General features: G+C 46.7%; 6 protein-coding genes across 7 annotated transcripts; 2 read left to right on the top strand and 4 right to left on the bottom strand.

Moving 5' to 3' along the window:
• Nucleotides 1–7,043: 7,043 nt before the first annotated feature.
• Nucleotides 7,044–8,507, bottom strand: LOC101783186 (UDP-glycosyltransferase 90A1). Its single transcript, XM_004959368.1, has one exon. The coding sequence runs from the start codon at nt 8,505–8,507 to the stop codon at nt 7,044–7,046; it is 1,464 nt and encodes a 487-aa protein (XP_004959425.1).
• Nucleotides 8,508–14,188: 5,681 nt separating this feature from the next.
• LOC101782778 lies at nt 14,189–17,774 on the bottom strand. The gene is made up of 13 exons (XM_022824315.1): nt 17,687–17,774; nt 17,485–17,586; nt 17,260–17,390; nt 16,915–17,181; nt 16,642–16,757; nt 16,080–16,126; nt 15,646–15,726; nt 15,430–15,561; nt 15,229–15,353; nt 14,981–15,155; nt 14,854–14,945; nt 14,357–14,489; nt 14,189–14,268 (listed from the first exon to the last, which is right to left on the bottom strand). Exons 1-13 carry the CDS (start codon nt 17,772–17,774, stop codon nt 14,189–14,191), a joined length of 1,569 nt encoding a protein of 522 aa, XP_022680050.1.
• Nucleotides 17,775–25,885: 8,111 nt separating this feature from the next.
• Nucleotides 25,886–30,460, top strand: LOC101771676 (potassium transporter 23). The gene is made up of 9 exons (XM_004956655.3): nt 25,886–26,194; nt 26,550–26,778; nt 26,896–27,144; nt 27,239–27,289; nt 27,434–27,694; nt 28,066–28,118; nt 28,230–28,344; nt 28,451–28,705; nt 28,984–30,460. Exons 1-9 carry the CDS (start codon nt 25,886–25,888, stop codon nt 30,030–30,032), a joined length of 2,571 nt encoding a protein of 856 aa, XP_004956712.1. The 3' UTR covers nt 30,033–30,460.
• A 3,438-nt stretch (nt 30,461–33,898) lies between these two features.
• Nucleotides 33,899–40,043, top strand: LOC101771019 (probable alpha,alpha-trehalose-phosphate synthase [UDP-forming] 9). 2 transcript variants are annotated; one of them, XM_004956654.3, is made up of 4 exons: nt 33,899–34,101; nt 36,723–38,715; nt 38,807–39,080; nt 39,184–40,043. In XM_004956654.3, the coding sequence occupies exons 2-4, from the start codon at nt 36,728–36,730 to the stop codon at nt 39,514–39,516; spliced, it is 2,595 nt and encodes an 864-aa protein (XP_004956711.1). In that variant the 5' UTR covers nt 33,899–34,101; nt 36,723–36,727; the 3' UTR covers nt 39,517–40,043. The 2 variants fall into 2 exon arrangements, with proteins under 2 accessions (XP_004956711.1, XP_022680153.1); XM_022824418.1 differs by lacking the exon at nt 33,899–34,101 and adding an exon at nt 34,375–34,545.
• Nucleotides 40,044–43,659: 3,616 nt separating this feature from the next.
• Nucleotides 43,660–45,740, bottom strand: LOC101770618 (RING-H2 finger protein ATL46). The gene has a single exon (XM_004956652.4). It carries the CDS (start codon nt 45,133–45,135, stop codon nt 43,933–43,935), a length of 1,203 nt encoding a protein of 400 aa, XP_004956709.1. The 5' UTR covers nt 45,136–45,740; the 3' UTR covers nt 43,660–43,932.
• Nucleotides 45,741–50,621: 4,881 nt separating this feature from the next.
• LOC101770222 (probable inactive receptor kinase At2g26730) lies at nt 50,622–54,160 on the bottom strand. The gene is made up of 2 exons (XM_004956651.3): nt 52,317–54,160; nt 50,622–51,504 (listed from the first exon to the last, which is right to left on the bottom strand). The coding sequence occupies exons 1-2, from the start codon at nt 53,761–53,763 to the stop codon at nt 50,879–50,881; spliced, it is 2,073 nt and encodes a 690-aa protein (XP_004956708.1). The 5' UTR covers nt 53,764–54,160; the 3' UTR covers nt 50,622–50,878.
• Nucleotides 54,161–70,378: the final 16,218 nt, after the last annotated feature.

The raw sequence follows: 70,378 nt of genomic DNA, 5'->3' as shown, positions 1-70,378 counted from the left end.
CAACATCTCTCTGGTGAAGATGTCAACAACTCATGGAACATCAAGTATCTTTGTTGATTCTACCCTTAGTTTACATATTCATGTAAATTGGTCATCGGCCTCAGTTGTATAATTATAATTTAATAAAGCAGAGTTATCTTTCACCGTAAAACGACTACTTCTTCATGATTGCAACTTGCAAAAGCAAAGTTTGTAGAGCTATTCAGCTCCGTAGGTACTACTACCCAAACTCGCAGCTTGTAGTCACAAGCTTGCAAAAGATATTTTTTGAGTTATTCAACTCATTGGACGAAATAGTCCAAAAGTGACTTGCAAAGACAAGCCCGCACACAAATTCGTAAGCTAGTCAGCTCCTTGGATAGATCTGTCCATCGATGGTCTTCAGATAAGAAGTCATCAGTAATTTGGGAGTTATTTATACTACCTGAGCTCTTATCTAGACAAGTCTGTCTAGTCGCAACTCGTAATAAACAAGTCTGCAGTTCTAGGCTTTCAGGAGCGCACCATCGGAACAACCTAAAGAGGTTGCAAAGATAGGCTCCAGCTGATGAAATCTTGAAGAGTCCACTCGTCTAAAGAGTTTGACTACCCAGATACCCGAGTACTTGCACTCCGCAGAGAGAAGTCGCATCCAAAGTGTACTCTACGCCGTGTATCTGAAGAGGCTCACAAGAGTAGCCCTGTGCACAGACACTCACAACTATCGCACGAGCAGTTATCAGGGTAGTTCGCGAGAGGCACTAAACACACAAGTCGATAGCAATGAAATTTGCAACAAGGCTTCAATTAATTTACATTTTGATTCATATTATGTTTATATTACAATGATCTTATATCTAATTCTTTACATACAACTACTGAAGGTCTATCTGACTAGGTACTTCCTTAGCGATAGGAGCCACCTCTTGCAGGTACTGCTGAAACTGCTCATCAGAAAAGTCTTGTGCTATCCCCTCCGCAACTGGAGCCAGGTCCGCCTGCGGGTAGAAGGACTTCACAATAGCTACTAGCTATTTTGAGATAGACTCTGCCATCTTCTGGATGTAGCCGGTGATCTTGACATGTGCTTCCTTGAGTATCTCTGCTAGAGGGTGGGGCTCCACACCTTCCGCTAGGGGCTCCACAATATCAGCAATGGGCTGAGCGGCTTCAGTCAACTCCTTCAGAGCAAGCTTTGTGGCCGCTAGCTCAACCTCGCGCTCTTGGATGCTCCTCATGGCGTTCACCAGGTCGATCTCACCGTCAGTGCTCTAGGTTCTTGTATAGAGCAGATAACTTATCATGTTGCTCCGTCACTCTATGGTACAAGTTCTGCCAGTCAGTGGCTCGGCCTTGGAGATCTTCTTTTATCTTCTCGAGCTCTACAAGACCAACACAAGAAACAAATCAGTATCGTCAAGCGCAATCAGTACTCGAAGACTAAATAGGGAAGACAAGTTACCTTTCAACTGATGCTTCAACATCTCGTTGCGCTTCTGAAGGTGGTCTTTCTCCTCCGTGGCTTGATGGACAATGTTGCGGTACTCAGCGGCTTGACCGTCGTACTTCATTAACAGCCAAGAGGAGTATTCCCGTTCCTTGGCAAGTTCTTGCTCAAGAAATTGAGCTCGCATTGCAGTGTCTCCATAGCCTTGGAGCGTCTCCGACTTTCGGCGGGAGCGTTTGATTACATCTTGCAAAACAGAGCATGTACTCATGTCAAGATACAAATACTGATTTTCAGTTGTGGATGAAGCAGAAGGAAGCTTACCGCTGCATATTTGCCTACGTGGCGGTACATCTCCATTGTCGTGGCCTCCATCTCTGTATCGAGGAGCGGGTCATCGAGTAGCCAAATATCTTCAATCAGCCCCTTCAGCTATCCATGATTCCTCATTCTCTTTGGTGATTGGTACACCAAGTCTAACCAAGGCAGGGCTGGACGACAGACCCGCCTTAGAAGGCGGGACGGAGGCCAACACTTGAAGGACTCTGGCAGGTTCAGCCTCCACTTCTAGCTTGGGGGCTACGAGCGTAGCCACGACGCTAGAAGTAGTCGCCTCCACTGCTTCGGTCTCTATCTCTGGCTCGGGGGCTACAAAAGTAACCACGACACCAGAGATAGTCGCCACTATTGGTTCGGCTACTGGTAGCTCGGGGGCTGGCACTAAAGCATCATTAAGTGATGAAATTACATCGTGCAAAAGTGCGGCAACAAGGGATACAACACCTGGAGTTGTTTCTGGCACAGGTTGTTCCTCCAGCGGCAGACTTGTAAGTGTCAGGACGAGGTCTTGGGCTGAATGGCTACTGCCATCGGTTCTAGACTTTGGGCTCGGGCCTCCAATTTCCACGCTGGCAGATTTCCTAAAAAAGATAAGTGTCAGAGACATATTACAAGGCAATATCAAATCACAATCAGTACTCAAATGACATTCTAGTACTTACTTTGAGGATCTCTTTATTTTTAAAGAGGGCTCCCCACCAAGCGCATAGGCCTGATTGTGGGTGACAACTTCTTCGGCGCGGCTTGTTGGATCACAGTTTGATCCTCGCCAGCCTTGGTCATTGTTTCCACCTCTTGACTTGTTTGCGCGCCGACAGGGTTGGTTTTAGTGACAAGAGGTTCTTCGTCATCCTCGATCTCGACCACCTCCTCGATCGCTGGTAGCTGCTGCTGCACGACTTCTATAGTCATTCTCTCCACCTCTGTCACCTCCCCGACTACCTACAATCCACCAATGTCGTATTGAGTAGACATGGCAGTAAGAAATTTAATTATGAGTAGTTGATCTTCAGGATCTTGTCCTTCTTCGAATGTGATTACCAGAGGAGGGACGTCCTTAGCGGTGAGAGGCTTCTTCACCACACGCTTCGTGGCGACGGTGCGCCTTTTTTTCAGCAGCGGCACTAGTCCAGCTTCCAGATTCTCCTCTGTCGCTCGTTTGGAGGACTCGGAGGAAGATCCGGCTTTGTCTAACGCTGGGCCTTGATCACAAAATCTTCAGTAGCCTCTGAGTCAGAGCTGCTGAAGGAAGAGAATCCTTCTGACTCCTCTTCCTCGACTACTCTCTGTACACTGTTAGTCGTGTGTATGCGTGGAGCGGCGTCAGAGCCATCCGATCCGGGTGGAGGAGCGGAGCAAAACAAGTGAACTTCTTCCTGCATAAGAAGACAAGTCAGAACATCAATAATTACAAAAATTAGTACTCGGGGGTTAAGGCCATGGGTACTTACACTACTTCCCGGGTTGGTGGCGTAATACTCTAGCACGATTGTCAGGATTTCGCTTGCATGCTTGAATAAGCACCTCAATCGCGCCATGACTTTGTCCATGGAGAGGCCATCTGGTGACATCCGGGATGGATCGTTGGGGCCGGAGTAGTTGTATCCCCAAGTGCAACGCAGTTGCAGTGGTTGAATCCGCCTCTTCATGAAACTAAACGCCACCCCGACTCTTGTCAGCCTTTGCTGCTTGAGTATGGCTATCTTCTCCAGGAGGTCGGGTAGCTGAGACTGTCTCCGTGGGTAGGCTTGTCCAACCACCGGTTGTTCCAAATCGAGCGGTGGCCTGTCACCTTGGGTAGTCTGGGCTCGTGGTTGCCTATATAGCACCACCTCTCCTTCTAGCCAGAATAGGAGTTAATTAGCTCATAATCCAAATACAAGCTCTTGACTTTCTCCCATATTTGGATCCCTGCCCCACTGACTACCTAGGTATGTTCCATCTTGGGCTAGGGTTTGACTCTGAAAATCTTGCGGAAAAGCTAGAAATGCGGCTGGATTTCGAGGAAGGCTTCGCAAAGATGCACAAAAATTGCAATGTGCAGAATGGAGTTGGTGTTGAGGTGAACCAATTCCAACTTGTAATACTCCAAAAGCCCACGGAAGAAATTAGAAGTGGGCAAAGCCAGGACGCGCTCAATGAAGTGCGTGAAGATTACCGTTTCACCTTTGTAGGTCTCCATTGTCCAGGGGTTGCTGTAGGCTGCCCTCCAGTTGATGAAGTCTTGGCCTTGGAGAAGATTGGCTGCCATCAGTATCTTGATGTTCGCCTCCTTCAGCACGGACTTCTTCCAGGCACAGGCAGGCAATGGCGGGGCTGTCTGGTTCATCTTGCCGTATTTGGAGCTGGCAGCTGGATCTCCTTTTTCTCTGCCTTCCTTTTCCTATCTTCCGCCGCCTTGCTGGACGTTGCTTTCTTCCCCATTCATGCTGCCACGAGGGTCTTCTTGCACATGCGCTCGGGGGCTAAGCGGTGGGGGACGGCAGCGCTCGGGGGCTAAGCGGTAGGGGACGGCGGCGCTCGGGCTCAAGGATCGAGCTGCGGCAGTGCTAGGGCTACAGTGTGGAAGATGAAAGAGCACATGGCTCGGGTGAAACAGAAGGGATGATTTCCTCCATTATTTATAATCGCAGCACAATTAAAATAATGGTGAGATTAATGGGAATATTCTATTTTTAAATGCCCGAAGATTTCGTTCCAGTTGACAGTTTCCATTTTTTTGGAAAGAGAAAAGGTTACTTTTGGCGAACGATCATGTGACCAGTTGTTAGTTGTGTAACTGTTTGGGGGCTGTGTGCCACGTGCCTATCAGCTAAAAAGTTTTTTCCTTTAGGTTTAAGGAAAAAAGATGTAAAATTACGGATTGACCCTCAGCCTGATTTTTCGATTCAACCTAAGGCTCGGGGGCTACTCCATATGGGGTGCGACTTTCATCGCACTTCCATATAAAATTCAAGATTAAAGATTCAAGACCAAATTAAATGAGGTTTGAGCACATTCTAGCCGCATGGCAGTATTCGAGTACGTTTGAAGACTCAACTCGATGGAGTACTCGAAGAGCACCACAAACTAGTCGGAGGCGCTTACAAAAGTACTCGGGGCTGCTACATTTGACTAAAAGGTACTCGGGGGCTTATCGTCCATACATCTATGGGCCCCCTAGAAGGTTTGGACAGTCCTAGATATAGGGTTGTTCACCAAGACATGTCAGTCATTGAGACTACGGTGCAGGATGGCGTGGTCTACATGGAGGACAAGTAGTCAAGGATTACGGAACTACTCGTAGCAATTAGAGTAGGACTCACTGGTCGAATCCGACTAGTATTCTTGTAAACAACCAACCTATAACCCTGCCCTCGGCAATATAAGGCGAGGCAGAGACCCTCTCCAAAACAAGTTCAATCCAATCCAATACAACCAACACACATGACTAGGGTATTACACAATCTAGCGGTCCGAACCTGTCTAAATCGTGTGTTCGAGTTCACCTTCGAGTTCCTGATCTCGGCAAGCCCCACGCACTAAACACCACCTTGGGTCTAAACACCGACACCTGCTCCGGACTGCCGCTGCGTGCCTCGTGGTGCCTGCTCCTATCCGCACGGCACCCTGGGTGCCCTACTCGACCCGCCGCAGCACATCCGGCGGCGCTGCTCCGACCCCATCGTGCTATATCTCTGGCACACCATCCCTGCCTCTATCAACGAGCACCGTCCAGTAAGCATTTCGCATCTATGGATGAGCATATCATGCAGTGTGGGGGTATTTTTGCTAAGGACGAACGGTGGTGGAAATGGAGCCGCGGGGAGCCTGTATTTTGGGCTCCGGTTCCATCTATCGGTGCCTCACAGCGGGTTCTGCGGAGCTTCCGTGTTGAAGCCGTTTCGGAGATGCCTCTTGGGCAGGCTTCTCCATTTTTTATATCTATTCTAATATTTGATTTCCTCACTTAATTGTTATTTGAGATATTGGTACGGGTGCGCGCCAACCCACCTAGTTAAGCACTAAGCAAGGAGGTTTGCCTAGCTGGCCGACCGCATCTATCACATCATGGGCCAGCATGATCTAGGCCCTACTGTTCGACACCACCACACCCGTCCGCTTTCATTATGGGCTAGTGCTTCATGAATTAGCCCAGCGAGCGCAAGATTGCTGGAACCTCATGTTTGGGCTGGGCAATTGAGGTTTTTGTGCAGGAGGGGTAAGAAAAGTGAGTGCTAGAGCACAAGTGAAATGGGAAAAGCCCACAGCAGGGACCCAGAAGCTAAATTGTGGTGGGCCTATTCGTATGAAACAGGTGTAGCCGTGTAGGTGGTTGGGGCCGGGATTTATCATTCATGATGAAGATGGAGATGTGGTATTGCGGTAAGCGCTGGCAGTGATCAGGACCATCTGTTTGATGCCTTTCAAGCAGAGCTCACTGCATGCATCCATGGTGTACGATCGGCGAACGGCGAGTGATCAGTTATCAGCCAGATGATCCTGGAGACGGACGCGCTGACAGTGAAACAAGCGGCAACATCCTCCATATATGACCTATCTGCTTGTGGCGGTTTAGTTAACGAGTTCAAAACTCTCCTGGTGTCTAATTTTACTTCTGCTAGCATTCAGTATATATAAGCTTAGAGGTTGTAACAGGGTAGCTCATGCTTTGGCCAATCTTGGTCGTTCTTGCTCAGTAGAGGAGAATACCTTAGTAGATGATCTTCCGGTTTGTATTATGAACTTGGTTACCGAGGATGGTTAATGGAAACTTTTGTTTCTGCTCAGAAGAAAAAAAAATTCATGTGTCTCTAGTTCATGCAACACCTAGGTTATGTTGAGTTGTAGTGACTTTCTTGGTGTATTTTTCAAGTATATTTGCTACTTGGTGTAATTCAAGTGCTAGAGTTTTCAATAACACTTGAGTTTTTTGTTAGTACAAGGTAAGATTAAATCTGAACTGCAAATATCGGATACCGAATTAGAAGGCTAAGAAAACTAAGTGTTGGAAGCCCCTAAAGCACTAAGGTGTTATATAGACGCCAGAAAATGAAATAGGATAAGCGGAAAATGGATGAATAGGACTAACAACACACAATGAGTCATTTTCTTAATCAAAGTCAACAACTAATGCAGCGACAACACGAGCTCTTGCTTGCACCGTACGAGGATCACTAAACAAACAGAGAGATAGCAAACAATTGGATTATTGGCATGGCATTTCTTACGTAAATTGCAAACGAAATGCAAGTTTGATTGCTGTATTATTATTATACTACACTCTCGTTGTGGATTGCTATGCCGGCTGACGGAGCCCAGCGATCATCTCCTCCACCGCTCTCCACGACGACCCCCCCTCGTCCATCGCCTCCCGTGCCTTCGACCCCAGCGCGGCCATGTTCCTCGCCGCCTCTGCACCCTTCTCTCCGATCATCAGCTCCTTGGCCACCCTGGCAATCTCCTCGCTCTCGACCAATGTGCTGGTCATGCCGTGTTTCGCCGGCACCCTTATCCCGATCCTCAGCTCGTCGGCGACCAGCTTTGCGTTTACCGGCTGCTCAGCACCCATCGGCCACACCGCCAGCGGCACGCCGGCGCTGATGCTCTCTGTCACCGAGTTCCACCCGCAATGACTTAGAAATCCCTTCACGCCGCCGTGCCGGAGAATGGCAAACTGGTCCACCCATTCGCGCACCACCATGCCCCTCCCTCGGACACGATCTTCGAAGCCCGTGCCGAGGTCGGCGTCCACGGGGCGCACCGCCCATAGGAAGTCGAGCCCTGACTGTTCCAGCCCGCCGGCGACCTCCCTCAGCTGAGCGTCCGGCACGGCTGCCGTCGTACCTAGCGCGACGTAGAGCACGGCGCGGCCTGCCGCCGCCTTCTCGTCCAGCCACCGCATCCACGCCGGTGCGCCTCCGCCGTGCCCCGAAACGGGTGTCGCCGGTCGGGCCAGGCAGAGCGGGCCAACAGGCCAGGCCCTAGGCCCGAGGTGCCGGTTCCAGTGCTCGATGTAGCGGCGCTCCATGGCGTCGAAGGTGTTCACGATCAGGGCGTGGCTGCCGGCGATGGCTCTCCCGATCTTGCGGTCCATCTTGCGGATCGAGGCCATGACCGTCAGGTCCGGCTCGTTGAACGGGAGCGGGATGTCGGCCAGCGAGAACTGGACGTCCGGGAACTCCGGCATGGTGAACACGGTGGCGCCGCCGCGGAGCGCCGCGGCCGGGTTGTTGCGCAGGCACAGCTCCCGGATGACGTGCGCGAACACGTTGGCGCCGAAGAACGCCAGCGTCCGGACGCCGAGCGCGGCCGCGGCGGGTTGCGCCCAGTGCAGGAACGCGTCCGCCACGACGGCGCTGGCGGGGGGCCGCGCGGCGGCGAGCGCCTCCTCGAACCGCGGCCGCAGCAGCGACGCGGCCTCGACGAAAGCCGGGAAGGAGGACAGCGAGTCCAGGGCCTGGACGCACTCGGCGCCCCGCGGGAAGCCAGGGACGGTGATATCGTTGTCGGGGAAGGGGAGCTCCACGACTGCCACGCCGTCGTCGGCGCTGGGCAGTGCGGCGCGGACGAACGCGGCGTTGCCCGGGGTGGTGAGGAAGGTGACGGTGGCGAGGTGGCGGCGCCGGAGCAGGTGGGCGAGGTGGGTGAGCGGGATGGTGTGGCTCTTGGCCATGAACGGGAATATAACGATGTGCGGGAGCTGAGCCTGCGCATCACGGGTTCCGCGGGAGAACGACGGCGCTGAAGCAGCAGACGCCATGACCGGAATCGGAGCTGGTTGCTGGAATGGCTTCGTGGTCTTGGGAACTATTACAGGCGAGTTGTTCTCTTCCTTGACGGACGAAGTACGTGCACTGCCTAGTATGAAAAACTAGCCAGTTTCTGTCGCAGACTCGCAGGGTACAATGACACCTCTCTGCACCAACTGACATCGTGCTTATCGGACATCGACATCGATACAGCGAAGTGCGAATATTAAAATAATCACACGGGGGAGGATGTAGCCTAATTTAAGCTCCAAGGGTGTACATGGATGTATCCTAATTCAAGAGGTGTTTGGTTTGGGTACCAAAGAGTTGACTAAAAGTTGCTAAAGTTTAGTCCACAAAGTTTAGCCCTTTAATCCCTAAGGTGTTACTAAAAGGGATCTTGGATAGGATGTACCCCTCATTAATGCCCGTCCCTCCCTCCCCCCACCCCATCCGATCCAATTCGCAATTGGTGCGGTACTCCACGGGATACTTCAAAGGAAAACATATCTAACTCCATCACATGTGCGGTGTAGGTGAGATGGTAAGAAAGATTCGCGCGAGACTTGAGGTCGTGAGTTCGAATCCCAAGGACTGTGCACGCGCATATTACGCGTGAAATTCATGTAACTTGTGACTAAATGACTTGATGTGAGTATGCGTGTACCGGATATTTTGGCCGGTACTCATGCCATTTAGTGCCGAAGAACCGATATTGGTCGGACGTCCGGTACTAAAGGGGGTTCCGACTAGTACTAGAAGTCGATCGTCCAGTAGTGAGGTAACGGGCTAGATCGGACAATACCGGTCGGACGCCCGGTACTAAATGGTACTAGAAGTCGATCGTCCCTTAGGCAAGTGTGGACTTCCTTTGGGCCGTGAGGCCTAGCGATGTTGACTTGGGCATGGGATTCGAGGATCGTGTCAAAGGGCGGGGCAAGGTGGTGAGAGAATGGGTTGATAAGTGGGAAATCCTCCAACATACAAGTATCAAAGGATTCTTAATGAGTCACTGCGGGTGAAACTCGGTGATGGAGAGCATTACTGCAGGCGTGCTAATGGCGGTTTGGCCGATACAGTTTGAGCAACCTATCAATGCGAGGTATGTCGTCGATGAGCTTAAGGTTGGTATTCGGGTCCATACTTGTGATTGGCAGGTTTGGTAATTCAGTCAAGAGTGAGGTCACAAAGGTTGTGAGGGAACTGATGTTTGGCGAGGCAGGAGTGGCAGTGTCAAAGAATGTGAAAGCGATAGGAGTACAGGCTCGGCTGGCTCTGTCAGAAGGAGGGTCGTCATGGCAAGCAGTGGAGGAGATGATCAGTGAACTTTGCATGGCAATATAGCTGGGAAGCAATAATGGAAATTGGGAACCTACCGTCCTACCGATTACTACTTGATATATACATGGTGCATGGTCGCATGGATAGTAGTGTTTCATGACAACCAATTGAGAAATAAAAAAAGATCGATGTGCTTGGGATCTTTGAATTGTTCTGTTTGCTTTGTTTTTCAAAATGGGCATTGTATTGTTTCGACACGAAACCAGAAAGTTGTGCTGGTGAACTCAAAGGCTCAGCCGAATGTTGTCATCTGGAGCCCAAGCCCTAGAGGAGACCATGACTGCCAGCCCACCAATAACATTGGTTCAGTTGTGTGTGTGACTAGGTCTCTGGTAGCCCATTTGCCATTTAGGTCCAGAAAACATATAGGCCTAGTATTCGAGAATGTCCTTAAGCATGCAAGTAGCAAGTCCCTTGCGACTCTTGCAGCGAATTATTGTGCGTCTGGCGAACCGTGAAACCCGTTGTACTTGCCGGTCTATAAAACTCTACTCCTTCCGTCCCGTATGAGTGCATTTTTGAAGAGCAAATTAGTATTGTATTACTGGCAGGAAAAGACATTAAAGGGTGTTTGGATTCAGACATTCATGTCACATCGAATATTCGGAGGTTAATTAGAGGATTAAATATGAGCTAATTATAAAACTAATTACATAAATAAAGGCTAATTCGCAAGACGAATCTATTAAGCCTAATTAATTCATCATTAATATATATTATTGTAGCATCACATTGTCAAATCATGGACTAATTAGGTTTAATAGATTCGTCTCGTAAATTAGTCTCCGTCTATGCAATTGATTTTGTAATTAGTCTATATTTAATACTTCTAATTAGTATTTAAATATTTGATGTGACCTAAATAACCCAACACCACCTTACCTAGATTTGGAGGGATTCCAGGGCCTAGGTTCCTGTAGCTTTTTTAATAATTCTTTTCATGCAGTCACTAGCAGATGGATTCATCCGTACGTATGCAACAAAGCTCAAGGACCAGCCTGCTCTCTATCTACGTGGCATTGTTGTGCCGCATGTACTATAGTAACATTGTAGCACTTTCTACTTGTGCCGCGAAGGTTCCAGTCATGCGTGCTGTGCTGGTCTACTGGATGACTATTGCAACTACCAAGCCATGTGCGTACTGTCGTGTATAAAAAATAGAGAAACACTGTAACTGTCATTCACCATGCTATGCACGACATTATTCGTTATCCTTTTTTCAAAACAGTATAGCTTATGGTCCTCGACTTTTTTTACTGGTTGTCGTGGCATCGAGTGGGCTGCAGTACTATAGCATTGTGCTTGATATTTTTCTATTGCTCGAGAATATCCAGTTAATCGGTGGAGTCGGATGATCAAAAATGTTTCCCAACGAATGCCAATGTGGTTCCGTCGTCCACATATCCATCAAGAAAGAAGATGTAGCCATGTTCTTTCTAAATAGAAATATATATGCCAGCTTATTAGTTTAATAATACTTATTCTGAACTTCCAAATATTGTAACAACTATATAATCTACTACTACTACATACACACTTTGCATGCTGCTTTTAATTGTGATACTGTAACAGTGTAACTACTTTTTCAACTTTGCTTCTGCAAATAACAATAAGTTTGCAATATCTACTTAAATCATGTATTATTAATTCCATCTTTTTTTATCGAAACCATGGAGTGGTGTAGCATATACTAGATGCCTAAAGACGGTGAATTCTCAGATAAGAAAGTTATTGTGCAGCACTTAGAGGACCAGTACGATGCAAGGATCCGGAGTAGTTGATTTTGAGTGAATTTGGATTTGGATGCAATCAATTCAATTTTAGATTTTATTTTGATTGTTTTTATAATTTGATTTGATGTATGATTCGCCTTTTATAACGATGTGACCCTATTTCAGCATGAAAAGAAGTATGTATTTTTTATTATACTTCGAGTCTCTAACATCTTTGTTAGAGGCAAGTATTTTTAATATTACTTCGAGGTAACATCTTTGTTAGACTAATCCCAGTGCAGGTTTCATAGAGGTTTCATGCACATTAATTAGGGTGCTATGTTAGCATTTTTATGATGTGGCAGTGAGTTAGTGAGTTAATGAGGAGAGAGGTAACAGGGTTTCATCTAGATGAAACCATGTATGCACAGTTACCAACACAGTTTGTGTCTTGCATGCAGTGCATATGAAACTACACCATAAAATTTTGTATTGTAGAGGTAGTTTCAAACACAATTTTATTTTCATGTTGCTTATATGACTATCTTGGAAACATCAAAATGAAACTCTCCATTGGAATTAACCTTAGGCTAGTCCCAGTGCAATGTTTCATTGCACTATTTCCAAGGATGCCACATCATCCCATGAGGTGTATTCTCATGAATGAAATAGGGAGTCACAGTGCACAGTTTCATTTCACGATTTTATAGGATGCCCATGACATTTAATTGTGAGGCATGTGATTGGATATGGTTAGATGAAATGAAACTCTATAGCCCCCAATGCAAGTTTTAATAGGTTTCATAGTCTTGGAAACAGTGTATACACAGTTTCATCCTGATGAAACCCCTTCCCTCTCTCACTTCATAACTACTATACCATGTCATCACATATGCTGATGTGTCACCGTATTTAATGTGCATGAAACATCTATGAAACTCCCACTGGGATTAGCCTTACAGGCACGCATGGCGTGCTAACCTGTCTAGTTACCCTTATTCTAGGTAACAGATATCCTGGGAAACAACAGCAATTATTGCTGTAGTATGCTCTACGTAGGTGCGGAAGAAACCGGAACTTTTTTAGACTTTCAAGCGGAGGATGGCTAGCTGCTCAGATTTTTTTTTAACAAATGGGACCCACGTATACTGGTGCATGCTAGCCTAGCTGGAACATTGGGATATTTTTGCTGTACGCTGATGCTCACGCAGCAGCTATTGTTGCTTTTAATTTGGAATATTCTTATTACAAGTGCAATTAAATTGGGACGGAAGGAGTAACTTCCATATCATACCTTCTCAACCCAAAACTTGACTGAACTGGCACGCCTCTTTACAGCCTTGGCTTGCCGCGTAACTAAACACCATACCGACTGACCTGACAAACCTAAACACACAGCCGTGGGTGGCGGCCAAGTCGGGATCTTGAGTAGGGGCAATTGAGGGCGCGCCTATGCATTGCTGAAGGGCACAGTGCTGCCTTCAGCGAGCACTCGGCCTACAACCACCGCCAGCCCATCCCTGCGCTGCCGCTGCCACCTCCGTTTCTGGTAGGATTATTCGCCGCCGCCGTTGTTCCTTTGCTTCCTCTCCCCTACTTGCCCCCGTGCCACCCTCCAACACCTTCTCCGGTGGCAGCTAACGTGGTGGCCGCTCACCGAAGAAAGCCCACACCCCACCCCCGCCCAGTCCCTGGGTCAGCAGCGTCCCCACCGCCGCACCGCGCCGCCCTGCAACCCACCTCCGCTGCCAGGCTTCCGGGCACCCCCCTCCCCCCACCCAACCCACCCACCTCCACACCACCCCTCCTCTAAAGTCGGAAGCCATTGGAGCTTCCCGACAACCTCACATCCGAAGATCCTAACCTAGCGGCAGAGGTAGAGGAAGAAGGGAGAGGAGAAAAAAAAACGGAGATCCACACGTGGGCGACAGATTGTTATACGTTGCATATAGTCGCACGTAGCAAATGAGCTGAACCGTCATCAGCAACCTACGTTCCAAGGCGGCGCGGGCTCCTACTCCGCGAGGCGCCAGCGGAGCACCTTGAGGACGTGTATCTCACAGCCTAGCGCGGCAGGGTTGAAGTCAAGGTGGCAGCATCTGATGGAGGTGGCCGGCGGGGCCGACCACGGAGGGGAGGGAGAGCGTGGCAGAGAGGAGACTTTGTCTGGGCCCATACGAAGAAATTATGCATTATGGAGATTACAGCTTCTAAAAGAACTAAAGAAGTGTACAGGTATCTTGCCGATATGGCAGTATAAACACAAACATTAGACTGCCAAGTACGGCAGTGTAACTTAACTACCAGGGCATGCTATTACACAACATACAAACAAATCTAAACACATCACATATCAAAAGACTTCGGCAAGCCACAGGTCAATTCTGCCATCTCAAACCAGCAATGATGGGGATAGGGCGACCAATTGTGACTTCACCAAAAAAAAGCTCGACTTTTTCTCCGTTAACATAACCATATTTCCGGTCAGATTTGGGTTCAAAGCCCAGATTCATCCTCATCACAATAACGTCAGCGTGGCATGGGCACAGGCCACCTGCAGTTGAGTTCAGATTTAATTTATATTTCCAAAACTTAACCCAGCTTAGTATATAGCAGCATGCATCAGAATTCCAACCTGTTTAACTTAATTTTGTCGTCTCCAGGCAGTTTACAGGGCGCATCAGAGCAATAACTGTCATTGCCAACTTCACTAAGTTTACTGTCAAGCATACCAATAAATCAACCTGCTTCAGCAAGCTTCTTAAAATGTTCTAAAAAAGAACATATGTGATGTGCACTGGAATTACTTTTTGTCTCAAAGTATGCTAGAATTTCACAAATGTCCTCCCATAACAGGAAAGGTGTTCCTATTCTCTTATCATAGAAGTTCATGCTAATAACATCCCCATCAAGATTAACAGGAGGGCCTCCAATCCCAGCCTAGCAAGTTGATATGAACAAGTTGTGATTTCCATTCCAAATAGGTATTGCTAGCCAACTCATTCCGACGCAACTATATACATATTTTGTTCAGAAATACAGGCGTATTTTGTCTGTCCAATTTCAAGCATTGACTGTTGATTAATCTAATAATATCTATGTTTTGTCAAAAAAAATAATGATACCATTAGATTAATACTCCAAAGTACTTTCTGATTGCCATGTTTTAATTGCAAGGAAAATAATATCAGGGGTATTTATGGACAAAGCTTGCTTTTGGACAGTCAAATTACGCATTATATAGGGAAAAAATGGAGTATTTATTATCACCATGAAAAATTGTGCAATAAAAATAGAGGATTACCTTACTGATTTTAAACGTGGAACGTACCAGGAACTCACAATCAAGAGTGCCTAACCAAGAAACCATATCCCCACTGGTAGCCATTAACACGCCTGATTTGAAGCAACGCTGTAGGCCATTAACACGCCTGATTTGAAGCAACGCTCTACAGCTGCTACTTTAAAACTCATGTCCCAATCCACCAGAGTATTTAATGGGCAAAGAGCAGGGTAATTCTTGACACTGACTAGAGGAACGTTGTTATGTAGATCATAATGCTCTAACGTCCCTTCTTTGCATTGGTTGTTAAGCAACACTTCAATCTGCAAATAATAAAGTGGTGAGACTTAAGCAGCAGTTTAAAAGAACATCAGTCACCGAATAATGAGCACCGACCCTCAAGTTTTCAACAATCTTGTTCTCATCACTGGAAGTTCTAACCAAGCTTGTTGATGTTAAAATTATCATAGATCCATTCCATTCAATAAAAAAACCAGTGCATGCAAAAAACCTTTTTTCTTCTGCATACCATGATTCTGGTTATCAGCTAGCTGTAAACAGAGATGGAATAGTAAATTGCACATCACTGTAAATCACCATTGAATGAAGCCAATGCGACAACATTGAGATCTACGGTAGAAAAAGTTCTTTTACTGAATTTTCTCCAGACACCTTCACCAAGTTTGTTGCCAAAAGTATCTTCAAAAGTATAAGCCAAATTCATGCCAGCTGGAGAAATATAAATTGTAGAATATTTGTTAGTGGTACAGGAGAGCTGTAAAAGGTCAGCAAATTTTAGAAACACCGACTCACCTCGTGACATGGTTGATGGTAACTTAGGGTAGCCCATGAAATCTAGATCTAACTGTTCCTGATCGAGAAAATCTCCATGTACTGGTGCAGCAAGGTCAAGTGATCAGCACTGACATAGACTAATAATACTATACATGGAAAGTAAATCCACATAAATTCTTCTGATCGGCATGTAACATTAGTTATATCATGATAACAGCCTGAGCAACAATCAACATTAGAAGTCAGCGTGCATGAACATAACCAAGAATGTAGTGTGCATATGTTAACTGATAAGATCTAACAATACAAGAGTACAAGTGAGGGCCAGACTAGTTGATATACAAATGTAATCGCTAAACTTGTACAGCTTCTAAATAGGCACCATTACGAACTGCAACAATTTTCATAATACCATAACGTTAAGCAGTCTCAAGGTGTGCCTGCGTGCTCACCTTCTGGATGGCTGTTAGATTTCTCACCTACGGATCTTGCTCCAAACCTACAGAACATAAAAATGACTAGTTGACTACTAACCTAAAAGTAAAATGGATCAAACCAGTGCATTAATGAGCAAAATGGTGCCAAAACCTAAATGGGTAGAATAATTGGCAAGGAAATAGAGAAATGAGGACCACAAGTCGTGTGGATAATGTTTCATGAAAACATGATCATAATGCAGATTCCAATAAGACAAACATACAGTTTTCAACATTGGCACGAGAAATATGACTAATCTAGTATAGGACACTGTGAATCTGTGATGCATGCCAAAGGTCAGCAAATATTTTGGTTGGTAAACATTGAGAACTGCAAAGCACGGATTCCAAATAGACTATGGAATAGCAGTGAATGATCCAGATTATTGCAAACGTACATTGTCTGGCACGCAAAAAGGCTTACCTTATAAGCTCTTTCTGGAGAAGATAGGGTAGAACAGAGTAAATGGACTAATCAAGTGCATACTTTGATTAGACATGCTTGTAAACCTTCTTTTCCTAGGATGTCCAGTAATACTCCAGATGCTTGAGAATTGTGCCCCATGGTAGGAAAACGGTTCTTCTCATAGTCAAAAAAAGGTTCATGACAACAACATTCCTATCAACAGAAAGAAATGGCCCACCTTCCCAAGCCTAATAACACAATAAAGGTGACAAGCAACAAGGGTTACATTTGAAAAAAATGAAGTTGCATAGAACAAGAGTTCAATAAAAAAGTCACTATCATTTTTATTGCCTCCATGCATAGCAGAAATAGAATAAAAATGCTCATATCGTCATGCAAGTGTACCTCTGAGATTTTACAATTGAGATCTTCATCATCCTTAGATACTCTTGAATCACCATTCAATACCACACTCTTGGCCAATATTTCACCAGAGACACCACGCCCTACAACTAATACCTCACCATGGGGCAGACTTTCTAGAGCACAACGAAAAGGTCCAACCTGAACGTCAAGGAAGGTATGGACATCGACAACAGCAAAGTTGTGATCTAAATCAAATTCAGCCACAACCCCTTTATACACTTCATTGCCTTCATGGCGCACTCGAATCTACAAAATGATACGGCAAGAAATGAGCATAATGATCAGAAGTAAACAAATTAGTAAAGGATGATTTTCAGCGACAACATTTAAGTCATCATGGTCTTTGTTTGTACCATTGAGAACTCTAACCAAACTTGCAGAAGTCAAAAACTTTGTAAGATGGCGCTCCTGGCATTGCATAGCTATGCCCGAGCATGAAAATAAGATCGTGTTTCCTACAGAAGATCGCAATTTAAATCGTTTATAACTGATGGCGTTTCAATATATATTTGTTAGAAAATTGAGAAGACTAAGTTTATATATAATCACCATTGCACAAAGTAATAGAGGCGACATGTTTAGAAAAATATGATTTTAGCTCATCACCGAGCCCAGTCCAAACATCTTGATTAGATTCCCCAAAGAAGCAACCTAGTTGACGGAAATAAAACATTAAGGCAACTATGAATAATTAAATAAAGCTGTGAAAATGTGGGGGAAACCTAGCAGAAAAGAGGAAGATCTAGCAGACCTGACACCAATGAGTCATTCTTGCAAGCTCTTCTGTTCTTACGAAAGTTTCTAGTAAGATCATCACCACCCCTCTTAGCTTTCCGCATCTTTTTCAATACTGAAGCAAAACTTTCTTTTAGAAATAAAACAAAGGGGCAAAATGTGGGGTCATAAGTGGTGAAGCAACAATATACAACTATAACCAAGCAATTAATCAGGAACGCTAATAATGGCCTTATGTCAGGGTTGCTGGTCCTTGATTTGCCTAAAACACCAACATTGATAATTTTGGTTGGGATTCCCAAAGAAGGTGGCCAAATAGCATCATTTCTTAGGGGGTGTTTGGATCCATAGACTAATTTTTAGTTCAGGTCACATTAGATGTTTGGATACCAATTAGAAGGACTAAACGTGAACTAATTATAAAACTAATTGCACAAGCTGTGGCTAATCGTGAGATGAATCTATTAAGCCTAATTAATCCATGATTAGCACATATTTACTGTAGCATCACATGGTAAAATTATGGACTAATTAGGCTTAATAGATTCGTCTTGCGAATTAGCCTTCATTTATGCTATTAGTTTTGTAATTAACATATATTTAATACTTCTAATTAGTATCTAAACATTCGATATGACAGGGACTAAACTTTAGTCCTATGAACCAAACAGGCCCTTAGCTCAATTATCAGCTATCAACTATAGCATGGAGTGCTGACATGAAAAGGCCTGTGCACTGTTAGACCTGATGCCTAGCCTATTCCTTAGGTTGTGTCCAACTGTTAATATGCTGCACTGAAACAAGCTCTTGGTAATTAAAAAAGGAACACTACAGAACTAATCTGAAACTGCACAAGGACGATATTCCATATGCTGCTGGTACTCTGGTAGCGCTGCTTGTTGATTAGAAATCATACTAAATTCTTTAAGAGGGTTTGTAAACATATATTGTATACAGAAGACCAATATTTTTTAATTATAACACCAATATTGTACCATCCAATCAAGCGATCTTGATGAAAGAACTCAACTCGCTGAAGTAAAGTTCCAATTAGATGGCCCGCATGTAAGCAGCTGGATGTACCAAGAAAAAACACTACACCCTCATATCACAAGACTTGGGGCACAAAACTGGATTTCGGCGTTGCAGTCTCCCGCCGCACGAATTTTTTAGGTCAGATGTAGGGTTTAAGGTACCTGAAGTCACACAAGAGGGAGGAATGTAAGAGGGTGATGCACGTACCTGGTGTCCAGCATTAGAAATGCAGGGCAGGGCAGCGCTGGAATTCTAGCAAGATCGCCCGACCGTCGCTCATCAGGACTCAGGAGAGAGAGATGGTGGAGGAGGAGGAGGAGGAGGAGGAGGGGCGCGGGCCGGACCAGGACCAGGTGCAGTTGTAGTTGTGACCGCAACTTTGGCAGTCGCAAAACCAATGGTGAAACAAATCGGATTTCTGTGAGGAGAATCCGACTCCCTGTATCCTTGTGATAGTCCCTGAATCAGTAGATATCACATATAGAACTCATTTCAGCATAATATCACATCCATACAACGATAGCAGTAAAAAATTTTTATTACATCCCAGAATATGAGAGTACAATCCGGTACATGCTCCTTGGGCTAAATGACACGAATAAAACCAATGCAGCGGTAGCTAGCTTCTGGAAGCGCCTCCATCTTCACGATCATCTCCACAGGCATTCTTGAGCGTAGCACTCAACCCTCAATCGTACCACCTATCATAGTTGTTGTCGAAGTTGGACTCATAACCTGCAAACCCACAAGCTGTCCCCAAGGATTGGGACAGGTCCACGTCACCATCCGTATGCAAGCTTTAAGGAGCCTAACACTAAGGGTAAAAAATATAGCCAAGGAATAGGCTCAGGTTTCCTATACGGCAGCAAGCGTAAAGAATAAAACTCCATATCCATCATCCCAATCTCTCATCACATCGAGCACACCTACCTCGAAAGGGTTCCTACCACCAACATCACAACTCCATACTAGGGACGAGGCGAAGACTCCCTCGCTTTGGCTCTCAACAACTACATAGCCGGATCTAAAAGGGAAAGGGAGCAACTTCCCCTCTTCCCGACAACAGATGCGGCTCACATCACACACAAGTAGCACTAAGGGGAAGGTAGAGATATCCCAAAACAATGAAGAGTCATCGCGACACAGGGTTGTCCATGACCGAGGACGCAGCTATACGTATAGTTTTGACTCTGCAGAGTGTGTACACCTGGATCCATCTCGGAGTGAGCCAAAACGGTCCGTCGATCGAGAGAACGTCACCCTACCGAGCGAAGAACCTGGGAGTTATGATACTATCCTGCAACCGGGCTCGGATGTGATCCCCCGCATTGGACCACCCCGGAACTGTGAAGCACTCCCACCGGGGCCAATTGGGGGCAAAAGCAAATTAGGGGGCAAAAGGTCAACACCACTCCCCCTACACTGATACTCTATCCTACAGCAGGTATGCTACCGCACTTGCCAGTCTCGACCCAGGCCTAAACCCATAATTTGGCGAGTGGTGTGCACGTTTAACATATTCCCGTGAAGCATGGCGACCCACTCGGTTTCAGACTGGGGCGAGCTTCTAACTTCCAAAAGTGTCCACGTATGGGCTATAGGCGGCTGACTTAGCGTCCACGTATGGGCTATAGGCGGCTATAGGATAGCTGTAGGGTGACTGTTAAGCTGATGTGGCGGTCCACGTGGCTCAAGACGTGGCTGCCACTGGATTGGTTTGGTGCAGGATCTTCTGCGGCCCGTGTGGCCACGTCTACGTGTGGTCCACGGTGTGGCCGCCCCCGGTTGGGATTTTGGGCGTGCTCGCGAGGTGCTCGGCGAAATGCCCCGAGGCATTCTGCGGCGGCGCTTGGCCAACGGCGTGTTAGTAGGTGGCCGCTAGCGAGAGGCAGCAGCTTGGTCCTAGGTAGCGCGGCGGCAGCTCCAGGAGGTCTAAAGGCTCGACCTTTGGCTCCGTGCGGTGGCCAGGCGCGCTCGCGGGCCAAGACCGAACCTGAGCCGCGGCATGCGGCGGCGGAGTGGCAGCAGTGCGCGGAGCGCGCTCGTGTGGGTTGGCCGGTTAGTGGTTGCAGCTAGGCATGTGCACACACGCAGGCTCGCGGTCTAGCCGCGGCCGCGGCGTGGCGACGCGGCGCATAGGCATACCGGCGGACCAGGCTCGTGGTGCACAACGTCGCGACCGGGCGACAGCAGCGGTGCGGCACCTGCACAAAAGCTCACGGCACGAAGGCCGGACAAAGCACGGACGGCGGCAATGCGGTGGCGCTCGCGTGGGTAACGTGCAGGCTCGAGTCACTGCGTTCACCTGGTGGCTCAAAGGCGACGGCGGCGGCGTGGTGGCAAGGTTATGTGGTGGTGGGTCTTGGCCGTGCAGAGAAGATGGGGCACCGGCTTGGTGGAGCTTCGATGGGTGTCCTTCCTCCTCCCGATCCCTCTCCTTCTTCTCCAACTACCTCCTCCTCCCCTCTAACTAGCGGCGGATAGGGGAATTTCCCCAAGGGTGGCTAGGGCAGGTAGCGGCCGGCACAGGGGTTTAAGTAGGCAGCGGCTAGGGTTGCGAGCGTGGGTGGATGGCAGCGATGCAGGGAAGGCGCCATGGCAGCCATCGACGCGTGCCAGCGCAAAAGCGGCGTCGCGGCAGAGCTGCAGTGCGCGGAGGTGCTGTCGCTTTCGCTCGCATGTGTCGCGCGTGCGGCCGCAGGAAGGAGAAAGGGAACAGTTCCCCATGCCGCTGACAAGTAGGGCCCGGCTGGTGGCGACCGCGGGAGAGAGGAGTCTGGAAGGCAGGTCGGTGGGCAGTGGTTTGGGCCGGCTTAACAGGTCTCCGCCCTGGTTGGGTTGCAAGCGGAGCAGGCCGGCGGGGTTAAAGGGGCTGATGAGTTTAGCGGGCCAGGGGAGCTAGGTTTGGTTGTTTAGGTTAGTTTAGTTTTAATTCAATTTTGAATCTAGAATTCAAATTTGAATTCACTCACTTAAAATCCAAATAAAAGCCAAATAAAAATCCAAAAGGCACACTAATAATTATTCAACCCTAGATTTTCAATTTAATTCAAATTAATCTGGGGATTTTGGGAAGAGAATTAATGAAGACACTCTTATAGTTTGGAATTTTCACTCAACCAACAACAAAAATTTTGAAATTCATATTTTTGCAATTACAAACATCTCGTAAAAATACGGATGTTACAGATGGCGTCCAAATACGATCCGATGTCTCCGCGTAAAATATTTCTCGGTCTTCTAGCACTGTTCGTCTTCTTGGTAAATCAGCGCACGAGCTCCCTTCCATCTCCTCCCATGCTCATCGTTCCATAATGATCTAAGGCTTCAGAAAAATGCCAAAGCGGAGAGGATTCATCATGAATAGAACACTAACAGGCTGAATACCTGGATAGGACAGAGCACCCTTCAGATAATCAGATCTGCGCATCTCTCGTGATTTTCATATGCCAACGATGTTATTCCTGGAAGAGGCCGTGTCATTTTATTTTATTTTATTTTTTTGCCTGAAATGGAACCCCTCACAGCCGAAATTGATCTCAAACGAGATGAATCGAACATACTGCTGCCCAAATCGTTCTCCCGTGAAGAAAAATTGAATGCACGCTGCTCAGTTATACCAGAAGCTAGCTAGCTAGTGGACTGATGATATGAGCACATCTCTTAGCCGCGCGCGGTGGACGATTCCAAAATCCGACGTGGTTGATTCGTCCTTTGCTGGGCAATGTCAGCCAAGACCATGCAAAGACGCATTACATGACGCACCACCAGCTCTGATCCGGAGATCCGTTTGCCTCGATTACATTCCAGTTCCAGCCTACTTGTATGCATCGTTTTATACTGTTGAGATGCCCTGATCGCTCACATGAATTATACTTGACCAATAGTTGGAGTCGTCAATTAGTCATTTAGTATAGAGACATGCAAGTACACTTGTGATAATTGCGCATTAGCTGGGGTCTCTATAAATAGTGGAACATTTCATCAACACATCTCGCACCAACTCTATCGATCACACATCTAATCTCTGTCAGTAGCGACACCACCTTCCACTTGGCCATCTAGCAGCTAGCTAGTTAACGTTTTGCCATGGCTTCCGCCGCCGCCCTCAACAAGATGGCCGCCGTCTGTTGCATCATTGTGATCCTGACCATGGGGCAGCTGATGCTGGCTGCCGATGCGTCGCCGCACCAGCAGCGCAGCCGCCGCCACAGTTTGGTTTGGGTGCTACGGTTTCTGACATATTAGGATCCCTCCTTGCATAGGCACTGCTTGATACAGCTTCTCTGAAAAGCTAGCTGTTCAGAAATCAGTTGTACTTGCAAAATGCCCGAAAGTTGCTACGCTGAAATGTGATTGTATTTTCTAAAACTCGTGTATTGTTATTTCTACTACTATATTTATTACAACGGATCTCTATACATTTGCTAGAAAATCAATAGAATTTTGACTTAACATACTTTTCTACTCATACTTATTACACTTTTTATTTAAGCAAGTGATTTCTAGTAACAAAAATAGGTACAAGCATAATATACCGTACCATGCAACCATTCTAATTTTAATCTTAGAGTACGTGAGGATTATATTTGACACATGCATGGTTCAGTCTAGCAAGCACCACAATTGTGTGAGCGTAGTCTACATGCATTATTAGCAAGGGTGGACCTATTTCTCAATATAAGCAGTGCATGGCCAACTTGCACCTACGCTACTCGGTGTGCAACATTTCTAACCTTATGTACTCCCTCCGTCCCAATTTAACTGCATTTGTACAGTTCAAAAAAGTCCCAAAATAAACACACAAACTGGAGCCTATCAATCCAATGATGTTCCAACCTGTTGCGCTTCCTCCGTCCCAATTTAACTGTATTTGTACAGTTCAAAAAAATCCCAAAATAAACATACAAACTGGAGCCTATAGGTCCAATAATGTTCCAGCTATATGTAGGCCAGAAGCACCTGTATATCAGCCATCCGCGTGAAAAGTCTAAAACATTCTTGTTTCTTCTCCACAGCTCGTTCCGATTTTTCCTCACCGCTAGCTTCTGCTTGCCTCGCATCAAGCGTTGTTTCCTATGCTGTCATTTTCTGTTCATACTATTTTTTCTTTCAAATCCTACCAGTGCACTTATACGGAGTAAATTTATATTCTAGTATGTATCGACTCCCATACATATTATATTTCTTTAACATCAATAAATGATCCTAAAGTTTGCAAACTAAATAGCTAATTTGAGTTAAAAAAATGCATATATGTACATTCATTGCATGCCAATTTTTTTTTTACCTCCGATGAACAGCTGACCTTTCTACATGGGTTGTTGGTTGGACAACTGGTTTGCTTTACATAAATGTAAATGTGTTTAATTAACACAAACAAACGGTAGTCAAGGTGTGGTATTAATTCTTGGGAAGATTGAGATGGTGGGTTCAAACCCCACGTGCCCATATTTATTGTTTTTAGGTGCGCTTGACTGCTGTGGACCCTCAGCTCGTCCGGTTTTTTCCACTTCAGGTGCGATGGACCTCTCCGGTTTTTACATCGAGTTTTTTTTTACTGGGGCATATTAGGCCATGTTTAGCTGCTCAAATTCGGAGTGTCAAAATCACTGTGCTAGTACTGTAGCACACTGTAGCATTTCATTTGTATTTATGAATTATTGTCCAAACATTGGCTAATTAGGCTTAAAAGATTCGTCTCGCAAAGTACAACAAAACTGTGCAATTAGTTTTTAATTTCGTCTACATTTAGTACTCCATACATGTACCGTAAGTTTGATATGATGGGGAATCTTCTTTTTCATAATGCTAAAGTTGGAAATTGAGGGTGAACTAAACAAGAGCTTAGGTAAAGATAAAGACGTAGAATCTGTGGGCAGAAGAAACTGAGAGCCAACCGGAGCGCGTGCAGGCCGACCAAGGAAGCAGCCCAGCAGCATGTCTCCACATAGGCCGGCCTGGGCACATCTTCCTTCTCCTCTTACCTACCCCTCGGACTGGGCCTGATTGGCCCATCGGATTCCCCCAGTGTTCAGCTCATCAGTTCCTGTTCCCTCGTGTTCCTCACCCTGGCTGCGTCACATTGGAACAGAAGATGCCGTCCCCAAATGCAAGCGGGCCAATCCCTGACAGACCCACCGGTCACCCTCATGCTGCTTCGTTACGGTGGGCCCTCCAATCATTTCGTGCCATGCGTCAGCGTCATTATAGATATCCGTGACAACCACCGGTACAAGCGGGCCAATGCTGGGAAAATTATAACAAAAAATACAGATAGGAAGAGAATCGAATATAGTCGTAAGATAACAAAAAACACACGATAAGCATGAAACCCCCTTAAAAGTGAATATAACATATCCAGGATCACAACCACCATATATCAAGTGTATATATTATTTAAAGTCTCTATCAATTCTTTAGAGTTGTGTTGTCCGGTTATAAGAAATTATTTTATTCCCAATATGATGATACAAAATTTTTCTGCACATTCAAGGAAAAAAGTGCAAAGTTACAGTACTTTATATGACTTTGCAATATGTATATTTTTTTTCATATTTTCTTGTTTAAATATGAGAAGCTACCAAACTATGGTTACAAATGTAAATTATAGGAACACTTCCTCTCACTACAAATGTAAATTATATTGATAAAATCCTTTTATAGGGACCATTTAAAGCTATCAAATGTGGAAAGCTTATAGTCGCAACTCGCAAGTCTTAATCTTATATATAGTTCTGTCATTCCATTGATAAAAAAAAAAACTTGCAATACAAGGTAGACCAATGAACCACACTAGTCCCTAGATAAAATAAATCACGCTTTTCTACGTGTTGTAAGAGATGCTTTTCAACCCGCCGGAAGATCCCTTGCAATTTTCTAACAAGAAAAACTGACAAGAAAAAACAACAGCGTGATAATCCGATTGCATAAACAAACGGAGAAAAGCCACCCGAGAGCCACTAAAAAATCGTAGCCGTACAGTACAGCCCTATCAGAATTGATTGCACGGCGCGGAAGAAAATCCAAAACAGCAAAAGCGCTCGGCACGAGCACGCATCGCTCGGCGCTCGCTCGCTCGCCCAGTCAGTCACCCCTCCGTCCGCCTCTATCGGATCCGCGCCCCCGCCACCCTCGAACCCGTCAGCGGCCGCCGGAGGAGGAGGAGGAGGGCGGCGCGATGGACGACGGCGGGATCCAGGAGGAGCCGCCGACGGAGCGGTTCCTGACGCCGACGCGCTCGGGGGGCTCGCGCTGGGTGGACGGCAGCGAGGTCGACTCGTCCGAGTCCGCGTCGTGGTCGCTCGGGGACGAGCGATCGGGCGCGACCACCTCCGCCGAGTGGGGCGCCGCGGCCTCGGCCGGGGCCCCCGCGTCGCGGGTGTCCTCCGGCACGTTCCGGCGGCGGCTCGGCAAGCGGCCCCGCCGGGTGGACTCGCTCGACGTCGAGGCCATGAACGTGCGCGGCGCGCACGGGCACAGCAGCAAGGTGCGTCCGCGAATCGAAATCCTCGGTATAGCGTCGGGGGAATGGAGCCGCTCGCGTGTCTCTCGTGTGGCGAGAAACTGGAAATAATAATGCGAGCTTTCACCATTTCCTTGGCTAGCGCAATGAATGGGGGCGATCGCTTGAGGCTTGCTAGATGCGTCTTGATGAACTTTGGAACAATTTTGGGTAGGTGTTACGGTGATAGCATCGGCTCTGCTTCTGTATTCAGCTATCCATGGATTCCTTGTCCGTGTCTGGGATGTGGGGAACATGTGCGCTTCAGATGCTAATATTCTAGGACTCGAATCATGCATGATCCCAATGACTGAAACCTCTGAGCTCCACTTTTCGCCAGGAATTATCGATGGTGAGCACCATCGCGATGGCTTTTCAAACCCTCGGCGTGGTCTACGGAGACATGGGGACGAGCCCTCTCTACGTCTTCAGCGATGTGTTCAGCAAGGTGCCCATAAAGTCGGAGGTTGAGATCCTGGGAGCACTTTCGCTGGTCATGTACACGATCGCGTTAATACCTTTCGCGAAATACGTGTTTATAGTGCTCAAGGCTAATGACAATGGGGAAGGTAGGATGAGCAATGTGCGATTTTGGTTTCAGTACATCATGACTGCCATTGGCTGGTATGCCCTTCTCTAGGTTGTGGATTGGTTAACTTACTGACTGTACCTTCTCATGGTTGCAGGGGGCACTTTTGCACTGTATTCATTGATTTGCAGGTATGCAAAAGTTAGCCTGCTTCCGAATCAGCAGCGTGTGGATGAAGATATATCTAGTTTTAGGCTTAAGTTGCCAACTCCCGAACTTGAGCGTGCTATGTTTGTCAAAGACTGCCTAGAAAAGAAACCGCTCTTCAAGAACATTCTCCTGTTCTTAGTTCTGATGGGAACTTCTATGGTGATTGGTGACGGCATTCTCACTCCGTCAATGTCAGGTGTTTCATACACTATGTGATCCTAGTTTGCTCCATTAACAGATGTTATGTAACCGCTGTTCGCACCTGACCCTCTCTTTGTTCTTGTGTTTAGTCATGTCTGCTGTCAGTGGTCTCCAGGGTCAAGTTCGAGGATTCGATACAGGTTTGATACTCCATATTCAATCGTATTCTAATATCTACAGCAATTTTTCCTTTTATTTTCATTGGTTTACTGACCAAATAGATCTTTTCATTATTTGGTAAAGGAATATTTGTGCCTTATGTTCCACCCTCTATTTTTTTGTAGATGCTGTTGTAATAGTCTCCATCATAGTTCTTGTGCTACTGTTTAGCGTGCAGAGGTTCGGGACTGGCAAAGTTGGATTCATGTTTGCTCCTATTTTGGGACTCTGGTTTCTTAATTTGGGCTCTATTGGAATATATAATATTGTTAAGTATGATATATCTGTTGTGAGAGCATTCAATCCGGTGTATATATACTTGTTTTTCGCAACAAACGGCTTAAAGGCATGGTCAGCTCTTGGTGGTTGTGTCCTGTGCATCACAGGTGCCTCCTTTCTCCAGCAACAGCATTCCTCTCTTATTTTTGGCGTCTTTTGAAGGAAGGGCTGATTTTGCATTCAAATATATTCTTGTTATCAACAGTCAACATTTTTGAACTCTTGCATCACACTACCAATAATGCTTTTACAAGAACAGACAATATCATGAGTGATGAAAATGCTCTTTCCTCAGCTGTACCATTGTACCTTGCATCAGTGCATCCTTCAGTAGAGTTTCCATCACTTGTTCAGTATTGCTATACCATCTTTTACCATTATGCTGGTCAAGAAATTTTCCATTGATTTGATCATTCATTAAAAACCTGACATAAAAAAAATATTTGTACACTTAACTCATTATCTTTTATAACTTTAGGAGCTGAAGCAATGTTTGCTGATTTGGGCCATTTCTCTGTCAAATCAATACAGGTTAACCCCCTCCCTCTCTGTGTGTTTTTACATGATATCCTGTACATTTTGTTCATTATCTGACACACTCAGTTTCACCACTCTTTTTTCTTCTTCCTTTTTGGGTTCCAGATAGCATTTACCGCTATTGTATTCCCCTGTCTGCTTATTGCTTACATGGGACAAGCTGCATTTTTGATGAAAAATCCACTTGCTGTACAAAGAGTATTTTATGACTCTGTACCAGGTAAAACTTTCAGCTGGTAATAAATATATCAGGTTGATCTAGGTTATAATCACTCTAAATTATTTGTGTGAGTTTCACTAAGTCTAAACTTTGATCTGCAAAGCAGGAGTTCTATTCTGGCCAGTATTTGTGATTGCTACACTTGCTGCTATGATTGCCAGCCAAGCTATGATATCTGCAACATTCTCATGCATAAAGCAGGCGATGGCTCTTGGTTGCTTTCCTAGGATTAAGATAATCCATACTTCCAAGAAAGTCATGGGTCAGATTTACATACCTGTGATGAATTGGTTTCTTATGGTCATGTGCATCATCATTGTGGCTGCTTTCAGAAGTACCAATGATATCGCCAATGCATATGGTTAGTACTTTGATCTTCAAGGAACATACAACTGCATCTCTCGTGCTACTTTTAAGTATTTTTTTGAAACATTAATCCCCCCAAATCCGTCCATTTCATGTACTATGTTTCACGATAATCAGCTTGTGACTAAGTAGACTTGCTACTACTATGGGTGGATTTTGCTACAGAGATTTGTGAACGATGTGTAATGTAGTCCCATAGGCTGTAGTTATCTATTTTTACTAAACAATTGTCCCCTTTGCATCAATTACCTTCTTTTTTCTTTGAACTTTCAGGTATTGCTGAAGTTGGTGTCATGATGGTTAGCACTGTACTGGTGACTTTGGTGATGATGCTTATATGGCAAACCAACTTGTTTCTTGTGCTGTTCTTTCCTATTCTTTTTGGCACAGTGGAGTTTGTTTACTTAACCGCCGTTCTGTCAAAGATAAAAGAAGGAGGTTGGTTACCGCTGGCTTTCTCATCACTGTTTCTCTGCATAATGTACACATGGAACTATGGAAGTGTGTTGAAATATCAGAGTGAGATGCGGGGCAAGATATCACTGGACTGCATCCTTGACCTTGGAGCCACACTCGGGACTGTAAGAGTTCCAGGCATTGGACTTGTGTACAACGAATTGGTCCAGGGAATCCCATCAATCTTTGGCCAACTGTTGGTCACGCTGCCAGCAATGCACTCCACGATCGTTTTTGTTTGCATAAAGTATGTTCCGATCCCATATGTCCCGCTTGAAGAAAGGTTCTTGTTCCGAAGGGTTGGTCAAAAGGACTACCATATGTTTCGCTGCGTCGCGCGCTATGGTTATAAGGATGTTAGGAAGGAGGATCATGGCTTCTTTGAGCAGCTTCTGGTCGAGAGTCTTGAGAAATTTTTGAGGAGGGAAGCCCAGGAAATCGCGCTTGAGGCAAGCACAACGGATGCTGAGCGTGATGACATATCTGTTGTATCTGAGGTGCCTCAGTCTCCTGCTTGTGAAGGCGATCTGCAAACTCCACTGCTTTCTGATCAGAGATCTGGTGATGACAACAGAATGGGCACCAGAGATGGTAATGCTCCTGTGCTTCCCTCCAGCTCCATGTCTGCAGAAGAAGACCCTGCGTTAGAGTACGAGCTGGAAGCTCTGAGAGAAGCCATCGCATCTGGGTTCACGTATCTCTTAGCTCATGGCGACGTGAGGGCGAGGAAGGAGTCATTCTTCACGAAGAAGTTTATCATCAACTATTTCTACGCATTCCTCAGGAGGAACTGCAGGGCTGGCACCGCGACCCTGAAGGTCCCCCACTCGAACATCATGCGTGTCGGTATGACGTACATGGTCTGATTGGGACTCTGCTACAATCGCGCCACAAGACTGAACCTTGAATCTTGGTCTCTTGGATGGCGTGCTGTACCAGCTGGTAGTTTAGAGATTGTACTGCAGTACTGATTGAATTCATTGCTGCCCCTTGCCATCTGCTCCGAATTTTAGCCGCGGACATGGCTGTGTGTGTTCGATTTTCCATTCATTTCACCCTTTGATCGGCACGTCTTCAGTTGTTTGTATGATATGTGGAGGCTGTATCTGTATGAACAGCTATGTTTCTGCCATCATCCCTAGTGTGTATGTGTATCCAAATGCTCCTTGCATTTGTTGACTCTTCAAATAATGCAGTGGAGCAAATGCCAAATATTGGGCCTGGCCTCCACATGCCACTTTGTACATAATTCTTGTGTTTACTTCGTTGTTATGTATTACATAATTCTTACTGAGATCATGTCGCTAGAAATGTTCTAATGATGATCATGCTGTCAAATTTCATTTCTGGATGGTCCAATCTTCGGTGAGTTCCCCTAGGTGACCCCGTAATCAATTCTGTTCCATGTTAGAACCAGATCTCAAGTATGATATGATTGCCAGTGGGCAGGGCACCAACGTTAGGTTATGAATAACTGATACGGATCTTTTTCCCAAGCATTATCCTTGGCTTATCTTTGGAAGCTTTCAGCCCTAAATGAGCTCTATTTTGCCATCAGGGGAATGTCCAATGATTGATGGCAGTGGCACTCCTACTGTTCTAAGAAACTCTTTTGGATCGGTTCATGTGCGTCAATCTCACAATCTGCATGCGTTTGTTCTTTGTGCAGCTGTCCAAGAAGTCAACTAGCTATTCCAGACTCCTTACTAATATGTTCCATGTGCCTCCGAATCATCAGAGTGTTGCCATAGGTATAGATAAAGAAGTTTCAACTAAAGAACAGCAGAATTCTCAAGCAATAAAATTAATAAGTTTAGTCATGCACCTAATCTCCATGGAACACATTAGGTGCAGTTGATTTATGCGGTTTTAGGCCCTAGCAATCTGGAGGCAATCCGCCTTTGCTTCTCCGAAGAGATAGATGCTGTTCTTGGAACTTAGAAGACGACAGAGGCCAAGTGCTGTGGCCAACAAATCCACGACACGAGGCACAAGATGACTAGGCCTGTCTGACTCCATTTCTGAATATCAAAACTTGTAGTGCATACCAGCACGTATAGTTTCCTGAAGAACAGAGGGGACTGAGAAATGGTCTGGCCATTCCAGGTGTTGTTTTCAGCAGAGTTTTCATGTAATCACGTAAGGTTTGCTTGAGTGTTGTGCCAGGACTCTTTCTAATAATGCTGTCCCGGTGACGGTGACAATACAGTGCTACGTGCCCAATTATCCGACACTGAATTGGGAGTACGGTTGGGGGCAGAGGATGGTCTTGGTACGCATGCTTGGAGTTGGAGTGCTTAGTCTTCCAAGATGCACTGACTTTACCTTTTCCCCTGCATCCTTCACTTCACAGGTTCATCCATGGCCTCCAAGGCTCCAACAAGAGGCAATTTCCCCAACCTATAATTCTGTTCCTAATGATAGTATTGTTTTAGAGAAATTTTACATACTTTTGTAAAGCCTTTTTCGATTTTATCGAAATTTCCTGACTTTTAAAAGGCTACTTTCAGTGTTTTCATTAATCAGAGACTTCAGTGGAATTATCTAGATTTCATTCAAATGTGTGTATATATGGTAGTTTAGCTCTCCGTTTGCTCTTCAATATTAAGAATGTTCCCGTTGGAAATTAAAAAAAAAAGACTGTTTCGGTATTCTCCATTTACAATGAACTTACGAAAACTTCGATTACCTTGGATTGATGCTTTGGAATATCCGACCGCATATTTTATCGATTGGCAGCAAGATTCCATATCCGTAGTAGTATCCGAGACGCTAATTATCCGTAGTAGTATCCGAGATGACAATTACCCCTGTGCCAGATGCCAGCTTACTCTTTTTTATGTCTTGCTAGTTTCCAAACAAAGCTAGATGTAGCAAGATGGCCTTGTGATTACGATTTGTTTGGTCGAGGGCCAAGGCAAAATATCCGGTGGATTATACTGACAGCTTTGGCTTTGAAGCTCCCTCCGTTCTATATTTCGTTTTAACTTTTCTATATACGTGAATTTATTATGTATTTAGATATAATCCTATACTTAGGTGCATAGCAAAATCTATGTATGTGGAAAAGCTAAATCGACTTACATTACGGAACAGAGCGAGTATCTCAGTGACGAATAATCCTTGATGCATGGTATGGATGTCTTGTTTGCAAAATTATATATCGTGAGCAAGATTCAACAAATGACTAACATCCAAAATGATCTTGTGATCCACCAATGTGAATTAAATATTGAAATCTGCAAGCAAAAGGAGAGGTATCTCTTTGTATTTTTACAAGGCTAGAAGGGAAGCACAGAAGGAATTGTGCTCTGCATAATCCATGGATCCGTTAACCTAGAGACACAGAGTCCATGGATCCATGTCTTCTTATTCAGTTTCCATTATCCAAAAAGATGTCTTCTAATTCAAGGCTACCTGCTCAATCTGACCCTAGTTTTGTTTAATTGAACACTTGGGTAAGAAAAAAAATTTACCTTGCTAACGTGGCAAAGCCAACCGTCAAAACTCAAAAGTAAGGCTTGGAAAGACAACATACCAAGCATACATGTTTCTTCACCTATAGTTTTGTTAGGCAAAGTTAGCGTAAAGATCCAAACGTGTCCCAAATCTCGCATATGTGTCCAAAAATAACACCGTGTAATAGAAGAGCACAAGCCTTATTCTACTAAAAGTCCGGTAACATAATGTCGATCTGATGACTTTCTCATCTTTCAAAAGCTAGATGTCGCTGTTAAGTGCCAGGTGATGGTGATCTTTTTCCCTTTTTCTTTTCCAGTTGTAGTGTCCAACTAGATAACCATCTTTGCTAGTTGAGGATAAGATTAACAAGCACTAATGCTCCCAGTAAGATAGCCTAAAATGATCACCCACGCAGCCCCTGCCTGCCTTCGGAGTCCAGATGAGCAGCCTTGATCCGAAATGCATGCTCGCTTTTAGGTTTCGTCGCATGTCATCCCAGCCGTATGAAAACGAGAGAATTATGCAAGAAGGCACCGAAAGGTTATTTCCTTTCTTCTTGAATCCTGATAATCTAAGTGGAGGGTATTCTTGTTCGTCGTGAGCAAGGAAATTACAAGTTCACTTCTTTGAAAGAAAAGAAAGAAAACAAAGTTAATTACCATTAGCTGGAATCCTTGATGCCAAGCTTTGAAAACTTCTCCATGTAAATAAAAAAGTTACACAAATAGAAAGAGGAGGTCAATTAGTGTAGGCAAGCACATCATAACCAAACCACATCATCTTGTAATTTAGTATTTATTTCACATTTCTGTCTCCAGAGCAACCCATCATTGATCCCATCCTTCATCTGAACATTCAGATACAACAACAAAGGGATCCACGCCCAAGTCTTCGCATAACCTTTGAAAATGAAATCAAATCTAAAATACAGGGTGACATCGATCTAATCCACAGCCAAGTGCCCAAGTCCACACGGAAATTCGAAGACAATAACAATGTTTCAAATTCCGCGTGGAGATTTCTAGCCAAAACACCTGCAAGACCCAAGAATCTGACCTGAAATTTCTCCCCAAGATATTAAAATTAAATTGTAATAAATATCCTTAAAAAAGAAATAGAATAGCAGTTCAAAGAAAAACGGAGACGTGAAAAATATAGTAATCAATCATCATCGTCACGGGGAGAAGAGCGCGATCTTATCCGCGGTGCGTTCGCGTACATCGGCACGACGACCAGGGGCATAATCGTCCTCCAACCGGACAGTTGCCATCTTCCAAAAGAAAACCTCCGAATCCACAAAACCTCGCGAGCCAGACTGCCAGGGCCAGGAAGCATTTCCGTCCATCTCCAAACATCTCCTGTGCTCGTTGCCTTCTTGTTGCCTGCCTCTCATTCTCTATCTCCTGTGTTGAGTGGAAGGAACAAACCTTAGAATAGAAGAGAGGGCAAGAAGGGGAGGCTGATTTCGTGGCGGTAAGAAACGCTTCCGCTCATTCTCGATCTGCATGTTCATTGACCCATTCGGCTGTGCTTTTGACTGCGGTTGTTGATTCCGTAGATTACGGAAGTGTTTTTTGTTCTTGAATTAGAAAAGGAGCGATATTTGGGGCTAGATTCCGATTGATTTGAAGGTCCATGTGATCCCTTTTCTTCTTTGAGGAATTATGGATATTGATGCGAAAAGAAAAAAAAATCTTCCTTTTCGCTAAAATCTTTCGGTGAGCCGGCTTAGTTCTGTTCTTATAGCCGCCAGCGGACGGCCGACCGGACCCGCGACGGCACGAGCGCCAAGGGTCGAGGGGGTTGCTCCGGCAGGCGGCCCGGCAGCAGGCCTGGGCGGCAGGCCGTCGTCGGCACCCGGCAGCTCTGGCCACTGGGCACAGGCCGCACCGCCGCATGACGGCAGGGGAGTCACAGGTTCTTGCCTGAACACCACCGTCAGTCCGTGTTCGATACTTAGGCAAGCTTTGTTCTGTTGTTCATTCGAAAATGGTCAATCCTCAATAGTATAGATATGTGAAAAACGTTTAACCTCTGCCCTACTGGATCTACGTCACTAGATGTCCGGATGATCCTCTTTTTTTTCACTGCCAATCGATAAGAACATTGATGTGTATTTTAGATTTTGATTAATGCGATTCTTTGTTATTAGGTAGGTATACAAATGCAATTATCTGTTATTACTTATTAGCTCCTGGTTTGCTATTTACTTTAGATTTTGATTAATGGTTTAATGGTAGATTGCCAATAACTTCACATGCAGAAAAGATACAACTGAACTGCCACAAAATTTTGTATCTTGCACTCTTCTTCTATGTTCGTGTATGAAATTGCTTTGAGTGGTAGCCAAATTTATATATAAGACACAGTTGAACTTCTGTTACCTCTAGACCTCAGAATTCCCAATAAAGCGGTACACCTACTAGCTTATCTGACTGATGTCTCACATGATGGCTGTTATGTTTAACTTGTGGCCTCACCATTACTAGGCAGCATCATGTGCTGTCTCCTCAGCTAATTAATCATCAAGACATAACGCATGGAAGATTCGATTTTATTAATTTCAGTCTATACCCTTTTGCGGTATGAGCTTGGTCACCATATCCTGATATCGATTCCAAATAGTATAGGTTGGGCAACAATCATCCTGCAGTACAAGATTGTAACAGAACATGCAGTAGATTGGTTTTTTATTTAATGGCAAATCCAATTGCATTTGACACGCTATTGCCAAATAGCATGAGCAGGATTGCTATAAGCTCAAGTTTCCCATGACCATCTTGCCTTGTCCATATCACTGTTTTGTAATAGGACAAATAACAGATCTCACCAAGTAGGTGTTGAAGTTTATGTGTGAGCCAGTTCAGCTGGCATGATGACATGTCCTGATTGGCATGTCAGGTCTAGCAGGAAGATGCATTACATTAGTAAAGGTGGTATGGCATTGTAGTTTTGTGCTCATTTGTGACTGGTGAGTGGAAATGATTAGTTTAAGTATTGTTTGCGTCATGTTGCTGCAAGGTGGTCCCCGAATTTGTCCTTTTGTGTTATATTGGTAGGAGAGAGTGGTCCATTTTCTTAAATGATGGTTGGATTGGATATTGTGGTCCTAAATGAGAAGGTAGATGCGGTTTATCCTGGAACTATGGAGAGCTCATCATGGGAAAAATAATAATATGCTTTCAAGTATAGCACTGAAATACCTAGGGTGTAAACTGTAGTATCGTGATTTCTATTTTTATGTGCTTCGCATGTACTCCCTGAAGCAGAACGTTATGTTTACATGCAGCTAGGTCATTCATGTTTTGGTTTTAGCTCGGTGTTATTCTGTAGAAATCGTAAATCCAAAGAAGCTCTTGTTCTGTTATGCACTTCTTTTTTTGGAAATTGATTTTATTTGTGGGTGTTTCTATTATAATTTATTATCCCATAAATTATTTATCCACTTTATTGGTCTAATAAATAACCTGTGTCCAAATAGCCAATGCAAATTGAGAGTGAATAATGCGAATAAGCTCAGGCCCATACATGTTAGCCAATACTGGAAACGAGTAGCAGTTACATGAATTTTTCCTTAACTAGATCAATTAGCCTGGATAACTGCTTGCTGAGGACTATTATTCTCATTCCTTGTCTTTCACAAATCAAACTTGACTTTGAGTGTATCTTGGCACAGGCTGTTTTTTTCTTTAACTTTACAATTGATTTTCCAGGTCCTTTAGTTCAGATAATCAATTGCTGTATTTTTGCTGTGATGATCAGTGTTCACCTAAACACTAAACGATAAACGGTCAGTCACCCATACTTTAGCCAATGATTGTGCCAAATGAATATTAAGCCGCAGTTTAATCAGACACAGCTGGTCACCGTGTAGCGTTTAAACAGGTTAAACAGCCATTTAGGCAAATGAAAGTGATGACCACTGTGTTGAAGGACATGTATTTTTATGTTTGAGAAATCAAATGGTGTGTGCTAGAACGTTCATATGTTCTTATCATAAGTTATGTCCTTAATAATGCACACATGTATGCAGGCAATTTGTTTTTGTTGTTGTAAAGGCCTAACTATTGGTATTCTTTCGTGTTTCTTTGCAGGAATCATGGTTTTGAATTCGTTTTCAAATCTGCTAGATATATGTAGTGAAGATGTATTTGACTTCCAACAACCTCTTAGATCTCTTCCTTGTGCGGTGACTTCTCCTGGCATCAGATCTGACCCTGATTGGGAAAGTAGTAATGGTAGCAATTTAATTGGTTCTGCGCCTCCTTGTTTGACGAGAAAGATTGTTGTTGCAAACTTCCTACCTCTGAACTGTACGAAAGATGAAGCTACCAGAGAGTGGTCCTTTGCAGTGGATGATAATCAACTTCTTGTTCAACTTAAAGATGGCTTTCCAATTGATAGTGAAGTTATTTATGTGGGTAGTTTGAATGTTCAAGTAGATCCCAGTGAGCAAGATCAAGTTTCTCAGAAGCTCTTCAAGGAACACAAATGCATACCTACTTTTCTCCCAGCTGACCTCCAGCAGCAGTTCTATCACAGCTTCTGCAAACAGCACTTATGGCCACTTTTCCATTATATGCTTCCTGTTTGCCATGACAAAGGTGAACTCTTTGACCGCTCCCTTTTTCAAGCCTACGTGCGGGCCAACCAAATCTTTGCTGACAAAGTTATGGAGGCAGTCAATTCAGATGATGACTGTGTGTGGGTTCATGATTATCACCTTATGCTTGTCCCAACCTTTTTAAGAAAGAAGCTGCACAGGATCAAAGTTGGTTTCTTCCTCCACAGCCCATTTCCCTCTTCTGAGATATATAAAACACTGCCAGTGCGGGATGAAATCCTAAAGTCACTTCTTAATGCTGATCTTATTGGCTTTCAAACATTTGATTATGCCCGTCACTTCCTTTCATGTTGCAGCAGGCTGTTAGGCCTTAATTATGAGTCAAAACGTGGTCACATTGGTATAGAGTACTTCGGTCGAACAGTGAACCTCAAGATTCTCGCTGCAGGTGTACATGTTGGCCGGCTTGAGTCTATGTTGAAGTTGCCTGTTACAATTAGCAAGGTTCAAGAAATCGAGAATAGATATAGGGGAAAGTTGGTAATCTTAGGTGTAGATGACATGGATATCTTTAAAGGTATCAGTCTTAAATTGCTTGGCTTGGAGCTTCTTTTGGAGAGAACACCTAAGCTTAGGGGGAAGGTTGTCCTTGTACAGATTGTTAATCCTGCAAGAAGCATTGGAAAAGATGTTGAGGAAGCAAAAAATGAAGCTGTATCAGTAGCTCAAAGGATAAATGATAAATATGGTTCTGCTAATTACAAGCCTGTTGTCCTTATTGACTATTCAATTCCTTTCTATGAAAAGATTGCATTTTATGCTGCATCTGACTGTTGTATTGTAAACGCTGTGAGGGATGGCATGAACTTAATACCATATGAATACACCGTCTGCAGGCAGGGAAATGAGGATATCGATAAGCTCAGAGGTTCTGATAAGAGCTCACTTCATACAAGCACACTGATTGTTTCTGAATTTGTGGGTTGCTCCCCGTCGCTTAGTGGAGCTTTCAGGGTAAATCCTTGGAGCGTTGAAGATGTGGCTGATGCATTGTATAGTGCAACAGACCTGACACAATTTGAGAAGATTCAGCGCCATGAGAAGCATTATCGCTATGTTAAATCTCATGATGTTACTTACTGGGCACGAAGCTTTGACCAGGATCTGGAGAGAACGTGCAAAGAGCAAGATAGCCGAAGGTGTTGGACCACTGGGTTTGGTTTGAATTTTAGAGTTATTGCTCTATCACCTGGGTTCAGAAGACTGTCTCTAGAACACTTTGCTTCATCTTATAAGAAGGCTAACAGGAGAGTGATATTTCTGGACTACGATGGGACTCTTGTGCCTCAGTCATCGCTCAACAAAGCTCCAAGTGCAGAAGTCATTTCAATCCTTAACAGCTTGTGCAATGATACTAAGAACACTGTATTTATAGTTAGCGGAAGAGGAAGAAATTCCCTTAGTGAGTGGTTTGATTCATGTGAGAACCTTGGTATTGCTGCTGAACATGGCTACTTCATCAGGTATCCATATAGTGACCAAAGAATCTTTTGTTCATACACAGTTATGTGATTTTTTTTCATTTGTGTGATTATTAACCATGTTTGTTCACAGATGGAACAAAGCAGCTGAATGGGAAACAAGTTCATCAGGTCAGTGTTCTGAATGGAAGCTGATCGCGGATCCTGTCATGCATGTATACACAGAAACAACTGATGGGTCCTCCATAGAATGTAAGGAGAGTGCTCTAGTGTGGCATTATCAGAACACAGATCATGATTTCGGCTCCTGCCAGGCAAAGGAGCTAGTGAGCCATCTGGAGCGAGTCCTAGCAAATGAACCTGTTGTCGTGAAGCGTGGTCATCAGATTGTAGAAGTTAAACCTCAGGTTTGTACAATTTCAGATATTCCATAACTTTTTGTTGTATTTTAGGCATAGATGTTTGTTGAGGGTTGAAATAACTGTATTAATGCGCCATTCATGAACACAGGGAGTCAGCAAGGGCATTGCTGTGGACAAGATCATTCGGACACTGGTAAGCAAAGGGGAAGTGGCAGATCTTTTGATGTGCATCGGTAACGACCGATCAGATGAGGACATGTTTGAGAGCATCAATAAAGCAACCTCCCTTGCTGAGCTTCCTGCCATTCCGGAGGTCTTCGCCTGCTCCGTTGGTCCGAAGGCCAGCAAAGCTAACTACTACGTCGACGGTTGCAGTGAAGTGATCAGATTACTGAAGGGTGTAATAGATGTTTCATCCCAAAAGGATACCACCAGCCATAGCCATGTGAACTCAAACGATATACTTGAGGTTGTCAGCTGATCCATAAGCAAATCATCTCAAAATACTTGGAGCAAACAGCAAAGCATGTCCAGTCTGCCATTCTCAAATCTCCAATGCCTGCAAGCTACCCACAGTTAGAAAACAGATCACGTGGAGTTTGAAATCAGCCAACATGAAGCATTGGCATTGATTATGCAAAGACAACAGGGATCACAAATCGCAACTTACTCCAAATAGCATTGCTATTGATGATGCGAAGACAACAGCAGCCACAAACTGCAAGTTTCCTTATCTGCAGGCAAGGCTTCTAGCGGGGTGATGTCTGCAACTGAAGTCAGGCCTGACGCCGAAAGGAGGCTCCTGTACAGCAATCACAAACCGCAAGTCCCTGATGTGTGCAGCGGGGATGAAAGTCTTCTGGGCCTGTACAGCTCTGTTGCGGGGTGTTTGGTTCCTTTTGCTTATTTTTAGCACGTGTCACATCGAATGTTTAGATACTAATTAGGAGTATTAAACGTAGACTATTTACAAAATCCATTACATAAGTGGAGGTTAAATGGCGAGACGAATCTATTAAGCCTAATTAATCCATCATTAGCAAATGTTTACTGTAGTAACATATTGTTAAATTATGGATTAATTAGGCTTAATAGATTTGTCTCGCCGTTTAGCCTCCACTTATGTAGTGAGTTTTGTAAATAGTCTACATTTAATACTCCTAATTAGTATCTAAATATTCGATGTGACGGGTGCTTAAAAATAAGGAAGATAACCAAACCAGGCCGGTCCATCTACCTGCCCAATGATTGCGTCAATCCATCCATTCTGTGTCTTGTGCTGCACTCAGCACTGTAGACTCTATTATTTTCTGGATTTGGACTCCTTATTGTATAATACTGTTCCTCTGTACAATACAAACACGGTGTCAATAGGCGATTATCGCCGCATCAGTAGGCTGCAATTTGCCCACGTAATACCAATGAGAAATTGATGGCTGTGATCGTGAAGTGCCGAAGGCACATGATCCCTGCTGTACGAGGGGAGAAAGAGATGTTTACCTGTTTGTGTGACCAAGCGTGCATGGCGGTCGTATGGTCAGCTGGATGTACCCTCTACCCTACAGAGTGGAGTGTCGACTGCTATTTATTGCCTGAAGCCTGAAGGGGATGCTGCCTGTACACGAGTATATCCAGGTCTTGTGTTTCTCTGCATAAAGCACCATCAGGGGCAGACGCGGGGGAACCTCCAGTGCTCATGTGGGTTCAGATCTTCAGGAATGTAAGGCCGGTATTCTGAGGCCGCCTGGTACTGGCTTTTAGTCGAATCAGGCCAAAGATATGATTTCTATATACTTCTTCATCGAAAGAAGGAAAAAGAAACAGCTTGGAAATGTTAGGAGAGAAGAAATAATCGGGAGACTTGCGGAATCCGGCCTACTTTTGTTCAGATCAAGTTTTGGGATCCGGTGGGATAATACTGAGGGGGCATATCTGGTTGGATTTTGGCAGAATCGGTGTGCAAACGAACCTTAACCCTCTACATTTGATTTTGATTCGCCAGAGAAACGAAAGGATCTTTGGACAAACCAAATCAGAATCATAGATAATACACAATACTGAACTAAACGGTCTAATCCTCGCCAAGGGAACACAAAATCCAGTCCTTTTTTTTGAGTAAACACAAAATCCAGTCTTGTCAGGGCTATTATATGGATATTATATTGAGGATACAGTATAGTCAGAACGTAGAGATGCTAATACTCTGACGAAACTGAAGAATGGAATGGCGAGGAAGATGGCGCGGGTGTGAAGAAAGTGGGTTGGGGGTGGTTTTCAAATTCTCTGACGTTGATGAGGGTTCCTGTGTATCTTTGCCTTTCACTGTGTATCAGTTAAGGCCTTGTTTAGTTGGCAAAATTAGGAGGTGCCAAATTACTGTTACAGCACTGTAGCACACTGTAGCATTTCGTTTGTATTTGTGAATTATTATCCAAATATTGACTAATTAGGCTCAAAAGATTCGTCTCGCAAAGTACAATAAAACTGTGCAATTAGTTTTTAATTTCGTCTACATTTAGTACTCCATGCATGTACCGCAAGTTTGATGTGATGGGGAATCTTCTTTTTGCATAGTGTCAAAGTTGGGAGTTGGAGGTGAAGTAAACAAGGGGTAAGACGGTTTAACCGTACATGCTGTAATGGTCAAACATAACCGGAAGTAGCAGGGGATGTATATTGCAATGGAGAGAGCAGAACATTATACCCAGTTACTTCCCTTTCGTGCTCTACTTTTCCTGCTTAGGAGTTGCCCTGTTCTTATCATTCTACTGCTTATCCCTTCAAATTTTCTCCAGTTTTAGAGTAGATTTAGTTGTAATTCTTTGTTTTTTTAAGTATATAGCAGGAGCCCTGCTATATCATTTAAGTAGTTGTAGTTCTTTGTCTGGTCTTGACAAGCCCGTCATACAAACTACCGGTTTCACCAGCAGGCAGGTGCCGACAACGACCGCAAAAGGTTGCAGCGAAAAGGCTCGGCACACTTTCTTGCAGATGGAGCTATCCGCCAAGCCTTTGCTGAGCTCGACGGATACCTCCAAACGCGAGAGGAAAGCCACTGCCTCGTGTGGTGTGGTCTCCATGCAGCTTTCTCCCGCTTACTCTATCCGACCGGCTGGGTCCAAAGTCCAAACGACGGTTGAGCTCGATGGGGTTCGTTGCTCAGGAGCCGTCGAAATCTCGCCATGGCACTCTACTATTCTGCCTGACTGAAAAACAATGTAACTCTTCTCTTGGTTTATATGATGAGTGCCTGACAAGCTGTAGGATGAGGGTCAGGTCATGTGATGAATCTCGATCACGATGGCCATTAGATCTGACTGCCAGGCTAATTGCCAAATGGGGTCTCTAATAAATGCATAATAATCTACAGTCCCTGCTAGGACTGACACGTTGTTGGTTTTTGTAATTGTCTGCGGGTTGCTAATCTAGAGGTTACAACACAGTGAGATCCTGCATCGTTTTGTGCAGTCTCGCACGTGCTCTCGTCGGCAGTGAGATAGCGACCCCAATCGGAGCCAGGAGGAAGAGGTTGCCTCAGCCGCTTAGGCGTTGTTTAGTTCACCTTTAAATCCCAACTTTAGCACTATGTAAAAAGAAGATTCTTCATCACATCAAACTTGCGGTACATGTATGGAGTACTAAATGTAGACGAAGTTAAAAACTAATTGTACAGTTTTGTTGTACTTTGCGAGACAATCTTTTGAGTCTAATTAGTCAATGTTTGGATAATAATTCACAAATACAAACGAAACGCTACAGTGTGCTATAGTGCTGGTACAGTAATTTTGGCACTTCAAAATTGGGCAACATGGATCGAGAAGCCCTAAACAAACGGCTGCGCCCAGTTCCTGTCTGCCTTGACCAGGGATTAATCAACACTAAAATCGTGTCAGGTCAAACTAAGCCGGCCTCGTAACTAGCAGTCAGGAATCTTGATTCATCACCATTTCGAGGCTAATACAAAGACTATCAGTCCTCACTACTACTCACTAGAAGGAGCTAAACGTAAGAAAGCTAAGTTCTTGCTCTTGTAACTTGTAAGACAGGAACAATGTCACGGGAAGGAAATAAGGACTGATACATGCGGTCCTACACTTTGCAAGTTGCTGATGAGGTAGCTGCAAGCCGCCCCCACTAGGATACTCCTGCACACACTACTCCAGTGTTCATCATGCATCTCCTCCAAGAGGTTGGTTGTGGTCCTCTACTTTGCTCCAGGGAGTGACAGTGTACTGTGCAACTAGCTCATACAGCACACAGCATGGAAGTCATCAGCAGTCGGCCGCAGACGTTTGCAGCTGCAGTTTTATTGTTAGTAGATTGGTTAGCTGGCCATCCACCTTTCATCAATCATTAAGAGGGATCAACCTCCTAACCATGTTCTCTTCAACCTCCTCTTCACTTCAGCGTCCCCCAATTTACTGCCACCAGCGAACATGAACATGACAGCAGGTTACTCCATCAAGGAACATGAACAAGACAGTTGAGTGGACACATGTTAAGTAGCCATTACAGTGGTGTAGGATGGGACAGTGACACAGTTATCTGACTGGAACTCGGCTGCCAATCTTTTTGCTGCACAGTAGGAGTACAAGCCAGCTCGAGGAGAGTAAACGCGAGAATATTCCGGTGAAAGTACAAAAATTTATAGGCGTTATGTGTCTGCAGTAGCAACCTGGAATTGACGTTAGTATGTTTTTTTTCCCCCCAAACGATGGTCTTGCACAAAATGGAGGCAAAACAAGATTACCCGTCCCCGAAAGGATGTTCATTTCGTAATTTTGCATCATTGCTCGTGGAACGAGCGGTTTTACCGCCAAAATTCTACCAAGAAACCGCTAACCAACATGACATGCATGTGTGTATGTGTGTGTGCGTGTCGGCAGTTTGTCTGTGGTCAAGTGTCGCTGCGCTGCTGTTGCCTCGTGCGTGTCCCCGCCGGATCCTTCGCCGCCGGCGCCCACGGCAGGCCGTCGTCGGCGCAGAGGCTGACGGGGAGACGCTTGCTGCCGCGCCACTGCCAGATCTTGGACACGGAGAAGCTGTCGCCGCGCGCGAACACCTTCTTGCCCTGACGCTGGCCGTCGCCGCCGCTCGCCACGGCAGGGCCAGCGGTTCCTGCGCCGCACGCGGTGCCCGCGCCGCCGGCATTGCCGTGCCTCATGTGGACGGAGACCAGGAGGTGCTCGTCGGCGAGCACGTACTGGTAGGAGCCCATGGAGTAGCACCTCCTGGCGTCGATGCGGCTGCTGTCGCTGGTGCTCGCCTCGGCGTCGCCGTCGCCGTCTGCGCTCGTGAACCGGCCGAGCCTGACGGGGAGCACGACGCTGCTCGCGGCGGCCTCGTCTGACGCCTGTTGCTTGTGCTCCTCAGCGTCCGGCCCGGCGGACGGCGCGTCCGCGGCGGCAAGGTGGTGCGCCGAGAGCTTGGTGCGGCAGAGCGGGCAGGTGGCGCTGGAGCGGAGCCAGACGTCGATGCAGGCGACGTGGAACGCGTGGCCGCAGGCCGGGAGCAGGCGGAGGCGGTCGTGGTCGGCGAACTCGGAGAGGCAGACGGCGCAGTCGAACGGCCGGGCCGCCTTCTCCTTCCCCTTCCTGATGGCCGCGGCGGCGGCGGATGCGGCGCCGGACAGCTCGGCGTACGCGAACTCCGGCAGCGCGTCGATGGCGGCCTGGCCGAGCCCGCCGCCGCCGGAGCCGCCGGCCCCGTCCTCGTGGCCCGGGAAGAAGAGGTGCTGCAGCTGGCGCTCCCCGCCGCCGGCGCTGGCGTGGTGGGTCTTGAGGAAGAGGCGGCGGAGCACGTGGAGCAGGCCCGAGACGAGCAGCACCACGGCCAGCACCACCGTGACGAACAGCACCGCGGGCGTGATCCTCGCGGCCATCGCCGACGCCGCGGCAGCGGCCGCCGGGGGCGACTCCCTCCCCGCCGTGGCCGGAGCGTCCTCCGCCGGCGCCGAAGCCTCCTCCAAAACGCGCGAAAATCCATCCCCGCCACCACCGCCGCCGCCGCCCAAGAAGTAGTAGTGCCCACTAGCGCCGCCGGTCCCGGCCTCCCGCGCGCGGAACCGGCCGCCCGCCCTCCTCACCCCGGCCGCCGCCATGTCGCTGTCGCTGTCGCTCCCTCAGTCGGCGCCAATGCAGCCGCACTCATCCACGACGAGGGAACCAGACAAGAGCCACCCCCCTCCCCACCGGTTGTCCGGCCGGAGCTGCAGCACCAAGTATATAGACGGAGGACGATCGGCCGATGAAGAGTCAGTTGAGGCCGAGCAATCAGGCACCAAACCGGGACAAGAAGGCCGATCGAAAGCACCAAACAAGTCAACCGGCGAGCGACCCAAGCTAAGCTTCTCCGAAGCTTTGTTGGATATCATATATGCTTCGCTACCAACTCGCTCGTCGCGCGCAGCGGGTACTGGTAGCAGCTGACCGTGCTGCGGTTGGGGAGGCGTTTTCTATTGCGCAACGGCTCGGCCGGCATGTGAATGCAGCGGCCAGCGGCGCTCTCGCCTCTGTACTTGCTGGTGCGCGCGGCTCGGCAGGTTGGGTTGGGCTCGCCGCTCGCCTCGCTTGCGATGCACGGAAAGCGCGGGGGGAGTAAAGAGGGAACAGCATGTCAGCGTTGGGGGTGGTTGGGCGAACGGGTCATGGACGGGGTGATGGGCGCCCCTGCCCTGCACCGCCGCGCCGATCGATAACCATCCGTCCATGACTCGTCGCTCGCCATGGCTGGCATTTCTGGGCGAGACCGAGACCGAGCATAATGGCTGCGACAACGACGCCATGCTGCACGGGCGGCTTAGCCTATGGCTCGCTCGCGCGCGCCGAGGTAACTGCAGTCCGCAGGGGTGTCTACGTGCTCACCTAAGGGCCGTCGGATCGGCGCCATCCAACCGGGCGGAACTGAGGATAGCTTGAGCTTGACGTTTAACCGCCATAGCTGCCGTTGCAGGGAAACAAGGGCTCGTGGCATCAAGCAGGCCTCGAATTTAAAAGGTTTGGTTCTAAAAGATCAATGAACTCCACACAAAGCTATGGATCGAGTTCGGGACCCAAGACGTGCATGGTCCACTCATCATGACGCCCCCTATTATCTCTATCTCGCTCGGATGTCCTCTAACAAAAAATTTTAGCGTCTGGATTGGCATCAACTATATAGTCACGCACCGCCCATTGGATTGGTTGCCACAACATCGGTTGAATTGAACAAGCCTAAAGCTGCGGCATTTTTTCGAAACAAATGCTTGAATACGGGAAGAATTTTGCTACCTATTTGACTACAGTTTTGGAAGCGTGCAAATCTATCCAATATTCATACAATCATACCTACCGGTGGTAGGCCATCACCGGCGATGGTTATATTAGTGTTAGGATTCGGGTTTTAGTTTGAGGTTATGGGGTTTGGTATTGAAGGACCGTTGGTTGTAGGGAGAGAGGCTTGGATCGAGGTCGTCAGCTTGGTGGTAGTGGCGGTTGGCGCGCGGGATGGTTAGGCGGCGCAGGCATCGCTTGCGCACGGTGGTGGCGGACAACGGTTGGGCAAAACCGCTACTCTCTAGTGGGGTGATATGATTTGCCAGGTTAGTGAGTGAGTGGTTGTGGGGTGGTGGTGGCATCGGCAAATTTAGTCGGGGCGATGGTGGAGGTGAGAGATGATTACATCCAGAGCTCATGATAATATAAAAATAGAATGCATGGAAGGGAAGTTGGAGTGGGAGGAGCTTGTCAGCGAGGCAGCAACAACAGTGGAGAGGCGGGGCAGAAGCATTACACACATTGGTTCATAAAACATAGATCAATCTGAGTTGTCGATGGAAGATCTATTTGGTAAAAAATAAAATTAAAAAAACTCATCAAATAAATAGCCTAACCCATGCGGGAAAGTTAAAATAGTTTCCTACGAAGTTCTTGAGTTCGGGAACTCAAAACGTGCATGAGGTCCCCTTGGTTACACCCGCTATCCCTCTGTCTTTCGTTTTCAAGTGGAATGGGGCATCTAGTGGGTTCAATGGCGTGTGTACCGAGTGGCACGATGAGATGTCAAGTTGTGAACTGTCTTATCGCACGAGGACCGTTGAATAATCAGCAGTGTCAGCGATTGACCTTGGTAATCGGTAACTTAGCTGCCTGTAACCACATGGCTGGCTGTCACTGTTGGCGCATCAAACGGCCCTCAAAATTCAAGAGCTTCTTCCAGACGGATGGTTCGTACGGGAGACCCAGAAGAGCTTCTTCTAAACGAAATTCTGCGGCGCGCACGGACCACCCACGGCAGCAGGGCGATCATCATCGACCATTCGTCGTCATCCTCCCGAGTTTTCCTCGGGAATCCGGTGCCCGGTTCATGCCGCGGTGGGTGCATGCGTCCGTGCGTCGTGCCGCCACCCCGGCTGGCCGGTCAGCGTCTGGGCGCCGTACGTGTCGGGACGGTTGGGTGGGTCGGCCGGGCCAGAGGGGTTCCGTCACGTCGATCTGACCCCCGACGCCTCCACCTGTCGCCGCCGTGCGCGCTGCTGGACTGGAGGCAAGTAGCGCCAGGTCATCAGCTTCATCTCCTTCTACTGTAGCTTGTGATGAGCCGCAACGGATTCGGACAGCGGGGTCAGAGATTCAGATGTGGTTGGCTGCTGTGCCATCGCTTGGCTCGTATAGCTAGCGTCTGCGTAGCCAGTGCTGGGCCCGGCTTGGAGTGTTAGGTTACTACACATACTGTATATTTGTTTCCTTTGCACGCTTGATTACAATTTGTTGCGTATATATGGACGCAGTACGTGTTTGGTTTGGTTAGTTGTCGTTGCTGCAAAGTCAAACCCCAGTCTGGTTGATGGCCGGGTTAATCTCCTGCAGCTTGCGTTTCGGGCTCCACGAGTGCCAGCATTATTGGGCGGCAGGCAAGGCATGATTACGTTTTGTTGCATATGGAAACATGCGTGTGGACGGATAAGGAGAAGGGCGAGACTAATTGTTGAGCGTTTGGTCAACTCTAATCTCGTTATTTGTAGCATATTCGTAGGCTGGCGGCGTTTTTACTTATTTATTGTTTTCTTTGGTTTTTTTTCATCCGGTAGGCACAAGTAGAAGAATGAAGTAACATGGTGTGCGCCGGGATGGACAGGTAGGGTTGACGTGCTCGATAGGCATGTCGTGCAATGTCTCAAGATGACGAGGTTTGCAGCGTGCGCCAGGCATAGACGCATAGTTGGATAAGGCCATCGGTAGCCTACGACGACCAGGCGCCGCCGCGCCGTCGTGAGCGTTTGATGTGTAAAAAGGAAAATAGTACGTACGTGCATTTGTTTTCTGTTCACGATGTCCTGCTTCGATCCCTATTCATTTGGTGGTGCTGGTGCATGGAGAAATATTCCTCGTCTTCTCCTATTAGCTAAGGGTTTTAGATTAGCTAGATTGCCTCTGTTGGAGGCGTGTTGTCAGCTAAATACTCTTCCTTGTTTGTACCATTATGGTTTGTTCACGAAGAATCGTTTTTTATATTACACCGGCCCCTCCTGAGGGTTATTTGGACCATGCTCCTCCCAACCATCGGTCCCCAACAATCCACTCCCCTCCCTGAACTTTCTATTTTGAAAAGTTTCAATTCCCACAACTTTTCATTTTGGAATATTATAACTTTGACGTATAATTTTGTACTAACAAAAATTATAAGATAAATTTTTAGCACAATTTTGAGAGCATGTAAAACTTATACGTGTAACTTTTACATACAATCTCTGAAAAATACAACTTTAATTTTTTATTTTTAGAAAATTATAACTTATACACGTGATTTATATGCGTAACTTTTTTCCTAATAACAAACTTACATAATATTTTTATAGAACTACTTGTATTATATACACAACTTGTAAGCATAACATTTATTAAATTTTTACTAAAGTGTTGTTAAACAATTTATGCATGTATGTTATACGTATAAAGGATATTTAGTTGAGTACAAAATAGCGTGGAAAATTGGATGGAAAATGGAAAAGAAAAAAAGCCACGCACAGACATGCAGCAGGTGCGCGTGCAGTGGCCAGTGACACGTTCCGCGCGGGGCGCAGCACCGGGCACGTGGGCGGTGGGCCCTGGTTGGCAGCTCCCGTGGCGCGCCAGGAACCACGGCACCGTGCGCGGGCCAAATCAGTATGGGCCAAATCAATATTGCGGGGTTATTCGTGGCCGTCTGGACCAATATTTTATTCCCTTCACCTCAAAGATTATATTTTTCTACATGAGTACTTAAATATATATTATATCTGTATACATAACGAAACTATAAAAGTCAAAACAAATAGTATTTTGAGGTGGAGAGAGTATTAGTTTTCTTTTATGTTTTTTTTCAAAGTGCCAATGATGTTTCAAGTCTAATTTGTACATTTTTTTGTGAAAGAAATTCGGACATCTTTTAGTGGAGAAAACAAATAACCAACAAGCATCGCGGACCAAGAAAGCTCCATCTACTGCAGAAATGATTGTATGTAATTCTAGCCTAAGTGGATCACCTCTTTTTTAATCATTACATCTAATTTGATGAATTACAGCAGAAATTAGTGATTCAAGTATCATGTCTAAAATCTAAATGAATATTTTCAGTTTCAAAATATAATATTTTTCTTATATTTTATCTGTAGAAATTGGAGAGAAAAGTTTTATGTCCAAAATAGTACTACCTTCCCCCCCGCCAAACAGATAATAGTACCCATAATAATCAATGGAGGTGGGGCAAGTTCAAAGTAAGCATAATAGAAATTATTTTCAATGTTTGATATAAAAAAATCTATAGTTTTCATATAGTTATGTTTTCATATTTTACAGTACAAATTAGCAACCATAAAAGTTCCTTTTTTTTTAACTTTTGTTTCAGATTACCCGTTTGTGGAAGCTAGGCAATCGAATGACCGCAAAATCCGGAAAAAGGTGCTCTGAATTAAGCAGTCGGGACAACATTTGTACATCTGATCAGCAGCTTATGTCGTATTGCTGTTTGCGTACGTCCATGGAAGCAATCAAGCAACAATACGCCCTAATCGCGCCAGAAGACATACATTTAGGGTGTGTTTGGTTGCATGAACCACATGATGCATGCATGGATGATCCTGGATGGGGTGGTTCAACCAATTTGCTTGTACCATATGGTTCACTCTAATTAGTAGAATAATGTATTAAATGGGATGGCATCATCCTGGATGAGTTGGTCCAATTCACCCAACCAAACAAAAGAATCATTATTATTTTGAATCATTTCATACATGAATCAAATGATACAACCAACCAAACACACCTTAGAAACATCCATCATTTAGGTGGAGTATGGTTCAAGGCGTGATGCTTCCATCATGTACATCTGTACACATTGCTGGCTTTTGTTTCGTTTCCTTCAATAGAAAATTGGATCAGCAACCAAACATTATGAGATAGCTAAGGGTGTGTTTGGTTGGTTGTATCATTTGATTCATGTATGAAATGATTCAAAATAATAATGATCATTTTGTTTGGTTGGGTGAATTGGACCAACTCATCCAGGATGAGGCCATCCCACTTAATACATTATTCTACTAATTAGAGTGAACCATATGGTACAAGTAAATTGGTTGAACCATCCCATCCAGAATCATCCATGCATGCATCATATGGTGCATGCAACCAAACACACCCTAAGTTCCATCAGCGAAATCAATACAATAATCCTCTGGGCTAATCAACAATAGTTACAAAGTGTTTATATGCTCAGATGCATCATCGTCGTACGTGCTACATACTGAAATTTCAACTGATTTAACAGGCTTTTTTGTGAATAATTAAACATGTTTATGTATAATACCATCAGAGCTCTGGTCAATCCTGTCACGCTTCCAAGGAGAAGGACCTGTCGTCCTCTTCGCGGATGGCGTTGATCATGCTGGCGGCCTCCCGCATGGTCGGCGGCGGAGCCGAGCCGGGGGAGGCGTCGACGCACCGCATGGCCACCTGCAGTAGCCGCAACATGCGCTGCTCGCTGGAGCCGTCGCCGCCGCCGGCGAGCAGCGCGCGGTCGAACACCTCGGCGGTCCACTCCTCCCGGATCACCGAGGTCACCCACCGCGCCAGCTCCGCGCCGTCGCCCCGCTCCGACGTCGCCTTCCCCGTCAGCAGCTCCAGCAGCAGCACGCCGAACGCGCGCACGTCGGCGCGGAGAGCGGCCGCGGCGGCGCCGGCGCTGGCGCTGCGGCTGGCGGGCGGGGCCGCCGCGGTGACGCCGTACTCGCTGATGCACGGATCCATGCCGGCTGTGAAGAGGACGTTGGAGGCCTTGAGGTTGCCGTGGGCGATGGGCCCGTCGGCCGCCGCCTCCTCGCCCGACGTGGAGGAGTTGGAGCTCGCGCCGTAGCGGCCCAGGGCGGTGTGCATGAACGCCATGCCGTCGGCGACCTTGGCGGCGATGTGCAGGCGCGCCGGCCAGTCCAGGGGACCCTGGCTGCTCTCTATGGAGCCTGCAGATTAGCATTTCGCAAGAGATGAAACATCATGTTGACACTTGACAACCTCCATACGAATATTATCCAGATTGAAATAGAACTTGTATATACAAGAAAATGATCCAAAATAATTGGCAATAACGATATTTCGAATGCAATTGAAATTCAAGGAGAGAACATGCTACATTATGCTAGTATATGCTCTAGATTATTGCTAGCAGCAATTTGATGAGTTTCTTATCTTTAGGCAAACTGTACTGAAAATGGGAATTGCAAAGTGAAACGGACTAGGCTAAGGTTACGGGTTCATATGGTTTCACGTTGGGCCGGAACAATTTCAGCTCAAAAAGAGAACGGGATGACTAAGGCCCAAACTAGGGATTGGGGCTACCTGGCCTTACTTTTGACTTTTGGGCTGTACAGCTCAACATCGGCCGAAAGATTAGCAGGCCTAGGCTAAATCAGGCCTTTTTTACATGAAGAGTATTCGTTTCCGTAGAAACTTGAATGAAAAAGTATTATATCCCAAATGAACAAAAGCGTAAATGAATTGTTTGCACTAAAAGGTTGCTTTGTCAAATAAATTCCCACTATACCATGAAGTCGTGGTAGTAACCTACGCCTAACCATGGAAATACTCCCAACATATTTTGAACTTCGGCCACTGATTTTTAAAAGTCGTTTTGGCACATGACAATAATCGCAACACATTCGTCATCTACTTGCTTGAATTTTATTTACAAAGTTTTACATTCATGCATTGCTGCATAACCAGAGCCTCAGGCGCGCAAAATAGGTTGCTAGTGTTGTAGGGGAAAGAAAGTTACCGTGCAGGAGCTTGGCGAGGCTGCCGTTGCTCTGGAACTCGTAGACCACCAGCTTCTCCTGCATGGCGCAGTAGAACGCCAGCGGCGGCAGCACGGCGGGGTGCTTGGCGCTCGCCACCCGCTCCATCCGCCGGCGGAACGCCTCCTCATCCACCGCCGCGTCCTTCACCCGCTTCACCGCCAGCGCTGCGCCGTTCGGCACCACCACCTTGTACGAGCTCCCGAACCGCCCCCGCCCCAGCAGCTCCGCGGGGGACTTGAGCAGGTCCTCGAACCGCAGCTCCTTCGCCGCCGCCGCCGCGGCGTTCGACGTGATCGACGCCGTGCCCGACCGCCGCAGCACCACCAGCGACGCCGACGGCGGCGCGCCCGCCGCGCTCTGCTCGACCGACGTCGGCAGCGAGTAGGCCGACTTGCTCGGGCTCACCGACGTCGTGGTCGTGGTTGTCGTCAGCCTGCTGCTGTCGTACACGCCCCTGCCGCCGCCGGGCTTGGACTTGCGCCCCAGCTTGCTCCGCTTCTTCTTGGAGCAGATCTTGTACAGGACGAAGGCCAGTATGGCGGCGCCGAGGAGGACGTACCCGAGGTACATCACGATCTTGGGCACCGTTCTTTTTTTGTGGTTGTCCTCCCCTTGCCCGTCCTCGTCCTCGGAGACGGAGCTTGGCGACGGCGAGTTGAACGGAGCCGTCGTCGGGGACGACGGGCAAGGATCGAAGAACGGCCGACCACACATGCCGGCGGCGTTAGGCCAGAAGCTGTCATTGCCGAATCTTTCAGCGTTCTTGGGAATTGGCCCGGTGATGTTGTTGGTAGACACGGTGAAGTTCTGGAATTTGTCGAGGTCGAAGTCCGGGATGGTGCCGTTGAAATGGTTGTCGTTCGCCACGAACCTCACTAGCTCGCCAAGCTTGCTAAGGCCGCCGGGGATCTCGCCGGAGAAGTTGTTTCTGGAGACGTCCAGAACCTCGAGCTTCCCGAGCTGGGCGAGGGACGGCGGCAAGCTGCCGGAGAGCTGGTTGCCGCTGACGATCAGCTGGGTGAGGCCCGAGCAGGCGGAGATGCCCGCGGGGACGCCGCCGCGAAGGCTGTTGTCCGGCAACTGCACCACGCGGACCGCCGGCGCCGCGCAGAGCAGGGCCGCGTCGATGGTCCCGCTCAGGCCCTTGCCATCTAGCACGATCTTCTTGATCTTCCCGACGTTTTCGCTTTTGTTCTCGAAGCACTTGATGGTGTCGCCCCACGATGAGTCGGTGCCGGCGCACGGATCGACCGACGCGTCCCACCCCAGCCTGAGGGCCGCCTGCCCGTCGCCGCCGGCGAGCGCTGTAAGGAATTGGACGAGGGACTCCCTCGCTTCAGGCGATTCGCCACCTCGCACCCCACAAGAGCAACCCGCAAGCAGAGCTACTAGTGCTGCAGCTAGTGCAGGGAGAAGCTTCGCCATGAACACAGCTCAGGAGCACCGAGAAGTGCCCAGAGCTGACCAGTGCTACGAGCTACGAGCTGGGGATGGCAAGAGAGGTTAAGATGGCCGCAGGAGTTTGAAGCGGCCACACGCGCGCGCCAGCCGCATCGTTCGAAGTGGACGAGAGGGCGGAGGGCACGAAGCAGGGGAATTAAGCGCCAGGAGGAACTTGTGCGCGTGCCGCGGCCGGGCATCGCAGGGGACAGGGAGGTGAGGTCAAACGGCAGCGTTGGAGGCGCGCCAGGTGCCGGGCAGACGCCGCCGTCCGTGTGCGCCGGCCGGCAGCCCCGTGGGGACGGCACGAACGAGTCCGGCGCTCCTGGTGACGGACGTGTCGCCGTCGCTGAAAATATTGTTTTATGAAGATCGACAGGGATCTGGCATTCTGGCTTGATGCTGCTGAGTCTGACATATGTCGTCTGAAGCTGTTTGTTACTTGTGATTGGTAAAATTTTAGTCTACGTTTGAGAGATCTGATGGTGCTATTAGTTGGCGGGCACTGATGATGTGAGTACGATTTGGTCAGCTGTTGGGGTTTGCAAGGTTATCATTTTCAATTTTTCATGACTAGACAGAGACTCAGTGGCGCCATGTCGGATCAAGATATAAGTAATGTAATAATGCTTCACCGTGACGTGGATAGCAAAGTCATGTGTTCCGACTTCAGAGAGAAATATTTTAAGTACCAACAATGCAAAATGAAAAATACTGGGCTTTCGTGGGCTTAAGTTGGAGTCCATTATGATTTCATATGGGTCCTGGAAACTAACTATTCTTCCGCTTGAAAAGAGTGAAGAAAACAAGGCCCATCTGCTTCCGCTTTCTATCCCTCTCCCCGTGGAGCAAAATCGAAATTCTAGGAATATACAAATTCATTCAATGACCAAAGCTGTGCTCTACAAAAAGTAGCTCAGTACGTACGTGTGCAATGCACCGTATCAGCACAATGCTTTCAATAGATCTACGGCTATTTTAACCAGCGGATCGGGGCCAGGTCGCTGTTTATGAAATTTTCACGAGGATGTTCCGGAAAATAATATGTTCACGAGTACAAACAATCCATCGCGTTTGTTGGATACAGCAAACTGTTTGTTTTGAGCAATTACGGCAGGTGCTCTACCTTATAATTAGTGTAGAGAAGCATGGTGTTATGTACAATCCTGACTGTTTACTAGAGTGAACTAAAAGAAAACAAAACTACTAAAAGAGGAGCAACAACTCTAGTAACATCATGAACCTAGAGAGGATCATTATGCGCTGTACATGGATGGCCTCAATTGCCTGTGTCGTTTGCAACTTTATTAGAATTAGCTACCCGATATGCGATGGTAAGTGTAAGGAATTGGTGCTCGTAGCCTAATAAGGGAAGAGAGTAAATTATGCAAACTTAAAACCTTAACCTATGGCTTCCACTACAAAGCATCAAATATAAATTAGATCATACTATCAAGATGTGCAACTAAGGTTGATCGATGGTAAGTGTAAGGAATTGGTGCTCGTAGCCTAATAAGGGGAGAGAGTAAATTATGCAAACTTAAAATCTTAACCTATGGCTTCCACTACAAAGCATCAAATATAAACTAGATCATGCTATCAAGATATGCAACTAAGGTTGATCTAGTAAAAATTCCCACCCAAACAAGTTTTGCAACCTAGAGCCAATCCTATCAAGATACTACTCTAGAATGTAACGGCACTCAAGTTGCAAGTATGAAACACGGAAACGTAAAGAGTGGGTTAGGAAGGATGCAAACTCGGCACGACGATTTTTTCCCATGGTATCGGTAGGCAAAAGCCACCCTTAGTCCACGTTGGAGCTCCACCAAGGATATGCTCCCGGTCACCAAGTCTCTCCCGATCAAGGTCTTTTGCTCGTGACAAAGGCTCTCCCCAAGCTAGATGAGAAGCTTGCCACTAAGGCAAGACTCACCACTCCCTCTCTTCCGGTCACCTTGACGTCATCTTCACTATGGAGCTTCTCCACGAAGGAGGGGTCCTCGCGCATGGTCGTTGTCGCTGCTCCACACCAAGCCGGAGGGTCGAAGACTTGTTGGCAAGCCACCAAAGCTCCAAAGCGCCAGCGCACCAAACTTACAATGGTAGTTTACTCTTTGAACCAACCACAAGGTAGCAAACTCTCTCTAGGCCTATCCTAGCAGTAATCACTCTGTAAGCATGTGCTAATTGCCTTTCGATGATCACTTTAGCACTATGGTGGTATGGATGTGTTGTTGATGTGCCTTCACTCCAATGGATTCTTGCACACTCCAGTAACTCCAAATGAGGGGTAGAAGGGGTATAAATAGCCCAACATATCAAATGAGCTGTTGCTCCAACAACTAGAAAAACGGCTCCAGAAATTCGTCCGACGCTTAGTCCAATGGTGCAGCGGAATAAGCGGTGCTGCAATATGCGCCTCTGTATTTTGATCATAACTCTCAACTCCGAATCTGATTTCGATGATCTTGTACTTGTTGGAAAGCTTATGAAATTCCACACACGATTATTGAAAAACCAAACCATTCAATCACATTTTGAGTACCGAATGAATGCCCAAAGTCCGACAGTACCGTCGGACCTTTCGGTCACCACATTGCTACTCTTCGTATTTTGGTCATAAATTTTTGCTCCGAACTTCGTTTTTGATGATCTTGTACTTGTTGGAAAGCTTGTGAAATTCTATACAAGAGTTTCAAAAAATTAGATCTTTTTATCAAATTTTAGCACCGGATAAGTACCTCAAGAGTCCAACACATACAATTTTTCAAGCATCGGATCTTTCGGTGCCCCTCACACCCATTTGTCCAACTCTCTGGAGATTTTGACAAAGTAAATATGCAAACTCTGATGGTAGCATCGGATGATCCGGTGTACGTCTTGTATGTTCATCGGATCATCCGTTGAGTGCATTTTTGTAAGCACCGGATGTTCCTCTTCTTTATTCGATGGTACCATCGAATCTTCCTGTGCCCATTTTTCTGCACATCTTATTTTGGGCATAACTTTCTACTCCGAAGTTCGATTTTGATGATCTTGGACTCTATGGAAAGCTTGTGAAGTATTCTACATGATTCTGCAATAATCCAAAGTATTTGATCCACCCAAAAATAACTATTCATGGGACAAGTCCAATTCATTCCTCTCTTTGTCCCGGCTTCGATATCTTTCTTTGCGTTGCATCCATGGAACTTATGAAACCTACATGTGCTCATTCTTGATACACATGTTAGTTCCAATAATAATATTGTCATTCAATCACCAAAATCACAATCATGGTCTAAAGGGCAAATTTTCTTACAGTAAGTAGTTGTCCTGGGTTCAGTGCTTTATTGTCGAAGATCCAACGGCAGCGTTCCTTCCATACTCCATAGGTTCCAAGCAGTGTAGATGAGTATGATACCGTGAACTGTTCCAGGCAGTACACGAGCACATGCGGATGATCTCGTCACGCATCAATGGTCGAGTGATGGACGCATGTATCAATGGCTATTCTTGTCTGCGCTCTGTGCAAGTGAGTGCTAACTGCTAACATAGACGTGTAGCCCTATCTTGTGGAGTGCAGCTGGAGTTCGTTGTATCAGCACAGGGGCGCTGCATCAATCAGTGTCTTGGACAGATGAGACCAAATTAAAGGATAATTCAGGGCCAGCCAATGTATTTGTCCAAATCAAGCATTTATACTAGAAATTCTTCAAGTGCAAAAATATCACAACTTGTAGAGGAAAAAAGAGCTTAATTCGGTGGGCGTACATGTTATTAGCTGGCATGGTTGTTATGCACAAATCGCATGTGCATAACACGGTGGTCAGATCAACATCTAATCATACAAAACAACACAAGGACGGCATTTGGGGATCGCGCAGCTACCAAATTGCAACTGCTCCCTATCGCAATGGTGGGCTAGCTTGCGGATATTACTACCACCAAATAGCAGAGAGGGATTTGACAGCTTGTTTGCTATCAGGGCAGCTATGGAAGGAACGCAATGCCAGAGTCTTCCGCGACGACGACAGCACTACACAGCAGGTGCTCATGAAGATCAGGCAGGATGCCGATCTCTGGATCAGTGCCGGCGCCAAGGAACTTGGTCGTTTGCGCGGTGAGTAGTTAGTCTTAGAGCTTCTTTTCCTCCCGGTTGTCATTGTGATGTAAATTAAACTCTAAGCCTATGCCGTGGTGTATGCCCGGTGTGCCAGCATAGCCGGCAGTCGTAAACTCTTCAACCACATCTTCTTCTTTAATACAATGATGCGCAGATCTCCTGTTCAGAAAAACACAAGATCTCCGATGGCCATAAAAGACTGACTTGCACGTACACGTAACAATGCTCGGCAGCCGACATAAAGGTGGTCAAATCGGCATTATGAAGCACGGGTGTGTACGTGTGGTATTGGTTTAATACCTGGTGACAGTACTATAAGCTGATCCCATTACATCCCATGGCACTACTCCATCAGCAGATAGTAGCTAAATAATGTCACCACAAAACTTTTAAGGCCCTTCTGGTACACGGGATTGAAATTAAAAAAAAAAACGCAGGAGCATGCATATCGACCACATGAAAAGGAAGAAATCAAAATGCATACCGATTACACGAAAAAGGAGAAACAATAATGCAGTCCTGCTCTTTTGATAGCTAAATGATGACGGAGAGTTGAATACACAATCTTAAATCGTTCACTGCCACGTAGAATTCCTGCCTCCGCCCCTCTGGCCGGTGTCGGATGCCACTGTGAGAGACATTGTCCATCTATATCATCACAAGATCACTAGTACAAACGAATGCATGGAACCATCCAAACGACTACATGTGCGCGTGCAAATACGTGCGAGCGAGCGCGCACGTACACCTGCATGATCGATCTCTCCTGAAGATGATATCGTGCAGCGATTGGCACGTACGATGCACATCATCAATCGGTCGATGGACGGCCGTGCATGTGCATGCACGCTGTCAGAAGTTGACACGCGAACCGTGCCCGTTACACGCCGAGACAAGTCGTGTGTACTGTGCGCGGTACGTGGTACAGGCGCGATCGTGGAGCGCAGCTGGAGTTTGTTGTTATTGTCTGCAGTTCTGCGTATGCGGCTGTAGCAGTACAGTGGTATGTTGCACATGATCAACTGGATTAGAGGGCACAAGTGGACCGTTGGTCTAGATCAAACAACAGTGGCGCTTCAAGTCACTATTAGAGAACTAACCTTCCATGCGCCTTCTTTTATCACGGTTTAAAGTTGGCCTGAGACAAAAGGGGGCGCGCCACGGTAGGCTGGAATGGAGCGGAGCTTTACTCCCGGTTGGTAATTGCAACCGGGACTAAAAGCCCCCCTTTAGTCCCGGTTGTAACGGCCAGAGTTCAGGCGTCGGTGGCGTGCCCTTTTTATCCCGGTTGGAGCCTCCAACCGGGACAAAAGGGTGGTCCTTTTGTCCTAGTTGGTGTTACCAACCGGGACAAAAAGTTTAGTCCCGGTTGGTAATTCCAACTGGGATAAAAGGACCGGTTGGTAATTCCAACTAGGATAAAAGGGCCCTTTTGTCCCGGTTGGAATTACCAACCGGGAGTAAATTTCAACCGGGACAAAATGTATTCCTTTTTGTCCCGGTTGAAGTTTTTAACCGGGATAAAAACTCATCCCCCATTAAATCCCAGGACAGAGGTCTTTCTTCCTCCTTCAGCCCGAGCCAGTCCACTCCATAAAGACAGAGAGCTTCATCTACTCTCCGGTGGTGCCGAAGCAAGGGAGGTGCTGCCCGAATTTTTTCCCTCATTTCCGTGGGAATTTCACTCATCCAAAGTATTGTGAAGGTTAGCTACTTCATCCTCTTATTATGCTTTAATTTATGCTTTCGAGAGGGAGAAAAATGAGTTTGTTTGTTAGAAAGAGGGAGAATGAAGAGGATCTGTATTTATACATGTTTTTGAGCTAGAATGTGATGGATAGTTTGCTTGTTACGATTGGTATTAGTTAAAACAACTTGATGTGTAGAATGGAGATGGATAGTTTATTTGCTAGAATGTGAAGTAGAAAATAGAGAGGATTTTGAGCTAGAATGTGAGGGAGATTGGAGTGTAAATGTGAGGTAGAATTGAGAGGATTCCAATATTAATTATGAGGACAAAATTAGTATGTCATATGTGTCATATATAGTATGTATCCATCAGCGATTTAAGAATGATGCTACCCTTGTCTAGACGGTTTATCTTATCAAATTTAATAGCAGCGATGAACGTCAAGAAGGAGCTCCGATTCTACGAGAAAGAGCGGCAGTGGACATCGTGGAAGACCGTGTACCCTTTCTTGTAGAATCGAAGCTCTTCCATTGCGAAGTACGGTGCCGCCCAGTGGAGAACATGCTCGCCGAGATGATCACGGTCTTCAAGTTCAACAAGTTCTGCAGTGCTAAGGTATGAATTTTTGTACATAGAGATGGCTTCTGCTGCTGGAGGTAGTGGCGATGGGGGGTGATCGTCGTTCCTCTCACGGCAAGGGGAAAACCATAGTTGGCCCTCATGATAAGCCGAAGAAAATGAGCACGTGGGAGAAAGTAATGCTTCATTTTTTGCAAAGACGTCATGAAAATGCTGTTACGGCGGGTCAGGAACCTCCTTTTGGTGGTCGTTATGCTCCATCATCAGTCCTGGGTGTTTCACGTCGACATAGTACTACCGTTGCAGGAGGTACAAATAAACCACAGGATGAGGCTGGGTCAGCGGAACTTTCGTCTTCGCCACCCGATGAAGAGGGTACCCAGGTGGACATGTTCCTCAACATGTCCGGCTGTGACAATGAAGAGCCCGAGCCCCAGCAAAACCTTGCCGTGGCGGAAGGTTTCGACGAGGTATATATAATTTCTATTGTTTTGCCCCATCTATAATGTCTTATTCGTTATTATTGTGTACTAATTAACGAATCTTGAACTATTAGCCCTTTGGATCGACGAAACATAAGATGCCCCAAGGTTGTACAAGGGTGATGGATGGGAGGCTTATCATCACGGAAGTCATAGAAGAGGGTAGGCTGGTTGCTCCCAAAAAGTAGCAAAGAAGTACGTGAGTCAGATCGGGGCAATCGTAAGGGACAACGTGCCCATCAACATCAGGGAATGGAAGGGCAAAAAACTAATCCATATGCGCTCCTGGATACACAAAAGAATATGCTGTAGGAAGATGTCAAGAGACATTTCACATTTCCCGAAGGATATATTGAAAATGATGTGAAAGCGTGGACGCTGAAGAAGATGGCCACACAATTCTAGACATTCAAGAAGATGCTGGATGCCAACTACCTTAAGAAGGGCTGAACTCCAGATTTTGATGTGTGGTCAAAGTTGAGGGACCACTGGGAGGCACTTGTCGAATACAAGAGGAGCGAAGACGGTGTGAAAAAGATCCAGACCAACACTACAAATGCTGGTCAGAAGGAGTATCATCATCATCTAGGGCGAGGTGGTTATGGCACAGCAATTCCCAGATAGAAGAAGATGGAATAGGACCTAATCGATTGGGGTATAGTACTAGCAACTATTGAATACTCCAAACGACCGAAAAGTTGGTATTATGCTCATGGAGGCTTCCTGAGCCAAGAGGATGGGACGTTGATATTCAATGAGACAATACGTCAGAAGGCCAAAAGGCTTATCAAGATCATTGAAGATTCTAAGGCTGGGAGGTTGAAGGTGGACCGAGAGAATGATGAGCTCACATTGGTCCTCGGGAATCCCGAGCACCCAGGACGTTGCCGAGGGTTCGAGGTCATTCTGTGAAAGTTTGCTTTCCGAGGTGACAGCGCATCATACATAAACCGCAAGCGAAGAAAGGAACAGATCGAGGAGAGCTGACGACACATGCTAGAATCCAAAGTGCATTCACAAGAAGTAAGAATGTTGGAGGAAATCAATCGTCGAGTGGCCCACGCAGTTGCGAAGTTGGCTCAATCTGGAGCATTGCTGAATACAAACTTCGCCAGCCCTTCCCAACGCCTCTTGAGCAGCTGTGCTTCTACAGGGCTCCCCGATACGCAGACGCCAAGATTACTCGTGGACAAGCAACGGTTCACTGTGGATGCCAGCACGCAATGCACCTCATGTGAGCTGCATACACCGGTCGGCAACCTCACTATTAAGGTATACTTATACATAATATTTATGCAATCTTCTCAATTGATCCATGCCTCGGGATCGGAGTTTAATAACTTGTTTACTTCTGCTATATGTACAGGTGACATACGGAAGTGCCTTACTAATCCTGGCAGGACAGACAAGCCATGGCTTGGAGATTCCAGCTGGCTACGCCAGCGTCAGCCTAGAGCAGATCATTGATAGCCAATATGAAGACCTAGTGCTCGACCTCCCGGGAGGCGTCGGGGAAAGGACACTAGGATATGCGCTTCATGGGATCATTCTATGGCGCAAACGCTACATCATCATCCCCAGCACGGAAGCACCTCCTCAGAGTTCAAGATCGCTCCCCGCAGATCCCCAGCAGCGACCATATCCTCAAAACTCAAGACCGTCATCTCCAGCACAACCTGCTCCAGGACCGTCACTTCCTGCTCGATCAAGGTCTCCATCTCCACCACATCCTGGTGGTGGGAGCGATGACGGCAATAACAACACCCCTCCCCGATCACCGTCGTCGGGACTAAGAGCATCCTCGAGGAAGGAACCTGCAGCACCACTTAACAAGTCACGACCACCACCTCCCAAGCCAAGACAAAGAAAGAAGAAAACAAAGGAGCCTAAAGTGACTCATGAGGAACGCTGGAAGGCAATGACTCATGCAGAACAGTGGGTCGAAATCCAAGCAGAGGCTAGGGAGTGGTTCAAGAAACAGGCCGAAGGAAAAAAAGCAAGGGAGATGGAGCCATCGCCAGTAAATCGAAGAGAATTAAATTTTTTTATCAGGATGGAAGAAGGAGCCAAGAAGAGGATACCACTACTATCGAACTACAAACGGGCGTTAGTCAAGGTTGATGAGAGGGAAAAAAGGAAACTAAAGTCATCTTCCAGTGGTGTTATCCCTGACCTTGGGCATCTACCAGAAAAAGACGCTGAAAAGATAGCAGCAATGCCCTTGGATCAACAAGCACAAGTATTGCAATTCATGGAAGAAATAGGTATGGGACTTGATGAATGTCTAGGGCAAGTTGAGTTGCCAGCTGCACCGCCAGTTGAACTGAGATGGACCTTTGAGCTAGGCAAGTCTCTGGTAAGGCTTGAATTGGTACAGAAGCTATCAATAAAGATGTACGAATTCTATCAATGGTACATGAAGGTGTCCGCCAACTCGAGGGAGATGTTCAACCTTAAGGTAAAACCGATAGATTTTTACGGTGAAGGTGAGAAAGTCCTGTGGCTAGAATTCAAGGATATATACGAAGTGTACTATCATGATGCCTTGGACGTCTCTCTGATCAGCGCCTAGGTTATGTAAGTGTCCGTTTATCTACATGTAAATTTTGGCTCATATCATTATTTTTTTTGCGTGCGTCACCGCACTAACTTCGTCTTCCATTTGATGTAGGATGCTAATTTAGACATGCCGATGAGAAGGGTACCTCCATATTGGCTTCATGGATCCATCTGTAGTTAACCAAAAACAGATACAGGTCACGCCGGACAAAACCTTGGTGGAAGTATACAATTTCTTAGAGAAACAAAAATTCAAGGATTTCATACTACTTCCATACAACTTCAAGTAAGTGTGTGTATTCCATCTACTTTTGTTTTCTTCTTCCTTACCTGATTAATGTTAGTTAGCTCTAATATATATGAACATTTACGTACGCAGCTTCCACTGGATCCTCATTATAATTGAGCCTGAAAGAAGCCACATCACTATCTTCGATTCGTTGAGGAAAGATCCGGTGGAGTACCGAGACATGCAAGACATGCTAGGCTTGTAATAATTCTGGACCTTTATCTCTATGCAAAAGTTTGTTTTCTAAATTTTCACCTAACACTATATCATTCATTATTTTAATCCGCAGCACATGGAGACAATTCATTAGGACACATAAAGGTCCATTCAAAGAAAAACTTACATGGAACATAGACATCCTGGTACGTACGAAGTCTACACATTTTATACATTCTATAACATGAATATTTCATAACTTATTTTTTCCCCATTGAAGTGCTTAAGATAGGAACCCGGGAATAATCTATGTGGCTACTACATCTGTGAGCACACGCACAGTTTTGGGGGACCCAAGGGACTAAAGATGACGCCGCGCAACTTTAAAGTACATAAAATAAAACTATTAATAGTTAATTATTTTGTAACTCCTTATATTTAATTGTTCATGTAACATTCACATATTTCCAAATTATAGATGTTTAATATTCAACATGGACTCTTGAAGAATGAAAGAGTAGCGGCAATATGTGAAGGTCTCATTGGATTCCCGATGGAAGAGGTGGTAAATTCACAAGGAGAATTTTATTACGATGGACAAAATTTAGACGCTCTGAGCAACACCTCGACGGGAAGATTGTAGATATATAGTTTGATTTGTATATATAATATACGCTAAGATCGATTTGTATAGTATGCTAAGAATTGTATATATATACTAAGAATTGTATATATAGTAATTGTATAATTACTAGTTTCATTCGTTTAAATACTAGTTTGGTTTCATTATAAAAAAAGTCTCAGCTACTAAAGGTTAACAAAAGGATCGGGTACGTACGTGATGCATGAAATTACAGGTGCCATGCAGGTGCCTGCATGGCGCGCGCCTAAATTTCATGCAAAACTTTAGTCCCGGTTGGAAAACCCAACTGGAACTAAAGGGACACCCTTTACTCCCGGTTGGTAAATTACCAACCGGGAGTAAACACCTGTCCCGCACCTGGCGTGGCAGACCCTTTAGTCCCGGTTGGTAAAACCAACCGTGACTAAAGCGTGGCTTTACTCCCGGTTGAAAGATCCGGGACTAAAGACCCCTTTTGTCTCGATTGGTTTATCCCGGATGGATTTTCGGGAGATTTGCTCTCTACCAACCGGGACTAAATGCGAGCTCTACCAGTGAGTGCTTTCTGTGATGAACACTTCCAAGCGCCAACAAGTGAAAATTAGTCTTGTGTTTCCGATTCAGGCCAACCGCAAGGTTATATAAGTTTGTAAAATATAAGTTATAACTAGATATCTAACAAATAAATGATAGTTAGGCTCATGTTTAGTTTAGTCTTTCCTAGAGTTGAAAATCACCATCCTACTTTAGTTCACGTAGAGTACAAGTTGCTTAGGCATGACTATATTTAAAGAGAAGTTTGTTTCAAAAGACTATTTAAGCATCTTATCTTGCTATAAGCACCTGATGATGCATGTGGTTTCTTTTAATTTAAACACACCGTACCATGCATGTCTAAGCATATATATCCATTGGGTACTAAAGATCTCTCCACGGGTTAATTCAAAAGGAAAACATATCTAACTCCATCACATATACTGTGTAGGCGAGATGGTAAGGAAGGTTCGCGCGAGGCTTGAGATCGTGGGTTCGAATCCCATGGATCGCGCACGCGCATATTACGCCTGACTTGTAACTTGCTATGAAGCGATACCGGTCAGGCGTCCGGTAATAAAGGGGGTTAGGTACTAAAGGTCGGTTCTCCAGTAATAACCGTACCATGCATGTCTAAGCACATATATATCCATTGGTCATGCCGTTAGAGTTCAACTGACTATGGCTGATCTGATCTCCTACTATCAACAATCAATGAAACAAAGCCTTGTCTGGCACAGTTTGTGTGACACCTCCATAGAAACAAAGCTGAAAGTGCTGCCAAAAGGTAGATCCTACAACATCTTATATTAGGGCCTGTTTGGGACTGCTCCGCTCCAAAAAAAATAGCTCCACTCCACCAACTCCACCTTTTGTCAGATCCACTCCACCAACTCCAGAAAAATAGGGAGCTGGGTACCTGTTTGGCTACCGGATCCAAATTCAGCTCCAAAAATTATAGGAACAAGTGGGAATAGTCGTTTTTGCCCAAAGGTTTTGCTCTGTGCTACAGTTCCGCGCTACAGTACCATGCTACAGTGCTGCGCCCACCGCCAAACTACGGCCGGCCGCGCCCAAGGCACGACCGAACCCGGCCTGGCCGACAGGCACGAACTCATCCAAGTCAGTCTCATCATCGGCCATCATCGTCCTATTGCCGGCATAGGCACGGCCGCCCACCGCCAAGCCACGGCCGGCGGCGCCCAGGCCACGGCCGTTTTTTTCCAGGACGCCGGCGCCCAGGCCACGGCCGGCGGCACCCAGGCCACGGCCGGCCGCGCCAAGGCCACGGCCGGCGCCCAGGCCGGAGGCCTCCAGGCCGGCGCCCAGGCCACGGTCGGCGCCCAGGCCGGCGCCCAGGCCACGGCCGGCGCCCAGGCCGGAGGCGTCCAGGCCGGCGCCCAGGCCACGGCCGGCGGCGCCCAGGCCGGCCGCTTCCAGGCGGGCGGCGCCCAGGCCGGCGGCGCCCAGGCCGGCCGCGCCCAGGCGGGCGGCGCCCAGGCCGCCGGCGCCCAGCCCGGCCGCGCCCAGGCCGGCCGCATCCAGGCGGGCGGCGCCCAGGCCGCCGGCGCCCAAGCCGGCCGCGCCCAGGCCGGCCGCGTCCAGGCCGGCGGCGCCCAGGCCGGCCGCGCCCAGGCGGGCGGCGCCCAGGCCGCCGGCGCCCAGGCGGGCCGCGCCCAGGACAGGGTCGCCGCCGGCATCCTCCAAGTCCTCCACGGCAACGGTTTCCGCACCGTCGGCCATGGGCGGCGACGGGTGGAACGGCCGCTCGACGCCGGCGACGGAAGCTGTACGGGCGGTAGGAGCCACGGGAAGAACAGGAGTCGCGGGAAGAACAGGAGTCGCGGGAAGAACAGGAGCCACGGTTGTTTTTTTTTTCTTTCTCAACGGTACTGTAAAGGGTGGCATTGGTGGGTAATTTCTACCCAACTCCAAGAGGGGTTATAAAAGTTGTTTTTTGAGAGCACCCTTTGAGGAGCTCCAGGAAAATCTTGGAGTTGCCCCCCAGATCCACATTTTTTTTGGAGTTGGTATAGTTGGAGCTGGAGGCGTTTGGCAAGATGAAGCTGGAGTGGAGCTATTTTTTTTGGAGCGGAGCAGTCCCAAACAGGCCCTAAGGCTCTGAGTCTTTATTACTATAAAAAAGGAGTTCCCGTTCACTAACTTGGTCAAGCTAGATTGCATGAACCAGAAGTAGATCCAGCAAATAATAGCCGCAGGACATTTTCGTTCAACATACATGTGCAGCTACTAGGACCTATAGGGCCGGCGCCGGTTAATATACAGTCATACACCACACCAGACCAGACACAAAGCACAAGCATGAAGCATGCTAGTGTAGTGTGGTGCTGAGCGTTTGGTGCAGTGTGCGCCCACTAGGCCACTAGCATGGCTGGGACGGCTGTTATCCACCGATGCGTACGTGCATATGCTCACGGCCGCGCCGCCGGCCCGCATCCCATGCGAGCGAAACCAAACGGCCGGCCGGCGGCGACCCCTGTATATATGTACGTATGTGTACAGTACACTTGCGCTCACACATGGGTAAATGGGGGGACCGAGATCGACCGTGCATGCGCGCGGCTAGCAGCTATACATGGCTGATGACACACAAGAAGCTTCCTTCCTTTTGTCAACATCTCACGTCTGAGCTAGGAGATGTGCACGTGGTACACTTCACCATACAGGGCGAGAGAAAACAAAATGTGGTCGACCTTGCGTTTGCGTGAGATTATATACTCCCTCCGACCTGTGTATCAAAATATTTGTCGTTATTGATTTTTTTATGTAACGTTTGATCATTCGTCTTATTCAAAGATTTAGTGTAAATGTATGAAAAGATAAGTCATGCTTAAAATACATATGATGTTAAAGTAAGCCACAAATAAAATAAATGATACTCAGATAAATTTTTAATGAGATGAATAGTCAAACGTCGTGACTAAAAGTCAACAATGATACATATATATTTTGATACGGAGCTAGTACATTATTTCTCTGCCCACGCTGTGCCTGGCTTGAATAACAACAAAGGACAACTTTTAAGGCCAATAATGCATGGCACATGACGGCAAGCATCAGCCACAATCGCGTCGCTTATATGCAAGGTCGCTTTTCCCTGCATGCCGCCATCGATACAACTGGTATTATATCTTGAAAGTGTGGATGCTATTGCAAGTTTGACGAGGAAGCCATATAGAGAATAACACTAGATTGATACACAATAGTAAGGTTATTGCTATGTGGTGTTTGATAACCCAAAATCCTTTTCCAGTTCTTGTTCAGGGAACACATTGGCTATAGTGGCTACATCTATGGAGATAGTCGCAAAGTGACAGCAAGGAGTTTATTGTTCAGGCATATGCCGCACTCTTGAGTTGTTATGCATTTCTTCGCTTCACATGTGTGGTCTTTCATTTTTAGAATGGGTTTCTAATGCTCAGCAATTTTTCTTATTTATGCTTGTCCATTACTAGTCTGTAATAATCGTGGACTAATTCCTCTTATTTTTGAAGAGGCTGGAACTGGTACTATTATCCATTATCTTAAAAAAGATTGGATTTGGGAATTTTTTAGGTTATGATCAAGGATCTAGTGGTTGGAATTTTTAGGGTTTGGGGAGTTTTTTTAGAGTTCAATATTATTAAGGTCTAAGGTTTTGATATTTGGGTATTTAAAGGACGGTCAAGTGAGGAAGTTTAGTCCGGTAGTTGGTGGTAGAGTATTGTTGGTGATTACAAAATGTCCAAACAGTAGAGGGTGGCTCTAGAACAAGACACTTGTCCAAATAGCTTCTAGGGGACTGAGTGGCAGGAATGTTGTCCCTTGATTGAGCCTATAACCCTTCTATTTATAGGCTTGGGGTTGGGGCCTTTTCGGCCAAAGGGCCCTTTTACCCCCCGGTACAGAGCCAATGGAAACTGGGTCCTCTGGGACGCGATGGTGGGGGTAATGAGGTCAAAACCTTCCCTGGTATGGAGGTTCTCCATACCTAGGGCGACCATGGCGGTCCCGTACGGAGATCTTCCGTACGGGAGGTGGGCGCGGTTGGCCTTTGTGCCTAGGGTTGACGCGGACGCCTCCCCCTTTCTCCTTTTAGGAGATGCGTAAGGCTCTTCCTAGGGCCCACCTTTCACCCGTCTCTCCCGAACGGGCAACACCTCCGGGGGAGCGAAAGGCTTCCGAGGGAGTTCCGAATGACTCGATTGGAAGCCCTTCCTTCCTTCTCGTTTTTTATCCTTGCGGCCTCATCGGCGATCCCATTTCCGTTGTGTTCCGCCTGGGACTCCTACGCGACGGTAACCCTTCAGATCCCAAGTCCGAGGGATCCCCGGAGACTTCCAAGCTTTCGGAAGCCTTTCGGAGGGGATGGTCCCTTCGACCTGCGATCTTAACCCAATTCCCCAATAGCAGTCCTTTCTCAGGGCTTCATTGTTCAAGCCCCCGGATGACGGGCTCCGAGACCCTTCCGGCTAGTAGGAGAGATAGCCGGTGGAGGAATAGGGTCTGGAGAGCGGTCCGCAAGGGTAGGAAGGCTTTCTTCTTCTTGTTCCCGAGCCCGCAGCCAGCTCGGGTGGCACATCCTAGTCTTCCCCGGCGCCACCTAGCATGGGCTCGGGGGTCGAGACCCGAAAAGTCCCATTAGGCACGGGGGACGAGGGTGCGCGTGCCTGTTGGTAGTGCCGCATGGGTTAGTGGGACACGTGTCATCTCCCCGTTGGCTTTGCGTGGTTGGGTCGTGCAGGGATGGTCTGTCGTGGGGGTCCTAGGCCCACCCGCTTGGCTCTCCTTGGGATTATAAATACCAACCCCCACCTTCCCTTCGAGGGTTTACTCCTTAGCCGCCGTGCCTCCATCTGCCCCTAGCGCTCCCTTCGCTCTTCATTTGCCCCCACGACACTTACGTAGCCCCTATCTCTTGTCAAGCTCCTCTTTCCCCTTCTCGATTGCTCATGGCTCCGAAGAGGGTGGCTTCTTCGGAAGGTGACCCCCCGAAGACCAAGAAGGCATGAGAGGAGCACCTTGTCTCCCGGTGCCTCCCGATAAGCGCGGTGGATGACGAGTACCTGGACAACCTTCATGAGTAGGGGTTAGTTTCCGACAGCCCCCTGGTCTGCCCCTCGAAAGGAGAGTCAATCCCCATTTTGGAACCTAACGAGGTGGTGGTCTTTGCCAAGCAATATGAGTGTGGGCTCCGCTTCCCGTGCTCAAACTTCCTGACCTCCATGTTGGCCTATTACGGGATCGAGATTCAGCATGTGGCCCCAAACTCGATCGTGTGCCTGGACACTTTCAAGTCGGCTTTTCGTGACCCATTCTGCTCATACCTTCGTTCACCTTCATTCTACCTCCATTCGCAAGAAGTTCCACGTCTTCAAGGATGTCAAGATAGAGATCTGCTATGAGTAAGTTTTCATCTACAACCAGGACTAGGTGGCCATTTTGGCCAAAGCTTACAAAGACCAGAGGGAGACCGCCGGGTTGTCCAAGTGGTTCTACCAGAACCTCCCGGTGAACTCGCGCATGAAGTCCACCTGCAACAAGCCCAACTCACCTCACAGCGTTCCTTCCCGGCGGATGA

This window comes from Setaria italica, chromosome II (assembly GCF_000263155.2).
Source record: "Setaria italica strain Yugu1 chromosome II, Setaria_italica_v2.0, whole genome shotgun sequence".
Lineage (NCBI taxonomy): Eukaryota > Viridiplantae > Streptophyta > Magnoliopsida > Poales > Poaceae > Setaria > Setaria italica.
The sequence above is the reverse complement of the archived record's forward strand: the minus strand, read 5'-3'. Positions and strand labels throughout refer to the sequence as shown.

Bases quoted from the DNA above. Each gene is read 5' to 3' on its own strand.
- LOC101783186 (XM_004959368.1), bottom strand. From the start codon at position 8,507: ATGGCGTCTGCTGCTTCAGCGCCGTCGTTCTCCCGCGGAACCCGTGAT.
- LOC101782778 (XM_022824315.1), bottom strand. From the start codon at position 17,774: ATGCGGAAAGCTAAGAGGGGTGGTGATGATCTTACTAGAAACTTTCGT. The intron at 17,182-17,259 runs GTTGTCGCTGAA...ATCATTTTGTAG, and splicing joins AAGACCATGATGACTTAAAT to ATTCGAGTGCGCCATGAAGG. The intron at 15,156-15,228 runs GTCGGTGCTCAT...TATTATTTGCAG, and splicing joins AGATTGTTGAAAACTTGAGG to ATTGAAGTGTTGCTTAACAA.
- LOC101771676 (XM_004956655.3), top strand. From the start codon at position 25,886: ATGGACGACGGCGGGATCCAGGAGGAGCCGCCGACGGAGCGGTTCCTG. The intron at 27,695-28,065 runs GTGCCTCCTTTC...TTATAACTTTAG, and splicing joins TTGTGTCCTGTGCATCACAG to GAGCTGAAGCAATGTTTGCT. The intron at 28,345-28,450 runs GTAAAACTTTCA...TCTGCAAAGCAG, and splicing joins ATTTTATGACTCTGTACCAG to GAGTTCTATTCTGGCCAGTA.
- LOC101771019 (XM_004956654.3), top strand. From the start codon at position 36,728: ATGGTTTTGAATTCGTTTTCAAATCTGCTAGATATATGTAGTGAAGAT. The intron at 38,716-38,806 runs GTATCCATATAG...GTTTGTTCACAG, and splicing joins GAACATGGCTACTTCATCAG to ATGGAACAAAGCAGCTGAAT. The intron at 39,081-39,183 runs GTTTGTACAATT...TCATGAACACAG, and splicing joins TTGTAGAAGTTAAACCTCAG to GGAGTCAGCAAGGGCATTGC.
- LOC101770618 (XM_004956652.4), bottom strand. From the start codon at position 45,135: ATGGCGGCGGCCGGGGTGAGGAGGGCGGGCGGCCGGTTCCGCGCGCGG.
- LOC101770222 (XM_004956651.3), bottom strand. From the start codon at position 53,763: ATGGCGAAGCTTCTCCCTGCACTAGCTGCAGCACTAGTAGCTCTGCTT. The intron at 51,505-52,316 runs GTAACTTTCTTT...GCTAATCTGCAG, and splicing joins CCTCGCCAAGCTCCTGCACG to GCTCCATAGAGAGCAGCCAG.